At 42.8% G+C, this 72089-nt stretch overlaps 1 non-coding gene across 1 annotated transcript; it reads left to right on the top strand.

The window, feature by feature from the left end:
• The first annotated feature begins 51537 nt into the window (after positions 1 to 51537).
• Positions 51538 to 51644, top strand: LOC122660641. Its single transcript, XR_006332748.1, has one exon. It is a non-coding gene; the product is annotated as a small nucleolar RNA R71 (small nucleolar RNA).
• Positions 51645 to 72089: the final 20445 nt, after the last annotated feature.

Raw genomic sequence — 72089 nt, 5'->3', positions numbered from 1 at the left:
TGGGAGCGTCGCACTCCTTTATATCACCTTCATTTGCCGAGAAACTACCAATTAGACCAGTAAGTATGGAGCAGAAGCTGATAGTTTGTACACCGACAGGAAGTAAGGTGGAGCTTGACCAAATCTTCAAATCTTGCCTTGTTCGAGTAAGCAACCATGGGCTGGAGGCTAGTTTGATAGTCCTAGACATGAGAGACTTTGATATTATCCTAGGAATGGATTGGTTGTCCACTCATGGAACCAGCCTGATCTGCACAGAGAGGAAAGTACTCTTCAAGTCAGAGGAAGGCAAGGAATTTGTATTCAAGGGCGACAAAAGTAAGAAGCCTAAGAAAACAATCATTTCGGCTCTCCAAGTTCAGAAGTTGGTAGCGGAAGGTTGTCAGTGTTACTTAGCCTCTGTACTGGACACTGAAGCCAAGATTACACCTATGAAAGAGATAAGTGTGGTAAGAGATTTCCTGACATCTTTTTGGAAGACTTCACACGGTTACCACCAGATTGGGAAATAGAGTTTATGATTGATCTGGTGCCTGGTGCTGCCCCAGTGTCTAAGGCCCCATACAGAATGGGCCCATCAGAACTGAAGGAACTTCAAGAACAACTTAATGACTTATTGAAGAAGGGCTTCATTAGGCCAAGTGTTTCCTTGTGGGGCGCACCTATTTTGTTTGTAAAGAAGAAGGACAGTAGTATGTGTATGTGCATTGATTACCGTGAACTCAAAAAGCTTATGATCAAGAATCGGTACCCGCTGCCTAGGATCGATGATTTATTCGACCAGTTGCAAGGTGCAAGAGTATTCTTAAAGATCGACCTCTGCTCGGGGTATCATCAATTGAAGATCAGAGGTAGTGACGTCAACAAGACGTTTAGATCGCGATATGGACACTACGAGTTTCTGGTTATGTCCTTTGGACTGACCAACGCCCCGATAGCTTTTATGGAGTTAATGAATAGGGTATTTCACGACATGCTGGATAAGTACATTATTGTGTTTATCGATGACATTCTGGTCTACTCCAAGAGTGAAGAAGAGCACGCTAACCACCTTTGCTTCGTGCTACAGTGCTTGAGAGAAAAACAACTGTATGCTAAGTTTAGCAAGTGCGAGTTCTGGTTACAACAAGTGGCTTTCTTTGGTCACTTGGTTTCTGCCAAGGGCATTGAGGTTGACCCTAGTAAGGTGAAGTCCATAGTTGACTGGGAGACACCCAAGAATGTAGCAGATATTCATAGCTTCCTCGGTCTAGCCGGCTATTATAGGAAATTTATTGAGAATTTTTCAAAGATCTCAGCTCCTATGACTCAATTGACCTAGAAGGGAGTGAAGTTTGAGTGGTCAGACGACTACGAGAGGAGCTTTAAGGAATTGAAGCAGCGATTGATTTTGACTCCGGTACTCACCATTCCAAATGGTATTGGAGGGATGGTAGTTTATTGTGATGCCTCAAAGATGGGCCTCGGCTATGTTCTTATGCAGGATGGAAAAGTAGTAGCCTACGCTTCTCGTCAGCTAAAGGATTATGAGAAGAATTACCCAACTCATGACTTGGAGTTGGTGGATGTGGTCTTTGCTCTGAAGATCTGGAGACACTACCTATACGGAGAAAAGAGTGAGATCTACAGTGACCATAAAAGTCTTAAGTACTTCTTTACCCAGAAGGAACTGAACATGAGACAGAGGCGATGGTTGGAGCTTATGAAAGACTATGATTGCACCATCCACTACCATCCTGGTAAGGTAAACGTTGTGGCGGATGCTCTTAGTCTAAAGTCCCAAACCTTATCCATCGCATCCTTGGCTGTCAGTAAGGAACTTATTGAAGAAGCTAGAAAGATGGATTTGGAGTTACTGGTAGAGGGTGCCACTCTATCATTAGCAGCCTTATCTGTGCAATCGACCTTGATGGAAAGGATTCAGTCTACCCAGGCCTCAGATGGACGCTTTCAAGAGATTATTGAAGCTATTCAGGGTGATACATAGTGAGATCTAGATTTCACATTGACCGAGAGCGACGTTCTCATGTTTAGGGATCGACTGTGTGTTCCCAAGGATGCTCAGCTGAGGAAGGAAGTGTTGTCAGAAGCACATGACTCTCCCCATTCGATTCACCCAGGTGGTACTAAGATGTACAAGGACCTGAAGGGACACTACTAGTGCAGTGGAATGAAGAGGGATGCAGCTGAATATGTGGCCAGGTGTCTCACCTGTCAGCAGGTGAAGGCAGATAGATAGCAGCCCCATGGCCTTTTACAGTCCTTACCCGTGCCAAAATGGAAGTGGGAACATGTTACCATGGACTTCATCACTAGACTGCCTCGTACACCCAAAGGTGCTGATGCTCTACGGGCTATTATGGATAGGTTGATGAATACAGCTCATTTCATCCCAATAAGGGTCACCTATTCTATGGATAAGCTGGCCCACTTGTACATTGATAACGTGGTTCGTTTGCACGAAGTTCAGTTAGCATTATCTCAGATCAGGACCTCAGGTTCACATCCAAGTTTTGGGGTGGATTCCAGAGAGCTATGGGCACCTTGTTGAGTTTTAGCACTGCCTTCCACCCTTAGACGGATGGACAGTCGGAGAGAACTATACAGACATTGGATGACATGCTCCGAACCTGTGCCATTGATATGCAAGGCAACTGGGATGAGCACATCTCGCTTATTGAATTCACCTATAACAATAGTTATCAAGCTACCATAGGTATGGCACCATTCGAAACTCAATATGGGAAGAAGTGATAGACTCCATTATACTAGGACGAAGTAGGTGAGCGACGTATCCTTGGGCCAAAATTGATCCAAGCAACTTGTGAGAAAGTGGACTTGATCCGTGAACGAATCAAGGCTACTCAATCTAGACAGAAATGTTATGCGGACAAAAGGTGGAAGGATCTAGAGTTCTCCCTTAGTGACAAGGTATTCCTCAAGGTGTCGCCCACTAAGGGCGTGATGAGGTTCTACAAGAAGGGCAAACTAAGCCAGAGATACATTGGGCCCTACAAAATTCTTGCGAAGGTCGGCCCGGTGGCCTATCAGTTAGCACTCCCACCATCTTTGGATGGCGTGCATGATGTCTTCCACGTGTCCATGTTGCGAAAGTACATGCATGACCCAAGCCATGTTTTGTCTCAAGAACCACCGAAGCTAGCAGCAGATATGTCTTATACAGAACAGTCTGAGAAGATTCTAGACAGCAAAGTGGTGAATCTCCGCTATAAACCTATTCAATATGTGAAAGTGAAGTGGTGTAACCACCCAGAAGAAGAAAAGTCCTGGGAAGTCGAGGTGGAGATGGGAGCGAAGTATCCTTCACATGGATTCTTACAATGTATGCCAAATTTCAGGGATGAAATTTTTGTAAGGTGAGGAGGATGTTACATCCGCACCTGGATTTTCTATTTAATTATAGTTTCTCTCTCTTATGATGTGTAGACACTACTGCCGTGTATGTTGGTGAGCTATGTTTACTTGTGGTCAAACCCAACTAGAAGATCATTGACCAATACACAGGTCTACCTATAGAAGAGAGGTTCCTTAACCGGCAGTGGGGGAGATTCATCGATGGTGATTTCGTCGACTATCCTCCTAGTACGAGTCCCCGGAGTGAAGAGTACCAAAAGATATTTCCTGTGTCCCCACACTTAGACACCTCATTCGGCGATGAGCTTAGCTTTGCAATCGGGAAACTCTTTGGATCACGAGGGACACATCATGACGGTCGAGGGGTAAGATACTGCCCTTATGAATGTTAATATACCCTCCCCTTGTTGGCCTTGAAGTGTGGGCCAAAGCCCAATAAATTTCCTTAGGGTTCTGTCCTTTACAGCAGCGACGGAGTCACGAATGGACTCACAAGACTGCTTCTGTCCGTGAGTCCGTCCGTACTGTTTTAGACCTTTGGGTGTTTTCCTTGTATGGGACCCACACCCCGTGCCCTGGGCATCCTACCTAAGCACCTAGACAAGGTGGACCCCACCCTTGCTCTCCTTGAATTGTTTGTGTGCTATATAGGTGGACCCACTTGCCAATGATGGCATTTAAATGAGTTTTAACTCTTAAAGCCCCAAACCAAACAGGCCCTAAGTGAGAGCTTAGCTATAAAAGCACAGGCCAGCCATTTATGGCTTTTTCATTTCTCTTACCAACCCAAACCATGGAAGCTTGGGGAGCATTGAAGGCATTGAAGAAGATGATTGGAGGGAGCTGTGGAGGTAGAAGCCAATTATTGGCTCATCCTTGAGGTGGGTACTCTCCCCTTCTCCCTCTCTTTTCCATTTTAAACCTGGGAACCCCTTGGGATCAATTCCAGTTTAGGGTTTCCTCTTGGAAGCCCAATACCCCTCTTTAGATCCCTAATTTGAGACCTACTTTTCCTCTCCCTTGATGCCTTCATGGCTTTAATGGCTTGAGCTGCTGCTTAATGCCTTAAGACCTAAATCTAGGTTTGGGAAACATTGGAGATGGTTCCAATCCATTAAAATCCTCCAAGTCTCATGTAGGGCTAGGTGCTTCGGACCCTAATGAAGCTTGGGACTCACCTCCCTAACCTTAGGAACCTTATGGTCTCATGGATGGAAGGCTGGAGATGGAAATCTTGCCTAATCTCAAAAAGAGATTCGACGGATCCACGAGCAGATCCATCATCATGGTTCTGTCCGTAGATCCATTCAGTATGACCTGGTTGACTGGCTAGGACGGAACCAGGAACAGATTCACCCAAGTGGTTCCGTCCGTAGTTTTGTTCGCTCTCGGGAAAGCCTCAAGGTCCGAAGGGATGCACGAATGGATTAACTTGGAAGTTCCATCCGTGAATCTGTCCCATCTATTTTCATTGAATGCTTGAACGGAGCCAGGAACGGACTCACCTGGTTGCCTCTGTCCCTGCGTCCATCCATGCTGTCTTAACTTAAACTTCAAACTAATTGTTGGGACCCCTCATGGGACCCACCTATACACTTCTAACTTTATGCTCACGCATCCTCAGACTTCGTAACTTGTACGGGAGTGCGTGCACCAAGGCAAATCTTAACAAACACCCCGAGCAACAAGCAAGCAAACTGTGAGAGGGTTTTGGGTGATGTTTGGGCTTGTTATATATATCTATATAAATCATATGACTACTGTTATGCTTGCATCCATTCTTAACATGTTGCATTCTTGCATATAAACTATGTTAGATATGAATTGATGCAATGTGGATATGTTTACTTTATATTATTATATCGGGTTACGGTGCCAGGTATGCCGGTGCTGGAACCCCATAAATGATTATGAGAATTATTGATTGCCTTCCTGACCTGTATGCACCGTGCTGTGCTGGTACTCGGGTACTAGATGGAATGGGACATTGATGCACCCGAAATACCTCTCGGGACGATAGGACTTGCATGTAGTATACCTACGGCTAGGATTTACTTTCCCATGCTACAACCCTTACCAACAAGGGTTTAGGTGTTGGGTGATCAGGGCTCCTTGTTACCTGTGGGGGAGAGAGGCCAGGTCAGGGATGACCATTGATCGTCAGGGTCTACCACTGGATGGCCTTGGAGGCTTCGACCGACGTAGGCTCCCTGGTGATAATAAGGGTTCATTGTGGCGATAAGTTAAGTAACCCACAGTGTCTCCTGAGTTATCATAGTAGTATATACCCTAACTTAGACTATTTTTTAGGTGGAAAATCTATATAACATTATATGCATCATGGACTATATGTGATTGTGTGTTTGTCATTCCCCTTCCCCTCACTGGCTCAATAAAGCTAACCCCCTTTGTACACACTCTTTTAGATTTTGATGCAGATGGTGGATATCTTGCTGGTCTAGAGGCCCAGCCAGCGGACTACGATAGTATTGGTGCGGAGGAACCTAAGGCTGTGTCGAAAGAACACGGCGACGACTGCCCCTATGATGGTTGTGCTTACGGGCTGTGATGTTGTTGGGGATAGTCCCCTCTTTTGATTCTTTTGGGACAATGTGCCCATTACAAACATTTGTCTGTAATAAGTTATTATTCTTTTGAGTAGTTACATTATGGTCAGTTGACAAACAGTGTTAAACTATTATTGTATCACCTAGCCAGCTGAACATATAGTAACTGCTATCTACGTCGCTTCCGCTTGTATTTGCTCTATTTTGAATGGAATATTCCTTCCTTTCTATAAATTGTGATTGTTTATGTATGTCCTTGGCTGTTGACTATGGATTGGGACACTATATCATTGATCTTGGTAGGAAGGAGGATGATGCGTGTCATCCTAGTCACCCCTTGACTGTGTTTCATTCCTAACATCGGGATGGGGGCGTGACAGCAATAGTATCATTGATACACTTGAAGAAGAAGTTCCTAACAGAGAATGGCATTGGTGAGATCAAGGGGGACCAGTAGAAAGCTAGGGAGTGTTATGCACTATTCGTTAAGAAGAATAACGACAACACTCGGGGGATGGCTCTATGCATAGAGAATCTCATTAGCGATCAGAGGGATGAGTTCATAGAACGAAGAGGAAAGCCGATGGAAGACCTTGTCCTATTCCCTCTTAGCGAGGATGAACCCACCAAGATAGTGTAGGTTGGATCGTTGCTAGACGATGAACAGAAAAGTAAGTTGGGGTGACTCTTGATGGAGAACTCGGATGTCTTCGCATGTTTGGCCTCCAACATGCTAGGCATACCTTAGCACATTGTCGAACATAGGTTGCACATGAATCCAACTAAGAAACCAGCCCACAAAAGCAGAGGAATTTTGCCCTTGACAGACAAGCTACAATCAAAGAAGAGGTTGAGAAGCTAAGTTGTTCGGGGTTCATTAGGTGGAGAAATTCCCTACTTGGCTCGTAATTGTGGTGATGGTTCCCAAACCAAATGGCAAGTGGAGAATGTGCGTGGACTATCCCGACCTAAACAAGGCATGTCCCAAAGATGAATATCCCCTGCCAAGGATCGACTAGATCCTCATGAAAGAAGAGGATGAGACCTACACGACATTCAGAATAGATAAGGAGAACTATTATTACCGCGTCATGCTGTTTGGGCTAAAGATTGCAAGAGCAACCTACCAGAGGATAGTCAACAAAATGTTTGAGGCACAGATCGGGTGCAACATGGAAGTGTACGTAGATGATATGCTTATAAAAAGCGTCAAGGCCGAAGATCATTTAGTCGATCTCAAAGAAGTGTTCGAGGTATTAAGGAAAAACCAGATGAAGTTGAACCCGGCAAAGTGCACCTTCGGCGTGACATCAGGAAAGTTTCTAGGCTTTATGGTTTCGGTTCGAGGCATAGAAGCTAATCCGACGAAGATCAAGGCCATCCAAGAGATGTCGCCACCCCGAACAGTAAGTGAGGTGCAAAGGCTGAATGGAAGGCTAGCAGCCTTGACGAGGTTCATGTCGCGAGCTAGGGACAAGTGTCTACCGTTCTTCAAAACTTTGAAGAACCTAAGTAGCCCCAAAGACTTCGCATGGATGGAAGAATGCCAGAGAGCCTTTGAGAAATTAAAGAAATATCTGGAGAGTCCACCATTGCTGGGGTGACCCGAACCTAATGAGGAATTGCAGCTCTATTTGGCGGCAACCCTAGTAGCAATAAGTGCAGTATTATTGGAGGAAGAAGGCAAACAACAAAAGCCCATCTACTAGGTCAGCCACGTATTGATCGATGCAGAGACTAGGTACCCAAGATAGAGAAGATAGCCTATGTGCTCGTGATTGTGACAAAGAAGCTAAGGCCATACTTCCAAGCCCATATGGTTGTCGTACTCACAAACCTACCATTGAAGAAGGTGTTACACAAGTCAGACATATTAGGGCGACTGATCACCTGGGCGGTGGAGTTAAGCGAGTATGACATCAAGTTCCAACCTCGAACGACAATCAAAGGTTAGGCCCTAGTGGACTTCATCGTCGAATACACTTTCTCGGAGACTGAGCCAAAAGAGGTAGGAAATGAGGAGCATGATCGAGGATCGTGGGAGCTGTTCGTGGATGGGTCGAGTAACACAGCAGAGAGCGGGGCTGGGTTCATAATCACTAGTCGAAAAGGTTTCTGGATTCAATACGCAGTTCAATTCACCTTCCAAGCCTCAAACAATGAGGCAGAGTACGAGGCATTGTTTGTTAGACTACGAGTCGCAAGTGTAATCTTGATCACCCACCTAGCCGTCCGAAGTGATTCCCAACTCGTGGTAAACCAAGTAAACGGAGAGTACGAGACAAAGGATGAGCGGATGACAACCTAATTGACACGAGCTCGTGATTTAGTGGCCGAGTTCGAGAAGTTTGAGATGGTTCAAGTCCCGCAGATCGAGAATGCTGTAGTAGATGCTTTATCAAGGCTTGCAAATAACAAACTCTAGAACTTGGCTAGTGCAGTATACATCAAAGTACTTCATGAACCAACATACAAGGAAAAACAAGTCAACGAGATCGAGGAAGGGACAAGCTGGATGGATCCCATCGTCAACTATATATAGAATGATGTATTGCCCGAGGATAGGTTCGAAGCTAGAAAGGTGAAAATCTGGGCAGCCAAATACATGCTGATTGATGGAGTGCTATACAAGAGAGCGGTCACGGCACTACTACTTAGGTGCCTAGGACCTGAGGGAGCTAAGTATGCCTTAGCAGAGGTGCATGAAGGAATATGCGAAAGCCACATGGGAGGGCGAAACCTAGCCTATAAAATCCTACATCAAGGATTTTATTGGCCGAAGATGCAAGAAGAGGCCATAAACTATGTTAAGGCCTACGAGAAATGTCAGCTATTTGCCCCGGTACCTCATTGGCTGGCAACACAATTGACTTCCATCCTTAGTCCTATACCTTTCGCCATATGGGGAATGGACATTTTGGGAGACTTCACACCAGCGTTCGGGAATAGAAAATATTTGGTGGTGGTGATCGACTATTTCATCAAGTGGGTCGAAGCTGAACCATTGGCGAAGATAACGGAGAAAGAGATGAAAAAATTTATTCGCGACAAAGTGATCTACCGGTTCGGGATACCAAGAATTCTTGTCACAGATAATGGGATGCAATTCAACAATCCCATATTTAAGACCTTTTGTCAAACGTACCACATTGACTTCCGACCCGTCTCCGTGGCTTACCCTCAGGCCAATTGATGAGCACATTTATGTGTGAAATCTTAGGGCATAAAGCATACATTTTACCCCATTGGACAGAGTTACTTGGTGCTTTCTTGTGCGTTTTAGGTTTTTGGGCTATTTATTGCTATTTTGGACTATCGGAGGCTACATCTCCAATTTTACACGAAAAGCTACTCAATATTTTTGCATGGCTGTAAAGAGGACTAAATTTGGAGCAGGTTGGACGTGACGGAACGCAAGTATGCATTCGTCTAGGCTATCATATAGTCAATTATTCTTTTCAGCCCAAGAAATGATAATGGGCTAGAAATGAGCCGAAACGCAAGCCCGGGCCAGTTTGAATTTTTTTGAGATTTATATTTGGCATCGAGGAAGACGATTATGATCAAGGGTTGAGATCTTCTCAAGCATTTACCTCTTTTTGCATTGTTTTTACGATTGGAGGAGAGAGAAAAGCCAAATGGGACCCACACCGATTAACATGTGACCAAGGGTAGGATGGGAATAATTCCCACTGAAGCTACCAAGGACAAAGGAGGAATTTCATATCCAAAGTAGAAGTGTAGTGGGCTACAAGCAAGGATCGGCCAAGATGGGAGAAATAGTAGGAGAGATAAGAGGAAAAAGAGATTTAAAAAAAAAAAAAAAAAAAAAACAAAAAAAGAAGAAGAAGAAGAGATAATCTCTCTCTTCCCATCTCTAATCCTATTCTCTCTTTCTTTCTTTAACTCTCTCCCACTCACGGCCTCTCTCTCTCTCTCTCTCGCTCTTTTCTATATCTTCTCTCTCCCACTTCCTCTTAAACTCTCTCTCCTATCTCCTCTTACCCATCTCCCACTCACGGCTCTCACCACCTCTCATCCTATTTTCTCTTTCACACCCCATATCTCTCACGGGTTCTCACTCCCTCTTTCCTAACTTATTCTTTTCTCTCTCTTCCCCCCTTCTCTAATTAGATTTTCACATTCTCTCTATCTTTTTTCTCTTATCTTTTATTTTATTTCATTTTATTTTTTTCTCCCACCTTATCTCCTCTCCACGATTTTTAGAGGGAGAGAAGCCCCAAATTCGTTGGAAGCCTCCCTCCCCCTCTTCTCCCCTTTCCCCTATAAATACCCCCTCTTCTCTTGTAAAATTATTCATTCAATTAGTGAAATTTTCTCTTTTTTTTCTATTTTTGGCTTTAGTTCTTAGTTTTGATTTCATAAATTAGTTCTTTCAAGTTCTTAGTTTTGCTTTCACAAGATTAGTTTAATAGTTGTAATTTTGATTTCATAAATTAGTTCTTTCAAGTTCTTAGTTTTGGTTTCATAAGAGTAGTTTAATGGTTGTAATAGGTTTAGTTTATGCTTCAATGTCTTCAATATGATTGTAATAGTTTTAGGTTTAAGCTTCCTAGTCTAAGCTTCTATGTTGATGATATAAGACTTGGAGATTTAGAAGAGGAAGCCATGGTAAGTTCATGTAAGTATTCATTCAAGCTTCTTCAATTAATCCGGTTCAAGCACATCTAGGTTTGCATTCTCTGAACTCTCAATCTCATTCGTAGCTTCTCCTTCTTCTTCTTCTCCCTCTATTTCTTTTATTTTTTTTATGTGGTTACTTTGTTTATGTGGTTATTTTGTTTATGTGGATGTGGAGGTGTGGCTGCATTTTTATTACTTCCAACTTGCATTAGTATAGGATTTTATTTTTAAGTACTCCCAATTTACGTTAGTTTGATAGGTTAGATGTTTATGTGTTAGGACGCCAACTTAATCCCGTAGATGCATAATTTGTTAGATGCTTGTGAGTTAGGATCCGTTAGTTTAATTACCATTAATTTAATAATTTAATTAATTTGGTTCACTTTGCATTACTTTTAAGATTAGTTTAATAGAGTGGCGTATATCTCCTCGTGTTCGACCCGTAGCTATGATTGACCGGGACGCTTGCAATTTTATTTTAACTCAAACAAGTTTTTGGCGCCGTTGCTGGGGAGATTATAGTCCATTTTAGTTTTTTGATTTTTAAGTAGTTCGAAGTGTTTTAGTTTATTATTTTCTCTTCTTTTTCTGAAAAAAAAAAAGTTTTTGAAAGCTTCTTCTTGTTTCTCTTCTGTTTCAAATAGTGTGCGCCCAATCTAAAGTCCTTCATATGCCCAAACCCAGCCAATCTAGGTGTCCCCTGATTCGTTGGGTGGTTTGGATTGGCATGTGACTTATCTTTGGAGGTGACCAACTTTGATAACAGGAAAGCGACATAGTGAGAGATTTTGGAAACCGAAACGTATAGTAGTCCTCCACTCTACATCAGAATCCACTAGGAGTCGCCCGTAGGTGGCTCGTGAAGATTATACGGGTTCCCTTGCAGTCAACCTATATAGCAACCTTACAGCTTTGGAACCACTATTTCGATTTTTGAGGGACAGATGCACTATCTACCTTGGGCTCCCTCTTATTTTTAGTATTTTTTTTTCTAGTCTTTTATTTTTCTTTAATTTTTTTTAGGGAGACCCCAATTTGGGATAGGTGATTAGGTCAGAATAATGGGAGATACACCTCCCCCTATGACTTTGGGGGAAAGGTGGAAACATGCTAAGGCACCTATGACTTTGGAAGAAAGGTTCAAATAGGCTAGGGCGGCCAAAAGTAGTGAGATAGAGAATAATTTTGTACCACCCCAGTACAATTTTGTGCCCCAACCCAACTATGGGCTTTCGGGAAATTTTGATTGGTCACATCCCCAGACAATCCATGTTATGGAAGGATGTCCTAATCTTTATGGGGGTAGCTTTGTGGATGAGAATATGAGTCCTCAATTTCAATACAATTCTTTTGGCACTTACAACCAGGGGTGGAGTGAACATCCCAATTTCTTGTGGGATCAATGGAATAACCAAGTTGGACCACCCAATTTTCAATATCATGGTCAGTTTGGTCCTCCAATGCCCAACCCTCCATTGAATCTCAATGGGCTACCTCTCCTTGAACCATATCACCAACCCCCTGAGTTTCAGAACATGGGTGAGGAGGCCAGAATGAGTGAGCTTGAGAGGAACGTTGCCCTTTACATAGAAAGAAGTAATAACATGGAGAAGCAACTCTCTCAACTGATCACCATATTACAGGAGAAGGAAATGGGTACAGTACCTAGTCAGCCTGAGCCTAGTCTATGTTACCAGATTTCTGTTCAGAATGAACCCTCCCATCCCCAGTTTAATGATGTTGAAAGTCCACCACCTCAGTTTGAGGTTAATGAGAGTCACTCCCAACAAGATGCTTTTCATGATGATTGATTTGTTGAGATTGAGTCTCCTACAGATATTAGTGAAGCGATGTTTGATGAGCTAACTGGGGAAGCCCACCTTTTGCCTGAAAATTTTGATTTTAGTGAGCCTAGTGTTTTTATTGATTTAGAATCAGAGTTTCTCAATAACATAGAAACTCAGGAAATTTGATCTCTCCCTCTCTCTTTGAAAAACCCAGTTGACTGTCATTTTGAGGATTGTTTTGTCCCACATGTTGATTTGTCCAAACCTCTTAGGTTTGATGATTTTATTAAGGAGGACAATGCTAGTCCTAATGCTTTTGAAGCAAATTATCGTGATCCTTATTTGGCAAACCAATTTCTGCAAAGAGCGAATAGTTTTATTGCTAGGATTGATTTGAGTAAACCTCCCATTTTTTATGATTATTTTGATGAGGTTATTCATAATCCTTTTTATGCTTATTGTGATCCATTTTTGGTTGGTTTTTCTAAACATTACATGTGTTCTACATCGCAAACAGGAGAAAATGGGAGGATTTATGGCATGAGTTTTAATATATTCATTTTCCACTGTCCCATGAAGATAGATTTTTCTATTGGATATTTCTCAGTTGTGCTTAACTTCTATATTATTTCTCGCTTTACTAAAATTCATGGTCAAGTGTTTTCTGGTTCTGAAGCCCTTTCTCCATTTGCCGGCCATGGACTGAGATTTCTTTTGATGCCCCAAGTACTTGTTGTAGAGCTCATGACTCTTCTTGATCCTCTTTGTTGATTTTATCTGGTAAGCCTCCTCATCTCATCCCCTGTCCTTATTCTTTCTTTTATGCATGCATTGAGGACACAGCATAAATTAAGTGTTGGGGGGATGCTGGGCTTAATTGGTGAATTTTGATTGTGGTGGTAGTTTGGTGTTGTGCATATGTTTTTTTGATTGTGAAGCGAGAGAGAGAGGGAATTAGGTGCCCTAGCATGTGAAATAATAAAAAAATCCCTTTTCAAGGATGGTAGTTGGTATACATCCGATGAGAGGGACTGAATTGGAAAATATGAGTACTATTTAATTTGATTGCTAGATTCCTCTATGTGTTTTATGGTTAGCTAGTAGTTGAGACCAATTTGTTTATGGCAAGGCAAGGCATGAAAGTGGAAGTGAATGACCAAAAAAAAAAAAAAGAACCAGTAAGGAAAGTGGAATTCCGTGGGACTAGACACGGCACTGTGCCTCATGAAGCAGGGTGACTTGATCGAAATTCCTTGGAAGGAAACTCAAAAAAAAAAAGAACTCTTGCATCAATGTCTCAATGTCTTATGGATATATGCAAAAAGCGAAGCTACCAAGTATTTGGGTGTCTGGTGTATGCTCCACCATGTCATTCAGAGAACAGTAGTAGAGTAGAAATAGAGTTTGTGGTTGAGAAAAAAAAAAAACTTTTGCCTTAATGCCTGAAAAAGAAAGTATGGTAAAAAATACTCAATGCCTAAGTCTTTGGTTCCATCAATGCTCTGAGTGGTTTACTTGAAGGTGAGTAGTGTTCAGAAGATAAGAGGAGATCCCTTAATCTTGATATATGCTAGTTGGTTGAATTGATGTGGGGTGATAAAATTCAAGTGTGGGGGAACCTTTGGCTCCTTGATCTTTAGTTGAGTATTTCTTTGAGATTGTGTGCACTATCTTACTTATGCCATGAGAAAAACTTACATCATTCTTTTTGATTTATTGAATTTTGGGTGTATATTCACTGCAAACACTCACGAGACAAAACTCGTCCACTAGGGGTAACCTAGGGGTTTAAAGGCTTGTTGCACATGCTAAGTGCAACCGTGATTCCTACGAAAGTGAGTTAGGATTTCTTGCATTCTAGGTTAGTTTTTCTTTTTATTTACTTGAGGACAAGTAACGTTCAAGTGTGGGGGAATCTGATGAGCACATTTATGTGTGAAATCTTAGGGCATAAAATATACATTTTACCACATTGGACAGAGTTACTTGGTGCTTTCTTGTGCGTTTCAGGTTTTTGGGCTATTTATTGTTATTTTGGACTATCGGAGGCTACATCTCCAATTTTACACGTAAAGTTGCTCAATATTTTTGCATGGCTATACAGAGGACTAAATTTGGAGTAGGTAGGATGTGACGGAACGCAAGTACGCATTCGTCTAGGCTACCGTACAGTCAATTATTCTTTTCAGCCCAAGAAATGATAATGGGCCAGAAATGAGCCGAATCACAAGCCCGGGCCAATTTGAATTTTTTTGAGATTTATATTTGGCATCGAGGAAGACGATTATGATCAAGGGTTGAGATCCTCTCAAGCATTTACCTCTTTTTGCATTATTTTTACGATTGGAGGAGAGAGAAAAGCCAAATGGGACCCACACCTGTTCACATGTGACCAAGGGTAGGATGGGAATAATTCCCACTGAAGCTACCAAGGACAAAGGAGGAATTTCATATCCAAAGTAGAAGTGTAGTGGGCTACAAGCAAGGATCGGCTAAGATGGGAGAAATAGTAGGAGAGATAAGAGGAAAAAGAGATTTAAAAAAAAAAAAGAAAAAGAAAGAAAGAAGAAGAAGAAGTGATAATCTCTCTCTTTCCATCTCTAATCCTATTCTCTCTTTCTTTCTTTAACTCTCTCCCACTCACGGCCTCTCTCTCTCTCTCGCTCTTTTCTATATCTTCTCTCCCCGACTTCCTCTTAAACTCTCTCTCCTATCTCCTCTTACCCATCTCCCACTCACGGCTCTCACCACCTCTCATCCTATTTTCTCTTTCACACCCTATATCTCTCATAGGTTCTCACTCCCTCTTTCCTAACTTATTCTTTTCTCTCTCTTCCCCCCTTCTCTAATTAGATTTTCACATTCTCTCTATCTCTTTTCTCTTATCTTTTATTTTATTTCATTTTATTTTTTTTCTCCCACCTTATCTCCTCTCCACAATTTTTAGAGGGAGAGAAGTCCCAAATTCATTGGAAGCCTTCCTCCCCCTCTTCTCCCCTTTCCCCTATAAATACCCCCTCTTCTCTTGTAAAATTATTCATTCAATTAGTGAAATTTTCTCTTCTTTTCCTATTTTTGGCTTTAATTCTTAGTTTTGATTTCATAAATTAGTTCTTTCAAGTTCTTAGTTTTGCTTTCATAAGATTAGTTTAATGGTTGTAATTTTGATTTCATAAATTAGTTCTTTCAAGTTCTTAGTTTTGCTTTCATAAGAGTAGTTTAATGGTTGTAATAGGTTTAGTTTATGCTTCAATGTCTTCAATATGGTTGTAATAGTTTTAGGTTTAAGCTTCCTAGTCTAAGCTCCTATGTTGATGATACAAGACTTGAAGATTTAGAAGAGGAAGCCATGGTAAGTTCATGCAAGTATTCATTCAAGCTTCTTCAATTAATCCGGTTCAAGGACATCTATGTTTGCATTCTCTGAACTCTCAATCTCATTCGTAGCTTCTCCTTCTTCTTCTTCTCCCTCTATTTTTTTTATTTTATTTTATGTGGTTACTTTGTTTATGTGGTTATTTTGTTTATGTGGATGTGGAGGTGTGGCTGCATTTTTATTACTTCCAACTTACGTTAGTATAGGATTTTATTTTTAATTACTCCCAATTTGCGTTCGTTTGATAGGTTAGATGTTCATGTGTTAGGACGCCAACTTAATCCCGTAGATGCGTAATTTGTTAGATGCTTGTGAGTTAGGATCTGTTAGTTTAATTACCATTAATTTAGTAATTTAATTAATTTGGTTCACTTTGCATTAATTTTAAGATTAGTTAAATAGAGTGGCGTATATCTCCTCGTGTTTGACCCGTAGCTACGATTGACCCGTACGCTTGCGGTTTTATTTTAACTCAAACACCAATGGTCAGGTTGAGGTAACAAATAGAACACTGCTCGAGGGAATTAAGAGGAGACTAGATGAAGCGAAGGGGAGATGGGTGGAAGAACTTCTCAGTGTCCTATGGGCATACCGAACAATAGTGAGGACACCCACGGGAGAGAGCCTATTCCGACTAGCATACGGAACCAATGCTCTCGGATCGATCGAGGTCCTCACCTTGTCACATAGAGTCTTACAATTTAACGAGAGAATATATGATGATGAACTTCCAGCGAATTTGGATTTCTTGGACGAGGTTCGCAAGAAGGCGTTACTCAGGAACATGGCATACCAACATTGAACAACCAAGTACTACAATTTAAGGGTCAGAGAGAGGCTGTTCCATCAAGGAGACCTAGTTCTGAGAAGGGCTCGAGCATCACAGCCAAGGATGGAAGGGAAACTATCGGCAAACTGGGTAGGGCCCTACATAGTTTCCAAGCATATACGACCAGGGACATATCGCTATCGTAACATCCACCTGCAATTTCATCTAACAAAAGACATATGAGTCTGAGCTCCACTGAGCCCGTAATGAAATATAACCATGCATGCACATGCAAGCACAACCAAATGAGTCCTACATGCAATGTAGTCCATTTTATTAATTAGCCACATAACATCACAACTAAGGCGGGTAAAAGTGCTACTACAATCCCCAATACATGTATCCCTGGTTCGGGCTTTTAATCCCTTCCCGTGATACACCCATTGAGTTGTCGGAGAGGACTAGTCAGCTCCCGCATCAATCACTAAGGTCAACCGGAGCAGCCCTTTGAGATTAGTTTGTGAAATCACCCATCACCATTCTGGTATAACATTTTCTTTCTTTGGCATTCAGCCACAAAATCACCTTTTCGGTGTAACACAATTCTATTCCTTTTTCTCTTTTATATAGGTTCTCCCATAGACATCCAACACCTTAACCCCTGTTGGCAAGGGTTCGTAGTACTGGTGATGATACTCTAGCCCAATGCATTCTATATGGCATAGTATGAGTTAGGTGATGTCAACCGCATCCCATTCTACGGGCTACCACAGGCCTCATTTCTAAGCCGGCTACGCCATCTAATCTAGCAGTTCCACATACAAGCATCGTTATCCATTCTCAATGTTCATCAGGCAAGAATTCAGCATTTAGACAGAACATAAGGCAATTAAAGTAATTGAACATAGTAAATAATGTTGTTGTAATTGTCATGACTCATTAGTTATGTCACATTTACACACATGGTGTAATTCCACTCACCTTGTACTAGTCTCGCTTGCTCTGCAGTCAGCTCGGTCCTGGCCGGTATCTGACATTGCACCTCGAGCTCCGGGTCAAAATCTAAGTTAATTGGATCATTAAAGTATGTCAATTAAAGTTCAAAAGTATATTAATGTCCTAGGGTTGGTCTAGGTTTAGTTGGATTCAGCTTTGAACACACAAGTATTATTTATAACTCTCTGGGTCTTGCACTGGGCTTTTGGGTCAAACTCCCAGTGCATCATCCGGAGATGTAGAGTTCATCTTTTATGTATTTTTTTACAGCACGGTTTGCCTATGCATGGCCCTATCAATCCCATAAAATAGTACCAAGGTTCCCAGCCTATGTTGGGCTAGTCTGTGTGTGGGTTCCTGGCTCTGTGGGGTCCACTTGAGCATCCAAGGTGTGGATAACAGCAAGGACCAATGGGGTAAGGTTTCCAGGTCATTTTCATTCTCTCCAGATTGTTCTAGACCTGTTGGTGAAGGTCCAAAAGGCTGGAAACAAATCTAAGCCCAAATAGCACCAGTAGGCGTTTGACTGGGCGTTTGGGTCAATCGCCTAGTGCTTGTTAAACACGCGTTTTGGCTCCAAAACTAGGATTGGGCTGCTGGTTTGGCTAAGATTTTGATCATGGATGCCCTCAGGGGAATTATGACCCTAAAATGGAGCTAGATGGACTGGATTTAAGGGATCCAAGGTCTGCTTATCCAATTGGGAGTTGGTTTGGGTTCTAACATCACAGAGAATGACCAGCCATGGCTATGCTCAGGCTTTGAATTCAAATTTTACTGCAAGCAAAGCATGGATCACCTGTGTTCATCTAAAAGAGGCTTGGCCTTAAGCTAAAACATGAAGAAAGTCACATGCATGCAAAGATCTAAGCCTACACTGCATGATCTAAGTGTAACTCTATGGTTTAGCTCATTTCTAAGACTGACTTCTATTTTCTACATAGTAACAGCTTTCAAATCTCATTTTAATGGTTGGTTCATGCATGCAATGTATATGCATGCGTGATCCAAAGCTCCCCTAGGCACCTAGATGTTGTCCTCAACATTGCTGGTTAGAGATTCAACTTATAGATATATGAATCAAGTGTAGCATAATGTGGACAGCAGTGTTATGGGCTAAGTCTCATTACCTTCAAGTGATGGAGATGCGCAATCCTCACCCAAATCCAAACCTCTACTCCTTCTTCCTCTTTCTTCTCTTTCCTTCTCTTCTTCTTCCTTCTCTCTCTCTTTCTTTCTTTCTCTTTATTGTAGGAACAGTAGGGACGAAATAAGAGGCTGAGCCCTCCTATTTATAGTCCCCATGGCCTTAAGGCCTATTTGGTCATGTTGTCCCCTCCTTAAAAATGCATTTTTAACTGCATTCTGGCCCATTTCAGCTACATAGGTGGGGCCCACTTGGTTCTAGAGATGGGTAATGGTTTCTAAAATTCCCATCTACCTCTAGGGGGTGTTCATAGGTAGTATGCATTGTTCCCATTTGTTTGGAATAAAAAATATAAGTTTCAGACACTCTGGGCGTTTCATTGTGTGTTTGGGTCAATCACCCAGTGCATCGCCCAAAGAATAGATCTCTGCTGTCTTTGCTTTGGCCTTGCATAGGGGCTGAGGCTTGCACTTGGGCACTTCACCAATACCATTTTCAAGGCAAAATGAACATTTGAATGGTCATGGCCTTCCATGTATTTGTGAGAGAGAGAGATTACCTGGAGTTGGAGCTGTACATCAGGCTGTGGGCTGAGCAGCTACATGGGTCTGCAACCCATCTCCTCACAGGTATGATGGATGACATCCTTGGAGGTTCTTCACTGAATTCAGCCATAGGGGTGACACACCACAGCATGCTTGGGTGATTGGTCTTAGGCTCATATCCTTTAAGCAAAGTTCCAGTCAGTCTGGGGCAGGTTTAACATTCTCCCCACCTTACAAAAATTTCATCCCCGAAATTGGCTTACCCAGTAGCTCAAAGAGTTGAGGATATTTCTTTCGCATTTCTTCCTCGTGTTCCCATGATGCTTCCTCTGTTGGGTAGTTTCTGCATCGAACTTTAACAAATGCGACCGTGCAGTTACGGAGGTTATGCTCCTTTTTATCTAGTATCTTCGTCGGCTGTTCCTCATAGGTCATATCAGCATCCAGCTGCTCGGGTTCGGCCGAGAGCATATATGTCAGGTTGTTGATATATTTCCTTAGCAACGACACATGGAATACATCATGGATGCCTTGTAAGGATGGCGGCAGGGCCAGTCGATACGCTACTGGTCCAAACCTCTTCAGGATTTTGTATGGGCCGATATATCTTAGGGCTCTGTTTACCCTTCTTGTTGAAATGTAGTAACCCCTTTGTTGGAGAAACTCGGAGAAATACCTTCTCACTGACTCCAAATTCGATGTCCTTCCTTCGATTGTCGGCATAACTCTTTTGTTTGGATTGAGCCGCTCTGATCTTTTCCCTGATCACATCCACCTTCTCACAGGTTGCCTGTATCATCTCAAGGCTAAGATACTTTCGTTCTCCAACTTCGTCCTAGTATAACGGCCTGCGGCTCTTCTGACCATACAAAGCTTCATACGGTGCCATGCCAATGGTGGAGTGATAGCTGTTATTGTAAGCAAATTCCACCAAAGTAATGTGGGTGTCCCAACTATTTTCATTTCTAATATGCAGGCTCTAAGCATGTCTTCCAGAGTCTAAATGGTTCTTTCAGATTATCCATCCGTTTGGGGATGGAAAGCCGTGCTAAGATTTAGCTGGGATCCCAGCGCCTGTTGTAGACTCTTTCAAAATCTTGATGTGAATCGGGGGTCCCTATCGGACACGATGGTGACAGGTACACCATGCAAGCGGATCACATTTTCAATGTACAACTGGTGAGCTTTTCCATTGAATAAGCTACCTTGATGAGAATAAAGTGAGTTGCCTTCATTAACCCGTCAACAATCACCCAGATTGCATTCATCCCTTTTCTGGTGTGGGTAAATTGGTCACGAAGTCCATGGTAATCCTTTCCCATTTCCATTCTAGAATCGGAAGTGGTTGCAACAATCTGTAAGGTCTGTGTCTCTTTACCTTTATCTGCTAGTAGGTGAGGCATTCGGACATGTACAGTGCTACGGTTTGCTTCATTCCAATCTACCAATAGTACTTCTTCAGATCTTTATACATTTTGGTGCTTCCAGGGTGTATTGTATAAGGTGAATTGTACGCCTCCCTAAGTATTCGATCTTGCACATCATAATCACTAGGCACGCACAATTTGTTTCTGAACTTTAATGCCCTATCATGGGCTAATGAGAAGTCTGGGTCCCCGTGAACTCCTTGTTTTATTTCCTAGATTATCTTTGTTAGGTCGGGGTCTCTGGGCTGCTTCTCAATTATTTCTTCTCGGATCAACGGTTATATGTTCATAGCTGCCAATTGTATAGCCGTCCCTTCAATCTTGTTCAGGATCCGTCCGCGTACCACCATGCCACCGATGCCATCTGGAATTGTTAGCACTGGTGCCATCACCAATCAATTTCTTAGTTCTTGGGAAACTTTTCTCACATGCGTTGGTCCATTCAAACTTTGCACCCTTCTTCGTTAGCTTTGTCATGGGGTGCCGCGAGAAATTTTTGATGAATCGGCTATAATACCCAACTAATCCCAGGAAGCTACGGATCTCCATGGCATTCTTTGGAGTCTCCCACTCGAGAACCACCTTCACCTTGTCTGGGTCTACTTTGATGCTATCCTTGGTGATGATATGCCCTAGAAATCCAATCTGATGGAGCCAAAATTTACATTTTCTGAATTTGACGAACAGCTTGTGTTCCCTCAATCATTGCAATATGAACCTAAGGTGTTGGACATGCTCCTCTTCACTTTTGGAGTAGATTAGAATATCGTCAATGAATACAATGATGAACTTGTCCAACACATCATGTAATACTCTATTCAGCATGTCCATGAATGCAGCTGGGGCGTTGGTTAACCCGAACAATAACACCAAGAATTCGTAATGTCTGTACCGGGTTCTGAACCCTGTCTTATGAATGTCGCTACTCTTGATCTTCAATTGATGGTACCAAGACCTAAGATCAATCTTAGAGAAAACTCTTGCACCTTGTAATTGATCGAATAGGTCACCAATGCGTGGCAACGGGTATCGGTTATTGATTGTGTGTTTGTTCAATTCTCGATAATCGATGCACATTCGCATGCTCCCATCCTTCTTCTTTATGAACAACACGGGCACTCCCTAAGGAGACACGCTTAGTCGAATGAGTCCCTTCTTCAACAAATCTTGTAACTGAACTTGTAGCTCTTTTAGCTCCACGGGCGCCATTCGATAGGGTGCCTTGGATACAGGTGCTGCACCAGGGATTAAATCGATCGCGAATTTTGTTTCTCGATCAGGCGGTAGCTGGGTCAGATCTTCCGAAAAAACATCGGAAAACTCCCTAACACCATCAAGTTCTTTCAATGGCTTAATCTTCACCTCGGTGTCCATTACCATGGCCAAATAGCCCTGACATCCTTCATTTAGCAACCTTTGTGCTTGAAGGGCGGATAAAGTAACCCTCTTGGGCTTCTTCATCAGTTCACTTTGGTAGGTGAAAATCGAGCCGTCATTAAACTTGAATATGATCTTCTTCTCCATACACATGACATTTGCTCCATAGACGGATAGCCAATCCATGCCTAATATTACGTCAAAGTCCTTCATGTCGAACTTGATTAGACGGGTGGTCAGGTTCTTCCCACTAATTTCCACCAGACAGGGGTCGTAAACTTCCTTCAGGCTCATGACGCTTCCAATTGGTGTGCTAACTACTAAATCTTACCCTATGTCCCTTGGCTAGATGGTCATCCTGTTTGCGAAAGCAATGGAAACGAAAGAGTGGGATGCACATGAGCCAAATAACACTCACGTGGGGGCAGACGATATAGTCAAGGTACCTAGGGTTTGTATAAAATAAGGATGCAATCAAATTCCCTGCACCCATTGGTTTATTTCCTACAATTTAATAGTGTTATGTGGACTTACCTATCATTACTTCTAGGTTTGCCTCCGCTTCTTCATTGGTCAGTGTGAACACCTTCCCTTGCGTGCGGTTGTCCCGTGGCTAAAAAGGTCGAGTGGGGGATTGGATTGGCGAGTAAGTGTTGTATTCACGGTTCGTACAATCCCTAGCCAAGTGTCCAGCTTTGTGGCATACAAAGCATTTGTTGGATAGTGCAGCGGGGGAGGAGGCCTGGCTTGCTTGGCTTATTACAGGTCTAGATGGCGGAGTAGCAGATGTCGCTTGGCTTGGAGTGGTTTGAGTAGGCCAATTGTAAGTGGGATGGAAAGAGGCTTGGCCCATGTCTTGTCGTTGGTATTGTATCAGGCTGGGACTCGAGCTAGTTCTTCGAAATGCCTTGTTTGGCCATCCAAAGTTCTGGTAGTTGCTTGGCCTTTTGCCCAATCTAGGCGATGTAGTAGCCATCTCCTTCAGTCTGTCCTCCATAGTCTTTACTTTGACGACCATCTGTGCGTAGTCCTGAATGTCTAGGACTGACAGAATGGACCCGATCCCCGGCTTAAATCCTTTCTCAAACTTCTTTGTTTTGCTGGCTTCCCCCTTCATATGCTCTGGGGTGAAATGAAATAATCTTCAAACTATTGTTGGTAATCCAGCACGGTCTTTGATCCTTGTACGAGAAAAGAGAACTCAGCTTCCTTCTTGTCTCTAAAACTCTCGGGAAAATAATTCTTAAAGAAACCTTCTTTAAACTGATCGCAGGTAGGGTTGGGGATGAACTGCCTCCAAGTTAGGCTTCGTTGCCTTCCACCATTCTTCTGCCTCGTTTTGTAATTGATACCCAACGCATATCAATTTCTGTGTGTCAGTACATTCGAGTACTTCAAATGCTTTCTCTAAGGTGCTAATCCACCTTTCCGATTGCATCGCCTTAGAATTACTCTTGGAGAACGCACGCAGCTGGAGCTTCTTGAATCTCTCCATCACTTTAGATGTGGAGTTTTCTGTTGCGGGTTGAGGCACAGGTGGTGGAAATTATAGGGGCCGGTTGGGTGGTGGTGGTGGCACTACTCACTGTTGCATCATGGCCTTGAACTGTGTAGACATCTAACCTAACAACTCTTGGTGTTGCTGCATGGTCCGCATCATGGTGGTCATGATGGTATTCACCTCTCCAGCTGCCATACTTCGCTGGGGTGCAGCTACAGTAGCTAGGGCAGCTACCAGTATTGGATTTGGGATGACTCGGGGTACCCTCAGTGAAGTAATCGATACTTCAAAGTTCTGAGCTTTGGCTCTATCCGGTAGCTCAACTTCTGGAATGAATTGAGGGCCTCTTCCATGGAGACCTCCCCGATTGGATCTTGTGTTGACCATGATTGATTTCTGAAAGAAACTTTGTGTTTAATATTGCCACACCTCTTGGCGAGGGAAAGTTATACTTTAGTTGAAGCATGTAGGCTATCATTTCTATATTTCTGGTGTAATTTCATTAGCATTGTAGCAAGGGATAATAACTACCAAGGATAACTTCTTACTAGGTTGTAGTTTGTTGACAATTTCATATATCAAATGAGTTTTATGACATGGTGAATCATGTAAGATGATAGAACAAGGTTTTATGATAGGAAAGACACCTGTTTGGTCTATACCTGTACCTAGCAAGCGAGTTGCTCCAATCTCTTTCCTGTTACATAGGCCTCTATGTGTAGGTACCCTAGGTCACTCCTAACCCCATCTGCTAATGCAAGGTAAATAACGCGGTCCTCCGTTTGACTGGTGTCGGTAAGTGCCAGGTTGACAACTAAGTGCTTCTCTGCCTGGGTTCTAATTCTTTGGATCCGAGCTAGTCTCTTTCTTAACTGCCTAATGTAAAGCATGTTGTTGGAGTCTTCTAAGCCCGAACAACACAGTCAAACCCTGCCATGGAGAAATTTTGGATGTTAGGTTCCTATGGTTGTCTTAACTTAGTGAACGTACTTAACACTACATGAACTTAAGCAACATGATCTGGAATCTTAAATGGAATAACTCGAGGATGTACACAAAACAGCAGTACTCTAAAGAATCTAGCACATCATTCAGGTACGGGCATGTGTTGTGAATGAACTAACCATACCTTTCTATATTCTCCTATGTTGAACAATGAACCAGGTTAGACTATTGACAAACTATGCTCTTAATGCAAGTGAGGTGATATTGGTGGGGTCTAATTTTTTTTTTAAATGACGTAGATGCCCCTAGCTATACATTCCTATTTATTTATGTTTGAGTTTTCACACACATCACTCACACACAAGTTCATACACCCATGCTTATATACATTGTTTATGTATAGTTAAACATACACGCAATAGGTTTTCCTAAATTTTTTGTGTGCATTGCATTTGCATGTTTATTCTATATATTATTTGTTATTATTTGATTTTTTTTATCAAATATATTTTTTGAATTTATCCATAATGACCAACCAAGTGCCTTGGAGGGTCCATAATACCCTTTTGATGCAAAGTATTATAAGCCCAATCATTAAAAACCACATTCCCTGCTGTCTGCCATTCTCTGGGCGTTTGGCTCAATTGCCCAGAGAATCGGGAGCTGCTTTTTATACAGTCCGAGACTCATTCTTCCCATTCCTTTCTTCATTTTAAGAGCCCTAGACCCTCAAAACTGCATCCAAGGGAGTTTGTGGAGTAACCCCCCCAGCATTCCAAAGCATTCCTTCGCCATTTCATCGCACCCACATGTGCCCTAGGTAAGTTCTAATGGCTTTCCCTCCTCCTTTCTTCATTTCTGGTTTTTTTTTTTTTAATCTTTCGATTTCAGTTTGCAAAAACCTAATCTTCCTATATATATTTTTTCTCTTTTCCACGTTGCAGCAATGTCTACTTGTGGAAAGCATAGCACGACAAGGAAAGCGGTGACCCGCAAGCATCTATGGTCTGATCCATTACTGCCATCACCATCGACCGTGCGATCTCCATCTTTCGGAGATGATTCTTCATTCGAAGACCACGAGTTTGACCAGTATTGGTTCTCACAGTATGAGCATGCCCGTGATTGGGAGAGGTTCTCTTCCAAAAATATTGTGAATGGAAGGGTGGTGCAAGTGGAAGACTTCCACAAGTTCAGACTTTTTGCAAGGTTCAATGCCCTAGGTTGCACACCGATGCTGTCTTCGACACTACCTTGCTATCTGAATCTGGTTTGGTACTTTTATTGCAATCTTGTACCAGCTTCTGGGGTACAAGGCTTCAGACTTGAGAGTAGAGTGAAAGGGGTGGACATGAAGTTCACTCCAACCATCTTGGCAGAGATTCTGGGGATACCTGACAGTGGTGATAGATGTTATTACAAGCCCAGGGTAGATATCTCAGATCAGTTTTCACTAGACACTAGGAGGATGGTGTTCAAGGCTCTTATAGGGGTTGAAAGGACTCCAAAATTTGAGGGGGACTACAAGCCTACGGCTAGGATTCTGAGTAGGTGCATCTCCTACAACATCTATCCCAAAGGTGGGAATCGGGGCAGCATTTCCATGCTATAGGCATACATCACATACTATTTGATGAGGGCAGGCAAGGGGGGTTCGGTGATCAACCTACCCTATCTTCTTATACAGGTTATGCTCTACCATGCCCAGAACTCTACTGATGAGAACCTGCCATATGGGAGATTTCTTACCCAGGTCTTTTTGCCCTTTGGAGTTTCCCTTAGTGGGGAGTATGAGGGAGGTGATGGTTTGAAGACTATCAGTAAGACCTCCATCAAGAAGATGAAGATGCTAGGTGAGCCTGAGAGTGCCTCAGAGTATGAGGGTGACGATGAGGAGATGGAGGAGAGAGAGGAGGTAGCTGAGGGAGCTAGGGTTACTGGTGGTGATCAGGAGGGCGATCCAGTGGATCCAGACACACAGTTAGGTGATCTCCCCGCTTATGATCCTACAGAGGCTTTTGGTTAACAAGTACCAGGTCCAACATCTGAGACTTATTGTTGGGTGGATATGATGGCATAGTTCAGAGGTTTACATACCCAGCTTGCCCAGATGTCGTTGAGGATGGACCATGTTTTCACTTCCCTGGAGGGGAGAGTGGGTTCTATTGACCAGCGTCTAGACTTTTGAGATTCCTACTACCAGGTTAACTCGCGATAGGCTCAGCCTCCACGGAGCGGTGACCCACCTCAGGAGTAGCTTCTCCAGTTCCGGTGCTTTTTGTTTTAGGAACCCATGTCTTACATATCAGCTCTACTTTATGTATTTTTTTCTTTATCGTGCTTTATGTAGTTTTCTATTATCAGTCCCTTCTCTTTTCCTGCTAAGTTATAACCGGAAGTAGTACTTCCAACTGAAGTAAGATGTAATGGCCTCCACCAAATTTTGAAACTTATAGAATCTTGTTTGCTAGTGTTATGTCAGTCCCTATGGTTCATTTTCTACATTTAATCTCATGTTTGTTAAATTTTCTATTTGTTTAGTTTTTTATTATTTGTTATCCTATTCCACTGTTTGTGAATGTAGAAACTAGGCGATTGACCCTCTATGCTAACCAAGGCCTATCGGCCACGAGGCTCTATGCCAACCAAGGCCTTCGGCCATGAGGCTCTATGCTAACCAAGGCCTTCGGCCACAAGGCTCTATGCCAACCAAGGCCTATCGGTCATGAGGCTCTATGCTAACCAAGGCCTTCGGCCACGAGGTTCTATGCCAACCAATGCCTTCGGCCCTGAGGCTTTATGCCAACCAAGGCCTTTGGCCACGAGGCTCTATGCTAATTAAGGCCTTCAGCCACAAGGTTCTATGCCAACCAAGGCTTATCAGCCACAAGGCTCAATGCCACCAAGGCCTTTGGCCATAAGACAACAAACAATAGTAAATTGCAATACGTATAAGAAAAGAAGTAAGACTCAAGCACAAAGATCTAAGGTGAAGATAGTACTGAAAACAACCACAAGTACACGAAAAAACATAGTATCCTATAATATAAAAGAAAGAGATAACATTATGGCTTAAGAGGAGCAGTAACGGCAACGTCGCGCTTGGGAGATAACACTCTCGAGGATGAAGGAGAAGGAGCCATGGAAAGCTGAGGGGGAACTATGCTCAGGGATTGAACTACCTCAACACTCTCCTCTGGACGAGGGTCATCTACTACTATCTCATAGGTATCCGCAGCGGCAGGAGGAACATAGCTCTAAAACTCGATAAAATCGTAACCGGGAGTTCTTCTGAGGCCAAAGCCCACAACGTCGTTTATACCTATAGTATAAACCTCATCATTGTACGCATAGAACATATCCTCACTGGCTAGAGATACTCAAAAGTCAGCCACAACTTGCTCACAGGCATGGATAAGATCGACATCATGCTTCTGCCATAAGGCACAAAGCTCATCCTCAAGGGCTCAGACCCTAGCAGATAAGTCAGTGGTCCCGGTGTCCAAGGTAGCCTTCTAGGAAGATAATACATGAATCTCCTTGCTATCTTCCTCTCCTAGATGGCACCCTCTTTACATGCAGCTTTTCACTCCAAGACGTCCCTCTCTTAACTCCACAGACGCTGGGCATACTGAACATTCTGGAAGGCATACTTCTCGAAGTGTATCACCACCTCGGCAGTACGATAATCGACCTACAACCAAATTAAAATCAACAAACCCCCAACATATAAAAATAAGAAAAGAGAAAATAAAGAGGTGCAAACTCATAGAAGCCATCTCCGTAGAGAGACTTCCTCTGCTCAGAATTGCTCATCCCCTGCAGAAGCTCACGGTCGAAAGGAAGCCGACCTTTATCCACTCACTCTTGAGCTATCTCCTCATTGGTTGTGACGGAATCCCCATCGTGGTGATTTCCACTATACTCGCGTATAGACCGATCTCCCGTGGTCCTTTGATTTTTGCTATACTCACGTATAGTCAGATCTCCTATGGTCTTCTGATCTCTATATACTCGTGTATGGCTTGATCACTTGTTGACCTCATCCTCAAAATCTAAACCTGGCCGAGCGTTGCTTAAAATTAAAACCCTGCCGAGCGTTGCTCAAAATCAAAACTCTGTCGAGCGTTGCTCAAGATCAAATTACAGCTGAGCGTAGCTCAAAATCAAAACTTTGCTGAGCATTGCTCAAAATAAAAAATTTATTGAGCGTCACTCAGAATCTAAATCCTTGTTGAGCATTGCTCAAAATTAGATTCCCACCGAATGAAGCTTAAAACCAGATCCTTGTCAAGCCTTGCTCAAAATCAGACTCTTACTGAGCATTGCTCAAAATAAAACCCTTGCTGAGCATCACTCATAAATCAGAATTCAACGGAGCGTCGCTCAAAACTATTACCCCATTTGATCTGTTGATCACCCATTATCATCCGATCCTTTGATCACCTGTTACCATTTGATCTGTCGATTACCCATTGTCATCCGATCCCTGGATCGCCCGTTGCCATTTGACTTTTTGATCACCTGTTACCATTTGATATGTTGATCACCCATCGTCATCCGATCCTCGGATCGCCCATTGCCATGTGATCTATTGATCACCCATTGTTATTCGATCCTTGGATCGCCAGTTGCCATTCGATCGATTGATTACCCATTGTCATCCGATCCTTAGATCGCCCATTACCATTTGATCTGTTGATCACTCTTTGTCATTTGATCTTTGAATCACTCATTGCTGTTTGATCTATTGATCGTCTGTTACCATTTGATATTTGAATTGCATGTTCCCACTTGATCCATTGATCACCCATTGTCATCCGATCCTTGGATCGCCCATTGTCATTTAATCTGCCGATCGCCCATTGTCATCCGATCCTCGGATCGCCCGCTGCCATTTGATTTGTTGATCACCTATTGCCATCTAATCCTTGGATCGCCCGTTGCCATTTGAATTTGTGATTATCCACTGTCATTCGATCTGTTGATCGCCCGCTGCCATCAGATCTTCGATCTCCCGTTGACACCCGATCCTCTAGATTTACTGATCGAGCACTAGTTGCTACCGAGTTAGGTTTTATCGTTCACAAAAGATTTCATTAGGTGGTTTGTCGAGTCAGGTTTTATCATTCAAAACAAAAGATTTCATTGGGCGGTTTGCCAAGATAGGTTTTATCGTTCTAAACAAAAGACTTCATCGAGCGATTTACCGAATTAGGTTTTATCGTTCGAAATGTCGTCACCTATGAGCAAAGTGGCGATAGTAGTGGCTCAACCCGAGGAAGTTTACCGAAAGGTTTACTAAGGGACCTTTATTACCTTTGAGCAAAGTAATGGAGTAGTTGCTAAACCCAAGGATGCTTATTGAAAAGTTTGCCGAGGGAACACCATCGCCTATGAGTAAAGCGACGGTCGTAGCTGCTCAAAAGATTTGTCGAATGGTTTACCAAAATGCAATTTTATCATTCAACTCTGCCACCTATGAGCAAAGTGGTGGTGATGCATGCTCCTGGTGACAAAATCAAGTGGTCTTTTATCTTTGCCCTTCGACTGTTGGCACAGGTCTCGGCCAAAGAGGGGCAAACTGTAGACGTTGGATTTTACCACCCCTTAGCGATGACGAAAATTGGATGTGAAAGACTGGCAATGCCCTTTAAATACTCTTTCCCTTCAGAGTGACTCAAACATCCCCTGTTCCACCTAGTTTGCACCCGTGGCCCCCTACACCTCAGAACAACCCTACATGACGCCCTCGCCTGAAGCCCTGACCTGGAGGCATCATGCGCGGTTGCGACACTACACTGCAACACTACGCCAGGCTGTGGCACTACAAGATGGCATCACACCGGACCTTGACAGACAACGCCGCACCTCAACACACGGCACCGCACCCCGACCCATGCCATAGCGCGACAGCTTTGCACCCCAACCCGCTATGCCACATAGTGGCGCCACCAATTTTGCCGTAGTGCCACCAATGGAGTTTTTGGCTATAAATACCCCCTACCCCTCATTTCAACAAGTCTCAAGTTGAGGAGAGGGGGGACCCCTAGAGCTCTAGTTTTCAATTTTTTTCCTTTTTTCCTAGTTTTAGGGCCCTGCCCCTGTCCGATTTTGAGCTTTCGAGCCTCGTCCCTCTGTTTGGAGTCCGGGTCCTCCAGACTCGCCTTTCCTAACCCGTTTTTGCCCAAAACCCCAAAGCCTCCCATGACCTAGTCACCCTACCCGACGTCCTAATTCCTAGTTTCTGAAGCGCTTTTCGACGGTGTTATTTAGTTTGAGGTCCCAGTACCCGACACCCATGTGTCGTTACTCTGCCCGATATTTGAAGAAGCCTAGTTTTTAAAGCTTTTCGACGCTGTTATTCTGTTCGAGGTCTCTGTACGCAACATTCGTACGCCTTTACGCTGCCCAACTTTCGGGTGATTACTCTTTAAATGTTTTTCGACGTTGTTATTCTGCCTGATATCCAGGTAATTACTTTCCGATGCAGTTACTCTGTCCGACGAAGGATAAAGCTGGTCTTTTGCCTCCACCTGAGCTGGGGGACGTGATTCGTCCCGTATAATTGCATTGGTTTAACACATATAGGTATTTAGTCTTTTCATCTCATTTTAATTTTGTAATAATGTAGACTTTTAAATTATGCCCGTGTAGTGTACAGTAGTTAATTTAATTAAGAAGTTTGTGCATGATTTTAGCTATACATGTGGAAATAGGACATTTATGAAGGAAGAATATTCGAAAACCAGCATCTAGTAGAAAGACTGGTTTTACTGGGCGAGGTGGGTGCCTAACACCTTCCCACTCTCGTAACCTTACAACTTAGCCTGAATCTCTGACCAGAACAAACGAAGTCCTGTAGATCTTTCAAGGGCTCACCGATGGGTCCTAAGCCCTAATCCTAGGTGGCGACTCCATTTCACTAGATTGTATGACCCCCATCCCCCGATAAATCATAACCTTCGAGAAGATGCATTCCTTCTCTCTCAAATCGAGGAGCATAACCCCAAACCCCCTTGTACTAACCAAGGGCCCCAAGAGGGAACATGGGCGCGGTTTCAGGAATGGATCCTCACACCTTCATCCTTAGATGCACCTGGTTAGGTAGACGTCCCTCTCCTGCATTGTTCATTCGATGTTTTCTATTGAATTCGAATAGTGGCCACCCTGGGTGGTATTACCTCTATCAGTGCTAATCTTCCATCCCATTTATGGGCAAAATCCTTACCTCCATCCATGCTTGGAAACGCAGGTTCTTTTGGGCTCCATGCATGGGACACAGGTTCCCCAACACATGAGGCTTTCTAAATACCTCTGCTCGGAACAAGATCCTCGATGATGTGGATCTAACAACCCTAGAAATGACAATTAATTCTTTGGGGCCTATGGAACTGGCCGACATTGATGCCCTGGACATGTCCAAGTTGGAGAGGGGTGAGCGCCCCTGGATTTTCTCTCTCTCTCTCTCTATCTTTTTTCCTTCTCATTATTGATTTTTATTTTGGTGTGCTAACTCTTTCGTCCTTGTTTAGTGCAATGGATTTTGATTTAGGTTCCTTTGCTAACTTCATGGGGATGGAGAATCTCCAAGTTACCAGGGACATAGTCCTCTTCCCTCTGCCCCTAGAGAAGAAGAAGAGGAAGGAGGCTCCAACCGAGCAGAAGAAGGATCCTTCGAGGAAGGAGCTTAAGAAGAATGCCCCTCCCCCAATTTCTGGGGGCCATAAGAATCAAGGCCAGCGTTTGAGTAAGAAGAAGGCAGTCCCTTCCTTCGATCATCTTGCCTGGGAGAAGGCCTCTCTCACAGTCTTTGATGGTGCTGCTTGCTGGAGGGCACCAAAAAAAGTAAGGGTAAGGAGAAGATTTCCTCGGATTTGTTTGTTCCCAAGTGGTCGGTACGAGCTGACCAGAAGGTAATCGGGGATGCCGAGGCTACTAAGTAGATGGCGATGTCTTGCATTCCCCCAGCTGATCGGGATGCCCTCTCTGATATGGATGATGATGCGTTGGAGAGTACCACCCTTGCACGGGCCTATGAGGTAACACTCTCCCCCATTGGGGCTCTCAATGATCTTGATTTATCTTTATTAACTTTTCCTTGTCCCAGGCTTTGGCTTTCGCCCTCGGGTTGGTACAACGGAAGAGGAAAATTGCCTCCATATACAGCCTGTTGGAGAAGGATTGCAAGGAGCTGAAGCAAACCTATGACGACTGGAACAAGTAGATCCATTCTCTGGTTGTCGAGATTAAGTTACTAACGGAGGAAAAGGGGGTCATGGAGAAGGCCCTTGCGACGGTGGATAAAGGTTATGCCGCCACCGAGAAACGTATTAAGGCCCTCATCCTATCCAACAAAATGGTTGAGGAAGAGTTAAATAAGAAGATCCAGCTGGTAAAGAGCCAGAAAATAGAAATTACGGACTTGAATTCCAGGTTAGAGGAAGCTGAGAATTTGGCTAAGGATTCTGATGCCGTCGTGGAAGCCTATCTTTGCTCGGAGGATAACACCAAGGAGCATACGAAGATTGCTTCCAAGGTTTTTTTACAGGTGGCACACTCCATCTAGATGCAGGTGAAGGAGAAGAAGCCTGATTTTGATTTCCAGGGCATGGCGGAGGTGGAATATATGCTCGCCCGGTTGAAGGTTGGGGCCTTCATCCCCACCTCTAATAGGAGAGAATTGATAATTCCAGTGCCACGTCCCCCCTTAAGGACTATAAATGTGGAGAACTCTGATGCTGGGGGGGGGGTTCACTTTTATAGCATAGGCTGAATAGACTATTGCTGGGGATACTGAGCAGGCCGAGACGGTTGGGGAAGACTCTGAACAAGGTGTCGCCCCACCGAAGGTTGTGTGGCTGCATTTTTATTCCTTTCAATTTGCGTTAGTTTGATAGGTTAGATGCTCATGTGTTAGGACGCCAATTTAATCCCTTAATTTTGTTAGATGCTTATGAGTTAGGATACATTAATTTTCATTAGTTTAATTAGTTTAATTTAACACTTTAATTTGGTTCACTTTACATTACTTTTAAGTTAGTTAAATAGAGTGGCGTATATCTCCTCGTGTTCGACCCATAGCTACGATTGACCCGTACGCTTGCGGTATTATTTTAACTCAAACAACAGGTTTTAAAAATCGTGGGTGCAATGGGGACCTGCCACATGGCCCGTGGCAGTTACTTCCATTAAATCTAGAATATTACTCTTTGGGATTCTCTTTTGAGCTAGTCCGTCCGTTCCTCCATAAATAGCAGTTTTTCCTTCTTCTTTCCTTACCATATTCTGCTTCTTCCCTTCGAAGCGAAGCCATGGACCTTCTTTGTGGGTTTCTTCCCTGCACTACTCTTGACGCCCTCTTATTTCTTTAGTGCTGTGACTGTCATTGCTTCTATGGCTATAATGGATGCCATTTTTTGGGTGCTGACCTTCAGCTTGATGGCCCTATTTTTGGCTTCGATCTTTAATCAACATTTACCCTCATAGCTTTGATCTTGAATCGACATACGGTGTCTTTTGCAGTTCCAAGCTGGGGGCTACCTCTTCGTGTAGTGTGCCCGTGTCAATGCTTGGAGTGGTTGTGCTACCACGGAGAGGAGGAGAGTCTTGAGGGGGTTGTTTCTTGCCTTCCCTAACCTCCTTAGAGTTCGAGGATGGGAGATTTGCATAAGCAGTGTGTTGGAGGATCAAAGCTGGTGCCTTTCTTGTCATCTTCAACCTCCTCATCTTTGACAGGGGTAGGAGGCCACCATTGGGATCCATTCCATCATCAGAGGATCTCAAAGGCGTCTGTATGGTGATTCCCATTTGGCGAATAGCCTTCCAAGGCTTCTCAGGGCCGCGTTGGGCCATAGGATGACATGCCATGTATGTCTGGGTTGATCGTAGCCTGTATGGCACCCTTTGTATGGCTACTCCTATCTCATGCTTCTGGGCCGCTATTTCCCTCATCCCCCAGATCTCTTTTTTGGTGAGTCAAGGTGATGCTCTGCGTGCTTGTGGTTTAGGCGCACCTCGTTCCTGCTTTATTTTTGTTGCAAAGAAGAAGTGTTCACTGGGAGTCGAACACCCTCGATACTCTTTTTCTAGATTTTGTATAGCCTTTAGTTCCCATTTTAATGTTGTAAAAAAGATCATGTATTTGTTGTAAAATTTGTATTTGTCAATAAAGAACTTTCTGCAACTTGGATCATCCATGCTGTTTTTCTTTTACCTGGGACCATTTGTCTCCTTGCGGCGTAACCTACTGACGTGATCGATTGATTATGAAACGTCACTACGGTGCCAATCAGTGTTATGGTTGATAAACCATTAATTTTCATTATGGAATGCCACTATGGTGCGCCTCACCATTATGGTCAGACAATTTTCGTTGTTGAACGTCATGGTGTAACTCACCATTATGGTTGGATGACCATTAATTCTTTTTGTGGAATGCCACTATGGTGCAACTCACCATTATGGTTGGATGACCATTAATTTTTGTTGTTAAACGTCACTATGGTGCAACTCACCATTATGGTTAGATGACCATTAATTCTGTTGTTAATTTGTATATCGATAAAAACATGCGGATTCTCGCTAACTTGCTTATAAACATAATTCATTGCTCACAAAAATGAATCACGAATCTTTATTTAATGTAATAATTTGAGCATTTGAAATAATCCAAAATTGATTGAGGGTTGAGGACTGACCTTTACTAATAGAATTTTCTCAAATTTTTTGAGTTCCATGACCGGGGTATGGGTACTCCCTCCAAAGTCTCCAAATGATAAGCTCCAGGGGCCACTCATTTGGAGATTATGTATGGTCCCTCCCAATTGGGCGCTAGCTTTCCCATGGCTCTTGGATTGGATGCTTCTACTTTGTGGAGCACCAGGTATCCTTGATAAAACATTCTTGGTTTCACCTTTGTATTATAATGGCGCACTGCCCGTTGCTGGTGCGCGGCATTCCTTACATGTGCTGTTTCTCTGATTTCCTCTAATAGGTCCAAATTTGTTCTCAATTTTTCATCATTAGTTTCTTGATTATAGAGCTATACCCTCAGTGAAGTTTTTCTTATTTCCATAGGAATCACCGCTTCAGTTCCATATGTCAAAATAAATGGTGTTTCGCTTGTTGCAAGTCTGGTGGTTGTTCGGTATGCCCATAGAATGCTCGGTAGCTCCTCAACCCACAATCCTTTAGTTGTCTCCGACTTCTTTTTGATCCCATCCAGTAGGATTTTGTTCATGGCTTCCGCTAAGCCATTAGATTGGGGATGTGCTACCGAAGTCTTACGTAGCTAAATCTCATACCGATCACTAAGTTCCTTAAACTTTTGCTCAAATTGCTTCCTATTATCTATGATAAGGGTTCTTGGGATACCATATTTGTATATGACAGAATGGAGGAAGAACCTCCATACCTTCGCAGTTGAGATTAATGCCAAAGCCTCTGCCTCTACCCATTTGATGAAGTAATCTACTGCCACTACCATAAATTGTCTACCTCCTAATGCCTTTGGGAATAGACCTAAAATGTCCATCCCCCATTGCACAAAAGGCAGGGGACTAGTGATGGAAGTAAGCTCGATTGCCGGCAGGCGGGTGATCGACACCGAGGTTTGTCATTTGATGCATTTGCGTATAAAATTCATTACCTCTTTTCGTAAGTATGGCCAAAAGTACCTTTGTCTGATGAGCTTGTGAGCTAACACTATGCCCCCAAGTGTTGTCTGCAAATGCCTATGTGAATTTCCCTAAGCACATACTCTACATTTGATGGCCTGAGGCATTTTAAATAGGGCATAGCATAAGCTTTTTTGTAAAGTACCCCCGTGATCATAGTGAACCGTGCTACTCTCATCCTTATCTTCTTAGCTTCTTCTTTGTTTGTTGGGAGTATCGTTCCCTATAGATATGCGATGAGTGGATCCATCTGTTGGACTTGTGTGTCCATCAAATCCGATTCAATCCGGTTCAACCCGATTTTACTTTGTATTGAACTTTATACATTTTAGTTTAATATTATCGCATGCGATATAAACTTTTTAAGCATTATGTGTCCGTAAGTTTTACTTAAAATGGTAGTCACGACTAAGGTTTGGGCTGGGCAGCCTTATCATATGTTTGTCGCATTGGGTATGCCTAGACATGTGATGTCAGGGTACGAATGCGAGTACTCACATGTTTGATGTGTGTATTGGCGAAGAATCTAGTTTGTCGATTCCCTCATGTATTACTGCCGGATGTAGGAAGGGATAGACATGTGTCACCGATACCCTTTGCCTGAGGGAACCTTGTAACTGCAAAGTGTGATCGCATTCTTTGGTTCATCAATGAGTGAGACTGAAGCAAGTCAAAGCCGGTGTTCTGGGAATGCAAGAACACTTTGTGAGTGAAGGAGTTACTCAGCATGGTCACCACTGCCCGATTGGGGAACACCAAGATTGAGACTGTCTGTGTATGGTCGGATCAGAATCTAGATCTAGTACCGTTTTAGAAATGGTTTTGCAAAAATCTATTTTACATAAAATAATAGATTATACATGATTATTTGAATAAAGTGTTTTATCGAGTTTTGCAGGACCCGATCAGATGCACAGACACTCTTATATGGACATGTACTATGGATTGGGGTTTGGCAGTACAAGTGTACATGCCCTAGATTCCATAATGATGGTGTTGATTAGTGGGGGGTTGTACATGATAAATTGTTATCATGTAGGGAGTTATTTGGAATTTGCTAAATTAATCGGTTCTTTATTTAATTAATGGATATGGTGCTAATTGTAATTATCCATAAATTTAAACAAAGTAACTAATTAAATCATTCCCTATTAGATTCTGCTTCTTCACCAATTAGAAGCACTTTGAGTTTAAACAAAACTGCCAACCAAAGAGAGAGAGAGTCAGACTCTCACTAGGGTTTTATTAAATCCATCTAGGATTTAATTAAACCCTATTATTATAAATAGGGGACCAAAACGTAGAAGGGGAACAAGCTCTCCACGTTTTCTGGCTTCCCCCTCTTGGAAGTGTTTTGGTCTCTCTCTCTCCCTCTTGTGATCTCTTTCTCTTCTTCTTGTTTCTCTCTACTGCAATTGAGAGTTAGGATTTTAGAAACCTAGATCTGTACTTAAAGAATTAGAGAGCATCTGAGATTGGCTTGAAGAACCTTGGTAGCACCATTGGAGGTTTAGATCTGTTTACTTGGAGCGCTCATTGGAGGAAGAACCATTGTCTATTGGAGGAGCAACACTTGAGGCTCACAAGGTTAGCAATTCTTTATTGATTCCTCCTGTTATTAATTATTAAATATTCATGGGATGCGAAAGAAACCCGAATCGATTTGTTTCCGCTGCGCATTCGGGTATGGGATGGATCCCTCTTTCTGTGTGATAGACTAGAGATGATTTGACTAGGCTTGTCATACCAAACCCTACTAGGGTTCCTGTAGGGACACCATGGGTGACCATGGTCAACCCAAAAATTATAAACAGGGTGCCCATGCCAATTTGGGGTGCCCTAGGGCAACCCTAGGGTTCCCTATGGATAACCCTGGAGTTCCCTAAATTAGGGATCTCGAAGTATAAAATTTATTGGTTTACCAAGGTGAACCGTCCTGATTCCATGGACCGTAGTTTGACCTACAGTGTGGTATCAGAGCCTCCTTTCCCACCCATGAATATTAAATAATTAATTGTTTAATGTAATTATCATGAGTGAGATGCAAGTTTCAAATTCTTAATTGAATTTGCACATAGGTGGTTATATGGTTGTTGTAACAACCTTCCCATGTGCACATGGGTAGTTACAAGGTTGTTAGATGTAACAACTTGCCCATGTGATGATGGATTTAGTTAATTTATTATTCCAATTATTGAAACATGGTATCCAAGTGGGGATGGTGATAAAATATATATTTTTTTAAAATTTTGATCATGGTTATGTGGGAGGGGAGTGCACACTGCCAAGCCTCTGTGCACGCCCTCCCATTTTCCCTGCCCTTTTGCGCAACCCACATGCGGGCTACTGCTTGTGGGCTGCAATCTTATGGGCTGCGGCCTGCAGGCTACTGTCCGTGGGCTGTGGGCCTACGGGTTGCGCAGGGGGTGCATGCGGGCTGCATACACCCCCCCTTTGTTTACCCTCCAATTTTTAATAAAAAAAAAGGGTAACTTTTTTTTCAAAACAGTATTTTATTTTGTTTTATTTTTTGGAGGAAGTAGATGGGTGAAGGGGTCCCTACCTCCACCCACTTGCAATTAAAATATGATTTTAATTTTTAAGGGTTTGGATACATGTTATCACATGTGATGTGGTGGTTCAATGATTGAAGCAATCCATGTTCTGGTTTACTTGCTTTAATGATGCCCATACATGAAATTATGTTATAATGTGATTATGGGAATGACATTCTAATAAAATAGATGGATTTTGATGTATGTGATACATGGGGTTATGGGTGGATGTGATGCTTCTCTCTCTTTCTCTCTCTCCCCCTATCCTTTTTATAAACAAATGTACTCCACCCCATAGGCAGCCCAAATGGTGGGTTGGTTTCTCCTTACGGGGTTTCTTTATTATGGAAAGGAAAGTGTATAGAATTTTTCTTAGGTTTCCATTGTAATTTTAGAGGAGCTAAGACTCCCAGGGCATGTTGATGGTGATCCACATGTGGCGCTCAAAACTTATGGAGATGCAAGTCACCTACTTTGAAGACGTGATCGGGCAGAGGAGATGATCGAGGCGTGGCATCCATGGCATGATCGATGCACCTAAGTTATTAGTTTTACTTTTATTGGGAGGGTTCTTTAATTGCTTTTGATAAAAATGCCGCCATCCCATAATCACTTTTAATTAATGTTGATTAATTATGTTACTTAATTCCGTCTATGATATGTGAGAGTTGATTAATCCATCTTTGATCATAAAACATGTATGATATGGACTAGTCTAAGTAAGTAGACATGTCCATGGCCTCCTATTGAAGATAAATATAGAAACTGTGTGATATGACCCCACATAAGCTGACAGGACCGCTGTCACATGATTATCTATATTTATCTCTATTTAGATACGTTAGGGTATGGATAGTGAGAGGGCACTGCGATAGTGGGCCATCTTTCATGATTCCATGGTTCTAACTAATGCAATAGATAAATACATGATTTGGGTGTATGTCAGCTGACAGGATCTGGACATGACACCCAGGTGGCCAAAAATATTGGAAGTCCATGAGGCGGATAGTTTAGTCTACACTACCACGGTGTGTATAATGACTCCCGACCTGGTAAGTTATGCATGCAAGGGTTGTAGGTATCCAATTCATCTTTTAGGTCATGAGGGAGACCCAAATCATGAAAGACCATTGATGTGTGTATGCTCAATTTTTATTTCAATGGTTGTTAATATGCATGTGTTTTACTTGTACATGTGTGGATTATTATACAATGACTACCGTTAATTCCAACCTGTTAACACTCATTAGTGAATACAAACTTAATGGTATAAACTATGTCGATTGGTACCAGAGCATTAAGTTGCTCCTGACTGCTGAAGGACCATACACGGTTCTAGATGAACAAGTTCCACCTCAACCTGACCCAAATGATTTTGAAGAAAATAAAGATATGCAGGACTTCCTCATGAGGGATTCCAAGGCATCACTTTATATCCTAGGATCGTTGAAAAAGTCAGTTCTGGACTCGGTCAAGGATATACGCACTATTGGGGGTAAAATGGATAAGCTTGCTGAATTATTCAACAGGCAGTTGACACACGCCCATTCTGATGTGGTGGGTCAAATCCATAACACCAAGATGTCCCAAGGGACTCCAGTGATGGATCATGTAATGAAAATAATCAATCTGTTTAAAAAACTAGAATCCATGGGGATTGATTTCAGCCTCCTGTGATACAAGACGGATGTGATCTTAGCGTCACTCACTTCTGCCTATGCACCCTTTAAGATGTCTGACAAGATGTCAGATAAGGAGATGGAGCTCACTGAGCTTACTAACGCATTGATAGAGGCAGAAGCTTCCTTGAAAAAGGACAAGGCTGAGGTCAATGCAGCTGATGTGAAGCCTTCTTCAAATGGGAAGAAGAAGAAAAAGGGAAATAAGGGTAAGACCCTGAAACCCAAAGGTGGGAAGTCTGGCAATAAAGGCAAAGGCAAGTGCTTCTATTGCAAGAAGGAGGATCACTGGAAAAGGAACTGTCGTGCATACCTGGCAACTTTGAAAGACAAGAAGCCAAATGAAACAAAGGCTTCTAAAGAAGGTACATGTGATGTTCACGTTCTTTATGAGTCTAATTTGTCTTTTTGAACCGATCAATTCTTGGTTGGTGGTAGTGGTTCCACTGTTCACATTTACAATGATTTACAGGGGTTCAAGGAGACAAGGAACCTGGAAAGAAATGAGGTGCGTCTTCGGATGGGCATTGGAGCTAAGACCATGGCGATGGCTGTGGAAACTTTTACTTTGAATTTTAATTCTGCTTGTTTAGTTTTAAAGGATTGCTATTATGTACCCTCTTTTCTGAGGAAGATTATTTCAATTTCAAAATTTATTTTGGATGAGTATAGTTTCTCCTTTAATTCTAAATTAATTATTCGTTTTAATAATTCTTTGTGGCATCTGGATATATGCAAAGTGGTTTGTACTTTCTAGATTGCCCTATTGGAACGAATATTGTTTCGAATGTTGATTTGAAACGGAAAGCAACTCCAGTGAACTCAACACATCTGTGGCATCTAAGATTAGGTCACATTAATTTGGACCAAATCAGTAGATTGGTGAGGGATGGGCCCTTAGAGTGTCTGGGGGTGGAACCATTCCCCACTTGTACTGTACGACTCCCATCTCCTTTGATGATTTCTATAGGGATCAAATACTCCGTGGGTTCCGACCTTTCATGCATGGGACTGTCTCGACCATCCTCCAAGTTAATCTAGAGTGTCTGAGGTTCTTTCCCCTTCTCTCTCAAGTAACCCTCGTAGCATTTTTTAGTGGTTATCTGGCTTCCTCGGCATTCTCCAATTCCTTGATCGGTGGGAAATTTCATCACTAGGTGGGGAGTGGAGACAACGGCTTGCTGGATGTTGAGTCCTGGGCATCCAAGTATCCCGTTGTGAATGGAGTTCACGTTTACTACCAAAAAGTTCATCATTACCGTAGCAAGTTTTGGTTCCGACCCCACTGTTACCAATAATTCAATTGATCCCTCAACGTGCACAGGGGCTCCATTGAACCCATATAACAGAGACTATCTCTTTAGCATCTCGGGTCTCAGTTGCATTTTTTCAAACGCATCATAGTACAAGATATCAACTGAGCTCTTGTTATCCACAAGGACTCTGGCCACCGCATAGTTGGCAATGGTCATTTTAATCACCAAGGCATTGTCGTGAGGAAATTGTATACCGAACAAGTCCTCATCTGATAACGTTATCTGCCGCTCGATCTTTCTCCTCTTGCTATGCGCTTCAGTTTAGAACATGCACTGAGCATGGTTCTTTCTAGAGTTAGAGGACTTGCCTCCCAGCATGGGGCCCTCGTAGATTGTGGTAATTTCCCTAAGTGGGGTATTCTCAGTGTGTCGCTTTCCCCTTGGCCGGTCTTCATTATTCTCGGTACCTTCCAACCGAGGAGGTGACTTCATCTTTTCCTTGGGTTCTCGAGGATGGTATCCCTACCTCCTTTTGCCGCCTTATTTTTTGACAAAATGGCTCAGGCAGCCCCTCTGGATGAGGGCTTTGATCTCGTCCTTCAATTGCTTGCAGTCCTCAGTATCATAACCATGATATTAAACCTGCCCCAGACTGACTAGAACTTTGCTTGAAGGATATGAGCCTGAGACCAACCACCCAAGCACATTGTGGTGTATCACCCCTGTGGTGAATTCAGTGGAGAACCCCCAAGGATGTCGTCCATTATACCTGTGAGGAGATGGGTTGCAGACCCATGCAGCTGTTCAGCCCATAGCCTGATGTACAACTCCAACTCTAGTTATTCTCTCTCTCTGACAAATACATGCGGGACATGCCCATTTAGATGTTCATTTTGCATTGAAAATGGTATTGGTGAAGTGCCCAAGTGGAAGCCTCAACCCCTGTGCAAGGCCAAAGCAAATACATCAGAGATCCATTCTCTGGGTGATGCACTGGGCGATTGACCCAAACGCCCAGAGTGTCAGAAACTCATATTTTTTATTCCAAACAAATGGGAGCAATGCATACAACTTGTGAACACCCCCTAGAGGTAGATGGGAATTTTAGAAACCATGACCCACCTCTGGAACCAAGTGGACCCCACCTATGTAGCTGAAATGGGCTAGAATGCACTTAAAAATGCATTTTTGAAGGAGGGACAGCATGGCCAAACAAACCTTAAGGCCATGGGGACTATAAATAGGAGGGCCTAGCCTCTTATTTCGTTCCTATTGTTCCTACAATAAAGAGAAAGAAAGAAAGAGAGGGAGAAGGAAGAAGAGAAGGAAAGAGAAGAAAAGAAGGAAGAAGGAGTAGAGAATTGGACTTGGGACTGGATTTGAACCTCTCCATAGCTTGAAGGTAACATGATTTAGCTCTTATCACTGCTGTCCACCTAATGTTGCACTTGAACCTTGTGTCTATAAGCTTAGTTTCTAGCTAGTAATGCTAAGAACAGCACCTAGGTGCCTAGACGAGCTTGGGATCATGCATGCATGTACTTTGCATGCATGATCTAGGCATTAAGATGAGATTGAAATCTATTACTGTGTTGAGGATAGAAATCAGCCCCTGAGATGAGCTAAACTATTGAGTTACACCCAGATCATGTAGTGTAAGCTTGGATGTTTGCATGCATATGATTTTCTCCATGTCTTAGCTTAAAACCATGCCTGTTATAGGTGAACATAGGTGATCCATGCCTTGCATGCAGTCAATTTCAAATTCAAATCCTGAGCATGGCCATGACAGGCCATTCTCTGTGATGTCAGAACCCAACCCAACTCCCAAATGGATAACCAGACCTTGGATCCCTTAAACCCAGACCATTTAGCTTCATTATAGGGTCATAATCTCTCTGAGGACATCCATGATCAAGATCTTGGCCAAACCAGTAGCCAAATCCCAGTTTTGGAGCCAAAACTCGTGTTTAATAGGCACTAGACTATTGACCCAAACGCCCAGTGGTGCTGTTTGGGCTCAGATTTGTTTCCAGCCTTTTGGACCTTCACCAACAGGTCTAGAACAGTTTGGCGAGAATGAAAATGACTTAAAAACCCTACCCCATTGGTGCTTGCTGTCATCCACATCTTGGATGCTAGAGTGGACCCCACAGAGCCAGGTTCCTAGACCAACCCCAGGACATTAATACTTGTGTGTTCAAAGCTGAGTGCAAGTTCCAGAGAATTATAACTCTGGATGATGCACTAGGAGTTTGACCCGAAAGCCCAGTGCAAGTTCCAGAGAATTATAAATAATACTTGTGTGTTCAAAGCTGAGTCCAACTAAACCTAGACCAACCCCAGGACATTAACATACTTTTGAATTTTGTTTGACATATTTTAATGGTCCAATTAAATTAGGTTTTGACCCCGAGCTCGAGGTGCAGTGTCAGATACCGATCGGGACCGAGCTGACTACAGAGCAAGCGGGACTAGTACAAGGTGAGTGGAATTACACCATGGGTGTAGGTGTAACATGACTAATGAGTCATAACACTTACAGCAACAATATTCACTGTCTTCAATTACTTTAATTACTTTATGTTCTGTCTAAATGATGAATTCTTATCTGATGAATATTGGGAATGGATAATGATGCTTTATGTGAAATTGGTAGATTAGATACCGTAGCTGGCTTGGAAATGAGGCCTGTGGTAGCCCATAGAATGGGATGTGGTTGACACCCCCAACTCATACTATGCCATATAGAATGCATTGGGCTAGAGTATCATCACCAGTGCTATGAACCCTTGCCAATAGGGGTTAAGGTGTTGGATGTCTGTGGGAGTACCTATATAAAAGAGAAAAAGGAAAAGAGAAAAAGAAAAAGAGAAAATGGAAAAGAGAAAAAGGAATAGAATTGTGTTACACCGAAAAAGTGATTTTGTGGTTGAATGCCAGAGAAAGAAAATGTTATACCGGAATGGTGATGGGTGACTACACAGACTAATCCTAGAGGGCTAGTCTGGCTGACCATGGAGAGCATACTGAAGCCGACTGGTCCTCTCCGACAACTCAATGGGTGTATCACGGGAAGGGGTTAGAAGCCCGCACCAGGGATACATGTGTTGGGGATCGTAGTAGCACTTCTACCTGTCATAGTTGTGATGTTAGGTGGTTAATTAATAAAATGGTCTACATTGCATGTAGGAATTATTTGGTTGTGCTTGCATGTGCGTGCATGGTTATATTTCATTCACGGGCTCGGTGGAGCTCACACTTTTGTATATGTATTTTTGCTAGATGATATTGCAGGGGGATGTTTTGATAGTGGGGAGGCTCATCTCGAACTGGAGGACCATGCTTGTTATGACTGTATGTGTGTGGACCCGGTCGAAGGTCATTCCTCTGGTGCGGGTGTTTTCAGTGATTGTTGATGATGACCTGAGATGGGTGGGAAGCTAACATTTCTTCTAGCCTTGGGATTCTTTTGTTGTAGATAGGAATCTACTAACAAATCCCCTTTTGTATAAGCTTTATTTGGGGCTCGGGTTGTCTTGCCCCTTTTGTTATTTTTTTTGTAAAGCTTTGATTGGAAGAGTTGGGACTGCCGGTATATGTTGAGAGAGAGAGCATAAACAAAAACATTATTGTAAATATTTATTTTGGGGTTTAATATAAATATTAGCTTTCGCAACACTCTGTGTTTCTATCTTATTCATTGTTGTGGGTATGTGTGTTTGTGAATGGTATTAACAGCTTCTGGATCCTTGGGGCTTGACAGATTGCTACTATGCAGTTGGGGTCACCTACCTAATCCTCAAAGGGGGTGGTTTGAGGTGTGACAGAATTTGGTATCAGAGCGAGAAGCTCTTTTTACATTCACAAATAGCGGAATAGGATAAGAAATTATAAGAAGCTAAATAAATAGAAAATTTAACAAACATGAGATAAAATGCAGATAATGAACCATAGGAACTGACATAACACTAGCAAAACAAGATTCTATAAGTTTCAAAAAAATTTGGCGAAGGCCATTACATCTTGCTTTTGTTGGAAGTACTACTTCCAATTGCAACTTAGTGGGAAAAGAGAAGGGACTGATAATAGAAAACTACATAAAGCACGATAAAAAAAAGGGAAATATAGAAAGGAGAGCTGGTAAGTAAGACATAGGTTCCTAAATCAAAAGCACCAGAGCTCGAGGAACTACTCTTGAGGTGGATCACCGCTCCGTGGAGGCTGAGCCTGTCACGAATTAACCTGGTAATAGGAATCCTAGAAGTTCAGTCACTGCTCAATAGAACCTACTCTCCCCTCTAGGGAAGTAAAACCATGGTCCATCCTCGACGATGTCTGGCAAAGCTGGGTATGCAAACCCCTAAACTGTGCCATCATATCCACCCAACCATAACTCTCAGATGCTGGAGATGGTACCTGTGAACCAAAAGCTTTTGTAGGATCATAAGCGGGGAGATCACTGAACTATATGTCTGGACCCACTGGATTGCCCTCTTGATCACTAGTAACCCTAGCTCCCTCAGCTATCTCCTCTCTCTCTTCCATCTTCTCATCCTCACCCTCATACTCTGAGGCACTCTTAGGCTCACCTAGCATCTTCATCTTCTTGATGGAGGTCTTACTGATAGGCTTCAAACCATCACCTCCCTCATACTCCCCACTAAGGGAAACTCCAAAGTGCACAAAGACCTAGGTAAGAAATCTCCCATATGGCAGGTTCCCATCAGTAGGGTTCTAGGCATGATAGAGCATAACCTGCATAAGAAGATAGGGTAGGTTGATCATCGGACCTCCCTTGCCTACCATCATCAAATAGTATGTGATGTATGCCTGTAGCATGGAAATGCTGCCCTGATTCCCACCTTTGGGATAGATGTTGTAAGAGATGCACCTACTCAGAATCCTAGCCGTAGGCTTGTAGCCCCCCTCAGATTTTGGAGTCCTTTCAACTCCTGTAAGAGCCTTGAACACCATCCTCCTAGTGTCCAGTGAGAACTGATCTGAGATGTCTACCCTAGGCTTGTAATAACATCTATCACCATTGTTAGATATCCCCAGAAGTTCTACAAAAATAGTTGAAGTGAACTTCATGTCCACCCCTTTCACTCTACCCTCGAGTCCGAAGCCTTGTACCTCAAAAGCTGGTATAAGATTGCAATAAAAGTACCAAACCAGATTCGGATAGCAAGGTAGTGTCAAAGACAGCATCAGTGCCCAACCTAGGGCATTGAACCTCACAAAAAGTCTGAACTGGTGGAAGTCTTCCACTTGCACCATCCTTCCATTCATAATATTTTTGGAAGAGAACCTCTCCCAATCATGGGCATGTTCATACCGTGAAAACCTATATTGGTCAAACTCGTGGTCTTCGGATGAAGAATCATCTCCGAAAGATGGAGATGGCATAGCCGATGGTGATGGTGGCGATAGATCAGACCGTAGACGCATGCGGGTCATCGCTTTCCTTGTCGTGCTATGCTTTCCACTAGTAGACATTGCTGCAATGTGGCAAAGAGAAAAAGAGAATAGGAAGATTAGGTTTTTGCAAATTGAAATCAAAAGAATAAAAAAAAAAAAAAAATAGAAATGAAGAAAGAAGGAAGGAAAGCCATTAGAACTTACCTAGGGCACGTATGGGTGCGAAGAAATGGTGATGGAATGCTTTGGAATGATGGGGGAATAGTCTACAACCTCCCTTGGACGCAGCTTTGAGGGTCTAGGGCTCTTAAATTGAAGAAAGGAATGAGAAGAATGAGTCTTGGAATGCATAAAAAGTAGCTCCCAATTCTCTGGGCGATGCACTGGTGATTGAGCCAAACGCCCAGTGAAATGCCCAAAGAATGACAGACAGTAGGGAATGTGGTTTTAATGGTTGGGCTTATAATGCTTTGCACCAAAAGGGTATTATGGACCATCCAAGGCACTTGGTAGGTCATTATGGATAATTCAAAAAATATATTTGATAAAAAAAAATAAACAATAACAAATAATATATAGATTAAACATGCTAATGCAATGCAAAAAAAATTTTTTTTTTTAGGAAAATCTATTGCGTGTATATGTACCTATACATAAACAATGTATATAAGCATGGGTGTATGAACTTGTATGTGAGTGATGTATGTGGAAACTCAAACATAGATAAATAGGAATGTATAGCTAGGGGCATCTATGTCCTTTACAAAAATTTAGACCCCACCAATATCACCTCATTTACATTAGAACATAACTTGTCAGTGGTCTAGCCTGGTTCATTGTTTAAGACAGGAGATTATAGGAAGGTATAGTTAGTTCATTCACTACACATGCCCGTACCTAAATGATGTGCTAGATTCTGCAGAGTACTGCTATTTTGTGTACACCCTCGAGTTATTCCATTTAAGATTCCTGATCATGTTGCTTAAGTTCATGTAGCATTAAGTATATTCACTAAGTTAAGGTCTTTGATCTCGTTCAATATATGTGTGCGGGCGTGGGTCGGGCGGTATAGCTTGGTTCGAATTCTCCATCTGTGGCCCTAGGAGCCCAAGCTTTCCTATCATCTCTCCTTTTCTTTCCATCCACATCATCTCTTCTCGCTTCGCGCTGACCTCTCTAGGGATTTCTTCCTTCTTCTCCTGAGCTTTCTTCTCAGTTTTACCTTCTCTTTCTGCCGCAAGGACTTCAGCCAAGTTGATATACTTTTCACACATCGAGAACAGTTCATACATATCTCCTGATTCGTCCATGATTAATGACTTTTTCAACTCGATATCCCGAATTCCACTTCGCAGAGCTTGAAACTTCACCATTGGATCCAAGTCTTGCACCTGCAGGGCTTCTTTATTAAATCTTGTAAGAAAACTTCTGATGGATTCTTCTGGCTGCTGCTTTATAGCCAATAGATTGGTGGCTGTCTTCTTGTGTACCCTGCTGCTCACAAAATGAGCCAAGAAGGCCCGGCCTAGGGCTATGAAATTAGAGAGAGATTGTGGTAGAAGACGAGAAAACCATTGACGCATTGCCCCCTTCAGAGTGGAGGGGAAGGCTTTGCACATTCTAGCGTCTGAAGCGCCTTGGAAGAATAGGAGGGACTTAAAAGTTTCCAGGTGATCCTCTGGGTCAGTGGTGCCGGCGTAATGTTCTACGGCTGGCATCTTGATCCCTTTTGGGAGAGGTTCAAACCGCACCTCATCTGTAAATGCAAGATCTATCGTAAAGTGGAAATTGTGGATTGAATCCTGGTTCATTCCCTTTATGACTTCTTGTTACTAAGATGAAGCAACAGAACTCAACTCTCATAAATTTTTTTTTTCAAAACAAAAGAGAATGCAAACACAATTAAGCAGTGGTTTGCCTAAACATTCAAAATATCACAAACCAGGTAGACCTATGTGTTTAGAAGCATTAAGCAAGCTCACAAATGACAGTCGGAAAAATAAAGGTTCAATACTTAACACTGTGTTGAATTAATTTTCTCACAACCTAGAGTCAAATGCACTGTAAAGTAAAAGTATCATTATAAAAATGAGTGCATGAGAGTTTTCCAAGAATGTAGATGAATCAGAGAGTCATATGCAGGAATTTTTTTTCAAAATCCTCCCTCCCCAACTTAAATGGCATTATCCCCAATGACATACAAAAATAGAAAATCATAGTAAGAGGAATGCAGAAATAAAGGAAGGAGCCAAGGCAGTGAATCCAAAGATGTGATCACCAATGACGAAGTAAATCCGCTATACGAGATGAACGCTGCCACAACTACTAGAAAACAAAAGCAGTAGAAAAGAAAAAAAAATAATAAAGAAAGCAATAACTAGAGTGGGCTGCATCCCACTAGAGCACTAAGTTTAAAGTCTTCAGCCAGACTCAGCCAGACTCATGGAGGGTCAAGGATCAAATCATACCAAGGAGCCGGTTTAGAAGAAGGTTGGGGAGATGTAACCACAGGGGGGAGCGGCTCAAACCTAACTGTCCAAGGTGGCTGTTCTAAAGAGGGTGAGGAATCTAGCAAAGTATGCACCTCTTTAGTGTATGCCTCAGACTCATCTCCAAACATTACATAGTACTACAAAGGGTCATCAATAAGCACGTGAGAAGTGTGATTAGACACAACGTTGTCTAATAACTCCAACGCAAAGCACTCTTCTTCTCTAAAGGAACCTAAGGATGCATTGAAGATGTTGAGCCTAAGCTTCTTATTCCCAAAAGAGATGTCCATGGCACCCGATCTACAATTTATGTAAGCATTTGCAGTAGCTAAGAAGGTGCGCCCTAAAATGATAGGAGGAAGCTTGGGTGTGGTTGCTGTATCCATATCCGAGACAAGGAAGTCCACAGGAAAGTACAATTCTTCCATCTTCACTAAAACATCTTCTAACAACCCACGAGGTATTTTGATTGAACGATCAGCCAACTGAAGGATAACCTCAGTGGGTTTCAAATCTCCTAAACCAAATCTGTCATAGATTGAACTAGGCAAAATATTCACACTAGCCCCTAATTCAAGTAGTGCCCTACTTATGGAGAGATCTCCAATGATGCAAGAAATAAGAGGCGCACCTGGGTCCTTAAGCTTAGGGGGTCAGTGGCTGGAAATTATCGAACTAACCTATTCAGTCAAATGGACAGTCTTAGGGATTTGAGTTCTCAACTTACGCTTTTGGGTGCAGAGGTCTTTCAAAAACTTAGCATAAGCAAGAACTTGCTTGATAGCATCCAAGAGGGGGAGATTGATACAAACTTGTTGGAACAAGTCGATCATCTCTTGCATCTTTTCACCCTGTTTACCTTGAAGGGGGTAAGATGGTGTCTGAAGGGCTTGGAGAAAAGGGACCTTTGGAATGTAAGAATCAGGTGATGGTCCCTCCACAATAGGAATGTGCAGCCCCTTCCTTGGGAACTGATGAATGGGTTTCACAGGTGGTGTTTCAGTAATGAAATCATGTGTGTCTACATCACCACCGGATTTCTCTTGGGTTGACTCAGCCTCTCCTTGACCTTGAGACTTAGTAGGCAACGTCTCATTAGTGGCTAAGGGTGCATCAGGTTTTTCCACCCTTTTGCCACTTCATAGGACTGTGATCGACTGGACTTGCTCTTTCGCTCTACTAGTTTGACTATTTGGGTTACCTATTGGCTGACTTGGCAATTGGCTAGCCTCCCTTCTACTTATAACATCGACTAGCTGACCTAGTTGGTTCTCTAGCTTATTAATGGACTGAGTATGTGAGTGAAGCAGCTGTGTGTTTTGCTTGAGTCCACTTAATGCTTTTAGCACCTTCTCCTCAAAGGATTGATTCTGTTGGGGTTGAGGATATGGTATCTGTCCACCCATATAGGCATTGGGTTGAACATTAAATGGTGGCCTATATGGTGGGTTTGGAGGGTTATTAGGTACTGAGTTTCTCCATGAAAAGTTTGGGTGGTTTCGCCATCCTGGGTTATAAGTATTGGAAAAGGGATCATTACCCGGTGTAGGGAAACTTTGAGCCATTTGCACCTGTTCTTGAACAAACTCAGGGTATTGTGCAGCCGAAGGGCAGTTCGTCACATAGTGACTAGGGTTAGCATATAAGGCACATGCTTCAGTCTGATTGGGTGGAGGGAAACTCATTGGGAAAGGGACATAGAATGCTGTCCTACAAACATCAGATAGTCCAATTTCTTGGACAGCATATCAACCTTAGCAATCATCTCTACAGTTGGATTGATCTCATAGAGACCACCCTTCTTTGGTTGCTCTATGTCTGGAATCTCAGTCCGAGAGGCCGAAGCATGATGTTGGGAATTCTCACTAAGGGTTTCAAAAAGATCCCATGCTTCCGTCTCATTCTTGTGTATAAATGTTCCACCATAAGAGGAGTCTGCCATTTGCCTATATCGGTCACGGAGGCCATCATAAAAGCACTGGACTAACTGCCATTTCGGGACAACATGGTGGGGGCACTTCCTAAGTAATTCCCTGAGTCTCTCCCATGCTTCATGAAATTGTTTGCCCTCTAATTGGGAGAAACTAGTAATGTCTCTTCTAAGGCTATTAGTCCGGCCAATGGGGAAATTTTTTTTTAAAACTTCCTGCTGCATCCCTGCCCATGTAGAAATCCTGACCGAATCTAGGGAATGAAGCCAGTGTTTGACTTTGTCCTTTAAGGAAAATGGGAATAGGAGTAAGTTTAGGGCATCTTCAGAGAGGTTTTGGATTTGGACTGTTGAGCACACCTCTAAGAACTCATCAAGATGCTTGTAAGGCTTCTCATTAGCAAGTCCATAATGGGATGGTAACATCTGTATGACGCTGGACTTGATCTCATATTGAGCAGCCTAAATGGCAGGCAATTGAATACAAGATGTAGGGGTATATGCAGTTGGAGTGAAGTGCTCACTTAGTGGCCTTCTCGGTTGGTTTTTGTCACCCATTTTATTACTATCATCCTTAGGTCTAGCCACAGATCGCTCTATTTCTAGGTCAATAGCAGTCAGGTTGGGGTGCAAAGAACGCCGACCATGCATAAAACACAACACAGGTTGAACGTGCTAATTAAACAGAAATTAAAACTAGAAATTAAAACGTGATAACTAAATAAAAAAAAACTCAATAAAAAATAAAAATCAGAACTAAAAAGTAAAAAAAAAAATTAACTAATTTAAAACTAACGAAAATACTTACTTGGTGTTGGCGGTTGTGCAATTCCACGTGCTGCCCCCGATGAACAGTTACACAAATGATCTTAAGGGACTGGGGGAATTAAAATTAAACCCAAACACCCAATCTAATGGTGGAATAAAAAAAAAAAATTACATAAAATAACCCTCATTACATAAAGTCTAGGAATTAAAAGTAAACCAAACGGACAGCTTGTCCTTACTCGACCTACTCGGCTTCCTGCACAAACAAAGAGAATGTTAGGTATACTACAATTAACCTAATAAAGTGATTAAAAAAAAATTCTGGAATTATAAGATTAAAACTAAAACAATGTAACACAAAACAACTCAATCAATCTTAGCAACCGTGCTTCGGTTCCATGGCAACGACGCCAAAATTTTGATCGTGTTGTTAATCGGTCAAAAATAAAACCCTAAATTAAACTAGCAAGTAGCAAGTAAGGGGTCGATCTACGGGGAACTGGAAGAAATATTGTAAAGAATGAATTAAGCTAATTAAAGGTAACTAGAAATTAAATTGAACCTAGAACAACGATAAACAAAGAATAATGTGAATGATAAGATGAGAAGAACTATCCTTAGGTCGAATTCACTCTGTTAGATTATTTTAATTCACTATCTCGCACATTACGGTTCACTGCGGCTACAAGCCCAATGACACTACAAAGTATAGGGTTCCTCCTAGATATAGGGTATCTTGACGAGTACTATCGTCCGTCGCTACGAGGCTTGGCACGCTTAGTTCGTTCAGTTATAACCTATCTTTGGTACAACCACATGAAAAAAGAAAACCACTATTTGAACGAATCAATTGAATCACAGAAACAAAAGATCCTAACTAGATGTCATCATTATACCAGATCAAAGAGTTACAAAAGTCTTAACATCAAATAGTCAATGTGCAAAGAAAATAAAATAAATTAACTTCACAAAGTTTCATCTCCCTGAGAATAGGTTGGAAATTTAGCTACACATGGCGATCAGGGGAGCACAACTACAGTCGATCTTCATGGCAGCAACGGCAGCAATGGTGATCTCAACGTCTCCAAGTAGAAACCCTAAGATCCTCTCTCCTCTCTTGGCCGCATGAGTACCGTATTCCCTCTCCTCTCTTGCTCTCGATGGGTGGATGATCTCCAATCTGTATTCTGCCCCCGTTTTTAACGAGTCCCTCTTCATTTGTGGGAAAAGGTGAGATGGATTTTTAAAATTAGAAAAAGATAAAGATAAAGGAGAATCGGGTTGGAATAGGAGAGTAAAAGAGATAGAGAGAGAGGTTTGCATATGAGATGGGGATGAGAGATGCAGAGATGATGGGGTGGTTTTTAAAATAAGAAAAAGAAAGAGAGAGTTAGGCTACGTATGAGATGGAGATGAGAGAGAGATGGGGAGATGATGGGATGGGTTTTAAAATTAGAAAAAAGAGAAAGAGATAATGGAGAATAATCATGAAGTGATGATTGGAAGGAGAGATAAATAGGACTTTTAAATCTTTTATCTTTCTAAATTACATTCAAGCCCCTCTTTTATAATGTATTCCCAAGCTGCCCCCTTTAGCATCAAATATCTACAAACTCCAATTGTCACACCCCTATCCCGACAAGGGATAGAATACAATATCAGGGTATGATTGGGGTGACACGCGTCATCCCACCTCACCGCCAGGATCTCGATGCAGTGGCCAACTCACAGTCATAAACCAATATTAAAATACAATAATATCAGAGTGCGAAAGACAAATGAATATTACATTCCAAGACAGGTCAGAGTTTGCGGAAGCGTAAATGAAATGATTATAAGATGTTCATTGGCTAATGATAATAAGTAACATAGTTACAAAATTCCTATGACCATCAAGTAGCTACCAAAAAGGTAAAACATAAAAGTTTATACAAAGCACAATGCTCTAAAATAATAATAAAACGGAAACGATCCCAAGTAACAGTACAACCCGTAGGCACAATCATCATGGGCAACCATCGCCATGATCCTCGATCCACGGTCTCGGCTCCACGGTAATCATCGCATCCAAATCTAAAAAGAATGTGTACACGGGGTTAGCTCCACCGAGCTAGTGAGAGAGAAAAGGGGATGCACAATCACACAATCACAAATAGTCCATGGTGCATGCTATTATTAATTCATTTACCACCTAACACACAATGCTAAGTCAATGGGTATATGCTACGCAATAACTCGGGAAGACATTGTGGATCCTTCCATTCTCACCATAATGCAACCTCAATTATTACTATGGAGCCCGCGCCGTCGTAGTCATCACCACCCGGAGGCGGACCCGATAACCATTACTACCCCTGGCACTGGCCTCTCTAACTCTCCACGGGCGGCGGGTGCTGCGGCTACCCAACACCTAAACCCCTGTTGGTAAGGGTCGTAGCATAGGGAGCGAGCCTAACCACGAGATATACTACATGAATCCTATCGTGTTGAGAGGTACATCCGGGTGTGTCAACGTCCCATTCCATCTAACACCCGGTACCAGGCAACACGGCGCATACTGACAAGAATGAGATGCAATATACAATTCCACGTAATTGGGGTTCGGTGCGTACTTCCCGGCACCGTAACCCAACACAAATCCATATCATCCAAATCATCATCATCGAATAAGAATAAATGCAAATATGCAATCATGCTTGAATGATAATGTCACAATATAATTCATAAATGCATGAATAAGCAATAGTAAACAAGCTCAAGCAGTCACCCAAACCCACTCACCAATTACTTCAAATGGAATTTGTATAAGCGCAACGATTCCGCTCAAAATCACCCCATTGCACATATGTTGGCGCCTATGGAAGTGAATAAGAGTGTGAGAGAGTGTAGGGGAGGCCTCATAGAGAAACCCCACCGTTTACATAAGTTATAAGCCTTAAAAACTGCATCGGAGGCAACGTCGGACTCAGCAGGCCTGCCTCGACCTTGCCTCCGACCTTCCCTGGAGCTCGGGACACATCGGAGGCAAACATCGGACTCACGCAGTCTTGCCTCCGATGCAACCCAAGTGTGATTTCAAGGTCTTTAAAAGCCCGGGGTTGTCCCATTTGGTTCTCTAAGCCTCAAGGGACTAGGGAGGGGTGTCTTGGAGTCTATTTGGGTCTTAGAAACACCCAACATTCAAAGATTTAAGGGGGTTTAAAGGATCAAAAGCTCAAAAATCCAGATTTGGGGTTTTCTTTGGTGGTTGAAGCTTTAGAATCAAATAGATTCAGCAAGAGGTCAAAATAGAGGTCTTTATAGGATTGTAATGAAAATAGGATAGCATCCTACAAGGGAAAACTACACATGGCTCGAGCTAACCCTTTGGGTTTCCAAAAAAGAAATCCCCATCTTGGGGCTGCAACCAACGAACCACCCAAGCTCAAACGAGCAAGGGGGAAGAGAGAAAAATGGGGGAAAAGGGCACTTGGCTTACCTGGTTTGAGGTACACATGAGGTGCCCTCTTTAAAGCTCCAAACCCAGCAGCCGTTTCCTTCTTCTTCTTCCCTTCCTTCTCCTCCTTCTCCTCCTGCCGCCTCCTCTCTTCAAAGCTCTCCTCTCCTTTCACGATTAGGTTAGGAAAGAGAAAGAAAAAGAAAGACTAAGGAATAGTCTTACCCCTCTCTCTCATATAGAATTCACATTTATTGGCCTATTTGGATAAGGCCTCATAAGTGTAACCTAGGGTCTATTTGGGTAGGGTCAAACATGGCGGGGCACCAATAGCACCTTAGCCACGGGGTCTCACCCACAAGGGTCCTTGTTAGCGACATTGGATGCGGGGTCGGAGGCAGCCGTAACCTTGCCTCCGATGCGAGTAGGAAGGTGGTTCCCACCATAAGAGGTCAGGGCCTTTGGACCACACTTCGAGGGCTTTGAGAGGGCAGTAAGCACACAACAAAATTTGGTCAACTACTTACCCCTGACATGTCAAGGTGCAACCTCCGTGGTCCCGACTAGTTTCCACAGGCAACCTCGTACTATGGTCAATATAGCTGGGTTTGACCACCAGTGAGAACAACTCACCGGCATACGTGGCAGTGATAACTACACGTCACGGGGAAGAATTAATAATTAATTATACTCCCGGGGTGCGGGTATAACATTCTCCAAAATTTCGTCCCCGAAATTTGAGGCAGCTAGGGTCTCAAGTGATAAGGGCTGTTGGATAACAACATCCCAAGTCACCCACATCTTAAACTAAGTCAAAGGTCGGGTCAAGATGAGGCAGTGCCTACATGTCACAGCAAGTCAGGTTCCACAATTCTCTTTTCCTTACAGGGTCAAATTACCATAGGGGTGTGGTTCACAATAACCCTAGGAAAACAGGGTTCCAACTACTAAGTTAAGTCTCAAGGAACAAAGGTTCCCTAGATCTTCCAGATCGGGTGATACCACTCTAGCCTTCAGTACTCTGGTCATTCTTGGGTTACAGGATTTAACCTGTCCATGACCCAACATAGGGTTCACATTCTGAAGGCTTTCACATCTGGTTGTCTCATTACCTAACCCAACTTTAGAATGATTTGGAATATTGATGGAATCTCCTATTGTTCACTCCCAGTACGGAGGGAACGCATTTGGTGACCCATTACCCCATTCATATCTGTCGTTGGAGAAGGTTTTGTTACATCCTTCAGTTTTAGCTTTCACAACCTTTAAACCTATAACACAGTTATCCCACAGGAAAGAGTCCACATCAGTCCTCTTTCGAGAACCAACAACCTTTACTAGCTTTTGTCCAAGTCAACTCTTCAAGCAGTCTCCATAATTTAACCTATCCGGTCATTAAATTCATTATTCATTACCCTAAGGTTTGGTCAACCAAGGTCAGGGCTCCAGCTAGTTTCACAGCAAGGTCGAGGTAAGTCATACTTGTAGTACCAGAGAATCACTCGTCACACAAGTCCAAGGTTCTAAGGGATATCTATATATATTTATCACACCAATATGTAGGCATAGATTCAATAATTACATTCAAATCCCTATGGACATATCTGTCATCTAGGTCAATCCACAAGAACAAGAAGTTCTCAGGTACGGTTCGCTAAGTCCTTTCTTTGGAAAGTCGAATCACGGTGTAGGACTTTCTCTATGAGTCTAAACAAGGTTTGGATGGACCAAGTAAAGTCCAAATAGAGTCATCACTAGCTTGAGGTGTTATGAGTGACTTCCAAATACACGTGACCTTCATGGCTTACTCAAATAAACAGCCCAAACCAGCCTATTACTTTCCTTTCCTAGTACCTACCCACAGGTTTATATTCTACGCACCCCCTTAAGGGTCTCTACCCGCATAGATTTAGGTTTCCCTATCCATAAGGTTTGAGTCCTTACATTCATAGGGTCTAAGGATCTTCATCCTCAAGGGTAACTCTTCTCCTTTTAGGTAAGAGAGGTATCTATTATCTTCTAAGTCCTTGTTTCACCACAATCAGTCTTCTCCTATGTCTGCACACAATCATTTATGTTCTTGAAGATTTTTAATTTAGAACCTAATTGTGGAGAGTAAATCAAGAGTCCGCAAGACTGTGGTTGGTGCAGAGCATCATTGCTCTGATACCATGTTGTCACACCCCTATCCCGACAAGGGATAGAATACAATATCAGGGTATGATTGGGGTGACACGCGTCATCCCACCTCACCGCCAGGATCTCGATGCAGTGGCCAACTCACAGTCATAAACCAATATTAAAATACAATAATATCAGAGTGCGAAAGACAAATGAATATTACATTCCAAGACAGGTCAGAGTTTGCGGAAGCGTAAATGAAATGATTATAAGATGTTCATTGGCTAATGATAATAAGTAACATAGTTACAAAATTCCTATGACCATCAAGTAGCTACCAAAAAGGTAAAACATAAAAGTTTATACAAAGCACAATGCTCTAAAATAATAATAAAACGGAAACGATCCCAAGTAACAGTACAACCCGTAGGCACAATCATCATGGGCAACCATCGCCATGATCCTCAGTCACGGTCTCTGGCTCCACAGTAATCATCTGCATCCAAATCTAAAAAGAATGTGTACACGGGGGTTAGCTCCACCGAGCTAGTGAGAGAGAAAAGGGGATGCACAATCACACAATCACAAATAGTCCATGGTGCATGCTATTATTAATTCATTTACCACCTAACACACAATGCTAAGTCAATGGGTATATGCTACTGCAATAACTCGGGAAGACATTGTGGATCCTTCCATTCTCACCATAATGCAACCTCAATTATTACTATGGAGCCCGCGCCGGTCGTAGTCATCACCACCCGCAGGCGGACCCGGATAACCATTACTACCCCTGGCCTGGCCTCTCTAACTCTCCACAGGCAGCAGGTGCTCTGGCTACCCAACACCTAAACCCCTGTTGGTAAGGGTCGTAGCATAGGGAACTGAGCCTAACCACAGATATACTACATGAATCCTATCGTGTTGAGAGGTACATCCGGGTGTGTCAACGTCCCATTCCATCTAACACCCGGGTACCAGCACAACACGGCGCATACAGACAAGAATGAGATGCAATATACAATTCCACGTAATTCGGGGGTTCCGGTGCCAGTACTTCCCGGCACCGTAACCCAACACAAATCCATATCATCCAAATCATCATCATCGAATAAGAATAAATGCAAATATGCAATCATGCTTGAATGATAATGTCACAATATAATTCATAAATGCATGAATAAGCAATAGTAAACAAGCTCAAACAGTCACCCAAACCCACTCACCAATTACTTCAAATGGAATTTGTATAAGCGCAACGATTCCCGCTCAAAATCACCCCATTGCACATATGTTGGCGCCTATGGAAGTGAATAAGAGTGTGAGAGAGTGTAGGGGAGGCCTCATAGAGAAACCCCACCGTTTACATAAGTTATAAGCCTTAAAAAGCGCATCGGAGGCAACGTCGGACTCGGCGGGCCTGCCTCAGACCTTGCCTCCGACCTTCCCTGCGCAGGCTCGGGACACATCGGAGGCAAACATCGGACTCACGCAGTCTTGCCTCCGATGCAACCCAAGTGTGATTTCAAGGTCTTTAAAAGCCCAGGGGTTGTCCCATTTGGTTCTCTAAGCCTCAAGGGACTAGGGAGGGGTGTCTTGGAGTCTATTTGGGTCTTAGAAACACCCAACATTCAAAGATTTAAGGGGGTTTAAAGGATCAAAAGCTCAAAAATCCAGATTTGGGGTTTTCTTTGGTGGTTGAAGCTTTAGAATCAAATAGATTCAGCAAGAGGTCAAAATAGAGGTCTTTATAGGATTGTAATGAAAATGGGATAGCATCCTACAAGGGAAAACTACACATGGCTCGAGCTAACCCTTTGGGTTTCCAAAAAGAAATCCCCATCTTGGGGCTGCAACCAACGAACCACCCAAGCTCAAACGAGCAAGGGGGAAGAGAGAAAAATGGGGGAAAAGGGCACTTGGCTTACCTGGTTTGAGGTACACATGAGGTGCCCTCTTTAAAGCTCCAAACCCAGCAGCCGTTTCCTTCTTCTTCTTCCCTTCCTTCTCCTCCTTCTCCTCCTTGCCGCCTCCTCTCTTCAAAGCTCTCCTCTCCTTTCACGATTAGGTTAGGAAAGAGAAAGAAAAAAGAAAGACTAAGGAATAGTCTTACCCCTCTCTCTCATATAGAATTCACATTTATTGGCCTATTTGGATAAGGCCTCATAAGTGTAACCTAGGGTCTATTTGGGTAGGGTCAAACATGGCAGGGCACCAATAGCACCTTAGCCACGGGGTCTCACCCACAAGGGTCCTTGTTAGCGCATTGGATGCGGGGTCGGAGGCAGCCAGTAACCTTGCCTCCGATCGAGTAGGAAGGTGGTTCCCACCATAAGAGGTCGTGGCCTTTGGACCACACTTCGAGGGCTTTGAGAGGGCAGAAGCACACAACAAAATTTGGTCAACTACTTACCCCTGACATGTCAAGGTGCAACCTCCGTGGTCCCGACTAGTTTCCACAGGCAACCTCGTACTATGGTCAATATAGCTGGGTTTGACCACCGGTGAGAACAACTCACCGGCATACGTGGCGATGATAACTACACGTCACGGGAAGAATTAATAATTAATTATACTCCGGTGCGGGTATAACATTCTCCAAAATTTCGTCCCCGAAATTTGAGGCGACTAGGGTCTCAAGTGATAAGGGCAATTTGGATAACAACATCCCAAGTCACCCACATCTTAAACTAAGTCAAAGGTTGGGTCAAGATGAGGCAAGTGCCTACATGTCACGACAAGTCGGGTTCCACAATTCTCTTTTCCTTACAGGTCAAATTACCATAGGGGTGTGGTTCACAATAACCCTAGGAAAACGGGGTTCCAACTACTAAGTTAAGTCTCAAGGAACAAAGGTTCCCTAGATCTTCCAGATCGGGTGATACCACTCTAGCCTTGATGCTACTCTGGTCATTCTTGGGTTACGAGTTTAACTGTCCATGACCCAACATAGGGTTCACATTCGAAGGCTTTCACATCTGGTTGTCTCATTACCTAACCCAACTTTAGAATGATTTGGAATATTGATGGAATCTCCTATTGTTCACTCGATCGGAGGAATGCATTTGGTGACCCATTACCCCATTCATATCGTCGTTGGAGAAGGTTTTGTTACATCCTTCGATTTAGCTTTCACAACCTTTAAACCTATAACACGTTATCCCACAGGAAAGAGTCCACATCAGTCCTCTTTCGAGAACCAACAACCTTTACTAGCTTTTGTCCAAGTCAACTCTTCAAGCGGTCTCCATAATTTAACCTATCCGGTCATTAAATTCATTATTCATTACCCTAAGGTTTGGTCAACCAAGGTCGGGGCTCCAACTAGTTTCACGGCAAGGTCGAGGTAAGTCATACTTGTAGTACCGGAGAATCACTCGTCACACAAGTCCAAGGTTCTAAGGGATATCTATATATATTTATCACACCAATATGTAGGCATAGATTCAATAATTACATTCAAATCCCTATGGACATATCTGTCATCTAGGTCAATCCACAAGAACAAGAAGTTCTCAGTGCGGTTCGCTAAGTCCTTTCTTTGGAAAGTCGAATCACGGTGTAGGACTTTCTCTATGAGTCTAAACAAGGTTTGGATGGACCAAGTAAAGTCCAAATAGAGTCATCACTAGCTTGAGGTGTTATGAGTGACTTCCAAATACACGTGACCTTCATGGCTTACTCAAATAAACAGCCCAAACCAGCCTATTACTTTCCTTTCCTAGTACCTACCCACGAGTTTATATTCTACGCACCCCCTTAAGGGTCTCTACCCGCATAGATTTAGGTTTCCCTATCCATAAGGTTTGAGTCCTTACATTCATAGGGTCTAAGGATCTTCATCCTCAAGGGTAACTCTTCTCCTTTTAGGTAAGAGAGGTATCTATTATCTTCTAAGTCCTTGTTTCACCACAATCGGGTCTTCTCCTATGTCCGCACACAATCATTTATGTTCTTGAAGATTTTTAATTTAGAACCTAATTGTGGAGAGTAAATCAAGAGTCCGCAAGACTGTGGTTGGTGCAGAGCATCATTGCTCTGATACCATGTTGTCACACCCCTATCCCGACAAGGGATAGAATACAATATCAGGGTATGATTGGGGTGACACGCGTCATCCCACCTCACCGCCAGGATCTCGTCGATGGCCAACTCACAGTCATAAACCAATATTAAAATACAATAATATCAGAGTGCGAAAGACAAATGAATATTACATTCCAAGACAGGTCAGAGTTTGCGGAAGCGTAAATGAAATGATTATAAGATGTTCATTGGCTAATGATAATAAGTAACATAGTTACAAAATTCCTATGACCATCAAGTAGCTACCAAAAAGGTAAAACATAAAAGTTTATACAAAGCACAATGCTCTAAAATAATAATAAAACGGAAACGATCCCAAGTAACAGTACAACCCGTAGGCACAATCATCATGGGCAACCATCGCCATGATCCTCGATCACGGTCTGGCTCCCACGAATCATCCGCATCCAAATCTAAAAAGAATGTGTACACGGGGGTTAGCTCCACCGAGCTAGTGAGAGAGAAAAGGGGATGCACAATCACACAATCACAAATAGTCCATGGTGCATGCTTATTATTAATTCATTTACCACCTAACACACAATGCTAAGTCAATGGGTATATGCTACGCAATAACTCGGGAAGACATTGTGGATCCTTCCATTCTCACCATAATGCAACCTCAATTATTACTATGGAGCCCGCGCGTCGTAGTCATCACCACCCGAGAGCGAGACCCCGATAACCATTACTACCCCGGCCTGGCCTCTCTAACTCTCCACAGGCGACGGTGCTCGGCTACCCAACACCTAAACCCCTGTTGGTAAGGGTCGTAGCATAGGGACGAGGCCTAACCACGGATATACTACATGAATCCTATCGTGTTGAGAGGTACATCCGGTGTGTCAACGTCCCATTCCATCTAACACCCGGTACCAAGCACAACACGGCGCATACTGAACAAGAATGAGATGCAATATACAATTCCACGTAGTCGGGGTTCCGGTGCGATACTTCCCAGACGTAACCCAACACAAATCCATATCATCCAAATCATCATCATCGAATAAGAATAAATGCAAATATGCAATCATGCTTGAATGATAATGTCACAATATAATTCATAAATGCATGAATAAGCAATAGTAAACAAGCTCAAACAGTCACCCAAACCCACTCACCAATTACTTCAAATGGAATTTGTATAAGCGCAACGATTCCCGCTCAAAATCACCCCATTGCACATATGTTGGCGCCTATGGAAGTGAATAAGAGTGTGAGAGAGTGTAGGGGAGGCCTCATAGAGAAACCCCACCGTTTACATAAGTTATAAGCCTTAAAAACTGCATCGGAGGCAACGTCGGACTCAGCGGGCTGCCTCCGACCTTGCCTCCGACCTTCCCTGCAGGCTCGGGACACATCGGAGGCAAACATCGGACTCACGCATCTTGCCTCCGATGCAACCCAAGTGTGATTTCAAGGTCTTTAAAAGCCCGGGTTGTCCCATTTGGTTCTCTAAGCCTCAAGGGACTAGGGAGGGGTGTCTTGGAGTCTATTTGGGTCTTAGAAACACCCAACATTCAAAGATTTAAGGGGGTTTAAAGGATCAAAAGCTCAAAAATCCAGATTTGGGGTTTTCTTTGGTGGTTGAAGCTTTAGAATCAAATAGATTCAGCAAGAGGTCAAAATAGAGGTCTTTATAGGATTGTAATGAAAATGGGATAGCATCCTACAAGGGAAAACTACACATGGCTCGAGCTAACCCTTTGGGTTTCCAAAAAGAAATCCCCATCTTGGGGCTGCAACCAACGAACCACCCAAGCTCAAACGAGCAAGGGGAAGAGAGAAAAATGGGGGAAAAGGGCACTTGGCTTACCTGGTTTGAGGTACACATGAGGTGCCCTCTTTAAAGCTCCAAACCCAGCAGCCGTTTCCTTCTTCTTCTTCCCTTCCTTCTCCTCCTTCTCCTCCTTGCCGCCTCCTCTCTTCAAAGCTCTCCTCTCCTTTCACGATTAGGTTAGGAAAGAGAAAGAAAAAAGAAAGACTAAGGAATAGTCTTACCCCTCTCTCTCATATAGAATTCACATTTATTGGCCTATTTGGATAAGGCCTCATAAGTGTAACCTAGGGTCTATTTGGGTAGGGTCAAACATGGCAGGGCACCAATAGCACCTTAGCCACAGGGTCTCACCCACAAGGGTCCTTGTTAGCAGCATTGGATGCAGGGTCGGAGGCAGCCAGTAACCTTGCCTCCGATGCGAGTAGGAAGGTGGTTCCCACCATAAGAGGTCAGGGCCTTTGGACCACACTTCGAGGGCTTTGAGAGGGCAGTAAGCACACAACAAAATTTGGTCAACTACTTACCCCTGACATGTCAAGGTGCAACCTCCGTGGTCCCGACTAGTTTCCACAGGCAACCTCGTACTATGGTCAATATAGCTGGGTTTGACCACCAGTGAGAACAACTCACCGGCATACGTGGCAGTGATAACTACACGTCACGGGGAAGAATTAATAATTAATTATACTCCCGGGGTGCGGGTATAACATTCTCCGAAATTTCGTCCCCGAAATTTGAGGCAGCTAGGGTCTCAAGTGATAAGGGCTGTTGGATAACAACATCCCAAGTCACCCACATCTTAAACTAAGTCAAAGGTCGGGTCAAGATGAGGCAGTGCCTACATGTCACAGCAAGTCAGGTTCCACAATTCTCTTTTCCTTACAGGGTCAAATTACCATAGGGGTGTGGTTCACAATAACCCTAGGAAAACAGGGTTCCAACTACTAAGTTAAGTCTCAAGGAACAAAGGTTCCCTAGATCTTCCAGATCGGGTGATACCACTCTAGCCTTCGATACTCTGGTCATTCTTGGGTTACGAGGATTTAACTTGTCCATGACCCAACATAGGGTTCACATTCGAAGGCTTTCACATCTGGTTGTCTCATTACCTAACCCAACTTTAGAATGATTTGGAATATTGATGGAATCTCCTATTGTTCACTCCCGATCACGGAGGGAACGCATTTGGTGACCCATTACCCCATTCATATCTGTCGTTGGAGAAGGTTTTGTTACATCCTTCAGTTTTAGCTTTCACAACCTTTAAACCTATAACACAGTTATCCCACAGGAAAGAGTCCACATCAGTCCTCTTTCGAGAACCAACAACCTTTACTAGCTTTTGTCCAAGTCAACTCTTCAAAGCGGTCTCCATAATTTAACCTATCCGGTCATTAAATTCATTATTCATTACCTAAGGTTTGGTCAACCAAGGTCGGGGCTCCAACTAGTTTCACGGCAAGGTCGAGGTAAGTCATACTTGTAGTACCAGAGAATCACTCGTCACACAAGTCCAAGGTTCTAAGGGATATCTATATATATTTATCACACCAATATGTAGGCATAGATTCAATAATTACATTCAAATCCCTATGGACATATCTGTCATCTAGGTCAATCCACAAGAACAAGAAGTTCTCGGTACGGTTCGCTAAGTCCTTTCTTTGGAAAGTCGAATCACGGTGTAGGACTTTCTCTATGAGTCTAAACAAGGTTTGGATGGACCAAGTAAAGTCCAAATAGAGTCATCACTAGCTTGAGGTGTTATGAGTGACTTCCAAATACACGTGACCTTCATGGCTTGCTCAAATAAACAGCCCAAACCAGCCTATTACTTTCCTTTCCTAGTACCTACCCACAGGTTTATATTCTACGCACCCCCTTAAGGGTCTCTACCCGCATAGATTTAGGTTTCCCTATCCATAAGGTTTGAGTCCTTACATTCATAGGGTCTAAGGATCTTCATCCTCAAGGGTAACTCTTCTCCTTTTAGGTAAGAGAGGTATCTATTATCTTCTAAGTCCTTGTTTCACCACAATCGAGTCTTCTCCTATAATCCGCACACAATCATTTATGTTCTTGAAGATTTTTAATTTAGAACCTAATTGTGGAGAGTAAATCAAGAGTCCGCAAGACTGTGGTTGGTGCAGAGCATCATTGCTCTGATACCATGTTGTCACACCCCTATCCCGACAAGGGATAGAATACAATATCAGGGTATGATTGGGGTGACACGCGTCATCCCACCTCACCGCCAGGATCTCGATGCAGTGGCCAACTCACAGTCATAAACCAATATTAAAATACAATAATATCGAGTGCGAAAGACAAATGAATATTACATTCCAAGACAGGTCGAGTTTGCGAGCGTAAATGAAATGATTATAAGATGTTCATTGGCTAATGATAATAAGTAACATAGTTACAAAATTCCTATGACCATCAAGTAGCTACCAAAAAGGTAAAACATAAAAGTTTATACAAAGCACAATGCTCTAAAATAATAATAAAACGGAAACGATCCCAAGTAACAGTACAACCCGTAGGCACAATCATCATGGGCAACCATCGCCATGATCCTCAGTCACGGTCTCTGGCTCCACAGTAATCATCTGCATCCAAATCTAAAAAGAATGTGTACACGGGGTTAGCTCCACCGAGCTAGTGAGAGAGAAAGGGGATGCACAATCACACAATCACAAATAGTCCATGGTGCATGCTATTATTAATTCATTTACCACCTAACACACAATGCTAAGTCAATGGGTATATGCTACTGCAATAACTCGGGAAGACATTGTGGATCCTTCCATTCTCACCATAATGCAACCTCAATTATTACTATGGAGCCCGCGCCGGTCGTAGTCATCACCACCCAGAGGCGGACCCCGATAACCATTACTACCCCGGCCTGGCCTCTCTAACTCTCCACAGGCGCCGGGTGCTGCGGCTACCTAACACCTAAACCCCGTTGGTAAGGGTCGTAGCATAGGGAAGCGAGCCTAACCACGATATACTACATGAATCCTATCGTGTTGAGAGGTACATCCGGGTGTGTCAACGTCCCATTCCATCTAACACCCGGGTACCAGCACAACACGGCGCATACAGACAAGAATGAGATGCAATATACAATTCCACGTAATTCGGGGGTTCCGGTGCCAGTACTTCCCGGCACCGTAACCCAACACAAATCCATATCATCCAAATCATCATCATCGAATAAGAATAAATGCAAATATGCAATCATGCTTGAATGATAATGTCACAATATAATTCATAAATGCATGAATAAGCAATAGTAAACAAGCTCAAACAGTCACCCAAACCCACTCACCAATTACTTCAAATGGAATTTGTATAAGCGCAACGATTCCCGCTCAAAATCACCCCATTGCACATATGTTGGCGCCTATGGAAGTGAATAAGAGTGTGAGAGAGTGTAGGGGGAGGCCTCATACGAGAAACCCGTGAATGAAACATAAACCATGCATGCACATCCAAGCACATCGGAGGCAAACGCAACCAAATGAGTCCTACATGAGGTGCAATTCATTTTATTTATTAGCCACCTAACATCACAACTAAGTCAGATCAGTGCTATTACAATCCTCAATACATGTATCCCTGGTGCGGGCTTGGTTACCCCTTCCCGCGATACACCCATTGGGTTGTCGGAGAGGACCAGTCAACTCCCGCATCCATTCACCAAAGTCAACCCGACCAGCCCTCTGTGATTAACTTGTGAGGTAACTATTGGCACTTAACTTAATAATTACATTTCTTTGCTTTTGGATTATATTGTGGCATAAAGCCCGGCATATAGCTCATAATCACATTCATTTTCTTTTGGATTATATTGTGGCATAAAGCCCGGCATAAAGCTCATAATCACATTTCTTTTCCTTATTATGGTTCTAAGCCCGGCATATAGCTCATAATTGAATTGTGGCTTAAAACCCGGCATATAGCTCAAGGATTATACGGTCACCCCCACAGGCATCCAACACCTTAACCCCTGTTGGCAAGGGTGTGTAGCACGGGTGATGAAACTCTAGCCCCATGTCTATATGGCATCGTATGAGTCAGGCGGTGTCAACCGTATCCCATAATACGGGCTACCACAAGCCTCATTTCCAAGCCGGCTACGGCATCTATTCTAGCAATTTCACATACAAAAGCATTATCATACATTTCCAATGTTCATAAGATAAGATTCAGAATTTAAATGAGAATATAAATCAATTTAAAATAATTAAAGACAGTAAATATTGTTGTTGTTGTCATGACCCATCAGTCATGTTACACCTAAACTCATGGTGTAATTCCACTCACCTTGGTTTGATCCTACTAGTTCAAATGTTTGTTCAGTTCCGGTTGATATCTGGCTGTGCACCTCGAGCACGGAAACAAATCCTAAAGCAATAAATTAGAAATATGTTATTTTAATTATTCAAACTATTTTGGATAACCCAGTGTTAGTCTATGCTCCTAAGTCTTACTCGGTGCTCAATCCGAGATCACTTCCAATTCTCCGGGCCTTGCTTTGGGCTTTAGGCCCCAGTCCCGGTGCATGGGCAAGTGCCTAGGGTTCAGGGGCTAATTGGTCATCTGTTAGTGCCCATACCTGCCTCTAGGTCAGAACATGGTCCCACAACAGTCTATGACATAATTACACTGCTGTCCACTTTAGGTCAGTGATGTAGAATTAAGCACAGCAGTGCACAGTCACATGTAGGGCCTACTTGGGGTTCCAAAATATTTTTCACATATGGATAGATGTGGAGGAAGGGCATTTTTGTCATTTCCCACATCCCACAGTGTCCAGGGATCAAGGCCATCAGGAAATTACAGATCTGCCCCTTCATTCCTAAAAGATTCCATCACTGGGCCTTGCACTGGGCCTTACTGCATCACCCAGTGCCTGCAGAATTGGCCTTGGGCTGAGTTTCCAAGGTTAGGTTTTGTAGGCTGAGGGCGTATTGGATATTTTGCATGTCAGGGGCGTTGTGTGGCCCCAGTGATGGCCTCCAATCTGCCCTAGGCTGATCGCCCAATAAATCCACTATCAGGCTGACAGCCCAAGCAACCCAGATGAATAGTGTCACAGGGTTCTGGTCAAGCTTGGGAGCAGGCTTCAGCCACATGCCGGGCTGGAAATGCATGAATAATAAGGGTTCAGGGCTGCAACCATCTAGGGTTTGGTCTTTGCAGCCCAAACTTATACCCAAGACTCCAATTAACAAGCTAACAATAGATCTGGGCAGTGCAGCCATGCACAGCCAGATTCGGCTCTCAAGAACAGCATAACAGAATTATAAAATTAGATAAAAATCACAGATCTTCCATGCTTAGGCTTGCATGGCAGATCTGCAGCTGTCCAGGGCAGATCCTAGTTGCTCTAGGCTGTCCAGAGAGCAAAAACATCACATGTATTGGCTCAGAAAGAGGGAAACAACAGGTGTAGTTATATATATTTATACCTGAGATATGCTTGGAGGCCAAGAAATTCCAGCCTTGGTGTAGGAGCAGCTTCCCCTCTTCTTCTCCTTCCTTTCCTTCTTCTTCTCCCTATCCTTTCCTCTCTTTTCCCTTCTCTTTTCTCTCTTCTTTCCTCTCTACGGTTTCAGCAGGAATTTAGAGCTCTAAATGAGCTCAGAGCTCATCTATTTATAGGCCCAGCCTTCACTGAGGCTTGTTTGGCAGTGAAGGTCTCTTTTAAAAATGAGTTTTTAAACTGATTCTCAGTGATTCTGGGCTCTCTGGTGAGATCCACAGCGAACCAGGGATATGAGGTGGTCCCTCAGAGTCCCCTCTATCACTGGAGGGTGTCCATTTTCATTTTGGGTGGTCCTCACACATCTGTACATTAAAATACAGCAATTTCCCACTCTGGGTGATGTCACTGGGCCTTGCTGCATCGCCCAATGCCATCGCCCAGAGAATTCATCTACAGAATTGTTTGGATTGAAATGCAATTTCAGTCCATTTAGAGGCATAATTGGATCATGGTTCCTTCTATGAAAGTGAAGTTCTATGAATCTAGTTTCTAGGAAAATTGGAATCAAAGGAAAATAAGATTAGATGATAAAGTTATGTTATTTTTATTATGCAAAGGTCAACCTGTCAAAACAGCAGAAATCAGATTTTGACAGCAACTTGAGCTAAACTTTTAACTAACTTAGAGACATATCTAGGTAGTGGTTTCTTCTAACAAAATAAATCCTCATGAGTCTAGTTTCCAAAAAAATTGGAACCAACACAAATGAAGTTCGGATGGTGGAGTTATATCATTTTAACTAAGAGATGGTCAATCTGTAAATTAGCAGAATTTGTCATTTATGTTGGGATTTAAGATGTATGTATGGAATTGGGTTCTCATCATCAATTCAATCTTGCAAATTGATGTTTGGGTTTAAAAATGTTTTATGTTAAACACTCAAGTTGATGAGGTTCATTATTAGTTTAGACTAGAATCTAAGGTTTTTTGTCCAAGGGTTCTAGAGTCAAGGGATTACCTTCCTCAGGCTATGCATTATGCAATGGGATGTACACCCACAAAGGTCTAAAATCTATCTTTTGAAGGGTATGCAGGAGGACATCCTCAAGGTTTCTCCATTAAATTCAATCACTGGAGTGTCACTCCACAGTATGCTTGGATGCCATGTTAGGGGTTTCATGTCCTACATTCAAATCCCCAGCCAGTCAGGGGGCAGGGTTTGACAATCTTAGCATGATCACACCATAGAAATCCAAGTGATTGAACCCATTGAAGCTTTCTCCCTCCTCTCCTTCTTCCTCTTTTCTTCTTCTTCTCTTCTTTCTTCTTCTTTTCTTTCTTCTTCTCCTTCTTCTTCTTCTTCTTCTTCTTCTTTAGAGAAAAGAATCTTTTTCCAGCTTAATCCCAAATAATCCATTATATAGACATGATACTAATTCTCAATTAAATCTCCAAATGAATACATAAAGCATAAAACCAACTTAACTAATAACTAAGCAAACTAACTAAACTAATTAAACTATAATGGCTCTCATTGTAATAATTCAAATCCTCTTTGAACTTTCCATTATGCCCATGGTGAATAGTTTCTCAAATAGTGCCTCCACCCAAGAATTACCCAATAGATTCTCATGCAAGCTTACCAAACTCTTTCACATTCCAGTCCTACCCTTGGTCAAGGTTCCTATTATCCACATGCATCTATTATTTACTTAAATCAAACCAAACTGAACCAAAATCAAGTCTTGACCCAAAACCATGGGTTGAACCACCCATGACTTAAATTGATCCAATCTACACCATACCATATATAAGAACCCTTACTATATAAACACTATTCACATATTTACATTAATCAATAATACAAGCTAAGAATTTCACTAGACCATAGTATATATTGCATCAACCAAACTTCATAATTAACAAGACCCATTATTAAAGCATTCATTCCTATCATATTATCTTAGAAAGTACTAAAATACCTCATTAACACCCTAGAACATCATCAATACAATATATAAAACACAAGGCATCAAAATTCACATATTTCTTAGGCCATCAACATGCAAATATAGCCAAATATTCACAAGGACATTAAAATATTAATGAACAATAAGTATAATATTAAAATATTCATAACAAGCAAGGGGGTGTTACATCCTTCTCCCCTTAAAGAATTTCGTCCTCGAAATTGAGCGACACACCTATGAGCTGAAAAGATATGGATATCTAGTCCGCATCTCGCTTTCACGCTCCCAAGAAGCTTCTTGAAACAAATGGTTCTGCCATAGGACCTTCACAAAGGAGATCGTCCGGTTCCTCAAAGCATGCTCCTTGCGGTCCAAGACCTGAATTGGAGTCTCTTTATAGGTCAGATCAGCTTTGAGTTGGAGCAGTTCATAACAGAGTATATGAGATGGATCCGCTATGTACTTTCTTAGTGTAGAGACATGGAATACATTGTGAATCCTAGTTAATGCCGGTGGCAATGCAACCTTGTATGCCACACCACCAACTCTCTCAAGAACTTCAAAAGGACCCACATACCTTGGGCTTAACTTGCCCTTCTTGCCAAATCTCATTACCCGTTTCATTGGGGCTACCTTGAGAAAAACCATGTCCCCAATTTCAAATTCTATATTCTTTCGCCTGGCATCTACATAACTCTTTTGTCGGCTTTGAGCTGTAGATATTCTTTGCCGAATCAACTTCACCCGGTCACGAGTTTTCTGAATTATCTCTAGGCCAAGGATCCTTCTTTCTCCAACTTCATCCCAATATAATGGTGATCTACATTTCCTACCGTACAATGCCTCATAAGGTGCCATGCCAATTGTAGCTTGGAAGCTATTATTATAAGCAAATTCCACCAATGGTAGATGTGTGTCCCAACTACCAGTAAAGTCCAATGCACAAGCCCTTAACATATCT

The sequence above is a fragment of the Telopea speciosissima genome, chromosome 4 (assembly GCF_018873765.1).
Source record: "Telopea speciosissima isolate NSW1024214 ecotype Mountain lineage chromosome 4, Tspe_v1, whole genome shotgun sequence".
Taxonomy (NCBI): Eukaryota; Viridiplantae; Streptophyta; class Magnoliopsida; order Proteales; family Proteaceae; genus Telopea; species Telopea speciosissima.
This window is presented reverse-complemented; position numbering and strand designations above follow the sequence as displayed.